Source organism: Vanessa atalanta, chromosome 15, assembly GCF_905147765.1.
Source record: "Vanessa atalanta chromosome 15, ilVanAtal1.2, whole genome shotgun sequence".
NCBI lineage: Eukaryota > Metazoa > Arthropoda > Insecta > Lepidoptera > Nymphalidae > Vanessa > Vanessa atalanta.
The window spans coordinates 12,346,144-12,418,232 of record NC_061885.1 but is presented as its reverse complement, the minus strand read 5'-3'; the positions used below and the strand labels follow the sequence as shown (position 1 = coordinate 12,418,232).

Below are 72,089 nucleotides of genomic sequence, written 5' to 3'. Positions count from 1 at the left end.
TGAATCTTCGAGGTTAATAATATATGTGGAATATTAGTATAGAAACAAATAACTTGATAATATAAAAAATAGAAACAAATACTTCTTTTTTACCTGCAAACTCTGTCATTAAAATGGTGGAAAAGAGTAACTACTGAGTTAGAATCTACTTTAAGAACTGGTAGTTGCTTTAAATTTAATTCAACAATGTAACATGACGATTCAAAAGTGCTTTTATATTCAACTAGAATAAATAATATTTTGATTTTAATTTTGCATCGGTACAAATACATCAAAATACATAAAAAATGAACCTAATTTTAGCTTTACGCGTTGACAACGTCAATGATTAATTGAAGCAATAATTAACAACTTCGAAAATAAAACCACAAATTATGATTATTAAACCGAAATTAGTTTTTTAATTGATATTCCTAATAGTTTGTTAAGTTAGTCTTACGCATTTGCAAAAGCCAGAAGCGTTTCCTTCCTTCCTCGAGATAAACATTATATTTTGTTGATAAATTAAGAGGTCCTGTACAATGGCCGCAAATTTTTGAACACGTTAATTATTTTAATGCATTACGTATACATAGCTTCTTGAGGAGGCTTTTTGGATCGCCTTGTAGATTACTTACGACTTACTAGATTGATGCAACGTAAGCTACCAACGGTTTGAATAAAATTATCTTTGTGTGTTTGGTATATTCTGCAACCCCGTCTGGTCTAAGTCCCACCCACATTTCACATATTCCACCGCCAATCGGCATACTTAGTATTATAGTGTTCTGATGTTCTGTCACAACATATTAATTCTATGCTGTGCGGCACGTAAGGAATGGTTAAAATGTCTTAATGCTATATTCTCTACTTACCATGAGCTGGCCTATTTGCCTGTTTCCTAATGAGTGACATAATTATGTTCTTTTTTTTAATTAAATAACCCCTTATCTCATCTCATCTCAACAGATGTGTTGTCCAGCCTTTGTTGTATCTTTCGTATTATTTTGATTAGCCTGCATGTTTTTATATATGCTAACTAATCTCTAAGTCACATTTTGTGACCATTGTAAAATAACTCTTAATAATATTTTAATAATTTTTCCCTACATCCTAATAAGTTCTCGAGAACTTGACGTCAGAGCTGATTAGGATTGAATAACTCAGCAAGTGTCCCCATAACACGCGTCATTAATTAATCGTCATGGTGATCTTGATAGAGGATAACTGAAGGTGCGTCCGGCATACGAATGCCGCGAGCCTTGACGCATGAGTGCCGAGCGCCGACGCATCGGGAATCTCGTCGTGTGTGTTACGACTTGCATTGTTTTTATCATTTACCGCCCTGGTTGTCAGATTGCAAACTTTTCTTGAGGAAAGAATCAGCTTCTCTTTGTAACTTGTATCAGTTATATTTCCGTAGGATTTCATACTTAAAATATATAAAGATATCGCAACTAATCCAATCTAATAACCGGCACACTAGATTAAATTAAATTTAAAGTAATCACCGGTTCAGTTCAGTATCAGGTTATAGACATGTCGGCAAGAAGCTCTATATTTACTTTTTTCTGTTTCTTAAATCCCATAGAGCTTCTTCGACTTGGAGTTTTGGTCCTGAATGAATTATCAGCTTAAAATACTTCGAAGTAATTCTAAGCAGTTAGATAATATTTTTGGAAGACGATTATATGGAAGTCAAGAAAGTATATCGATGTAAATAGACCTTAGAGAAATTATTTATCATTACATTTGCAGTATTTCTGTGATATTATATACCGTTATTAAGCAATAAAAGATAATAATGAAGATTATAAAATCCTTTGCTGGAATAAATGGTTTAATTGTTAAATATAAAAACGCGCTTAAAGATGCACCAACGATTTTTGAATAGTTGCTAAGTTTTTAAGCGACCAAATCCGGTTTCGCTAGAAATGTTTACTACTCCTAAAATAAAAAAGATCCTTATCACAGAAAGTTCGAGACGATTATAATGTGTATTCGACCATTGTTTATTTTGTTTAGAAGAAAAGTAAGAATGTGTTGCTAACAATCGCGGATATCAGCTCATTAACGTTTCTTGCGGTCACAAAGCCGATAAGCACTGCTACCCAGACGTGCACTGACTTGTAGCCGCCTGCTCATTGAGTAACTGCACAGGAATGCAACAGGGGAGACGACCTGGACTCCGCCGTACAACACAACACAGTTAAAACGATCAGCCACTTCACATAATTTCCTAAAAATTCAGAGCAACTCGACTATTGCATGCATTTTTTATTCAAAGGTCGTTTCAATAGTGAAGAGTCTGCTAATGGATTGTGATAATACGGTCGTTAATTCCTGAGCTTGTGGCAACAGGTCGGACTCACTAAGTATTTTCTCTCTCAACCTCAAGTGATTATTGTGTAGGTAAGAAAGGGACGAATCTTCAGAATGAATGTTTAACGGAAGAGGCAACATTCCCAGGGGTGTTTGGCAATTGTTTTCCACTTTATTTATAGATCTGTTTGTTGAGCCGCCTCTAAACATAAAGGTGTCATTAGGAGCTTAGCAAATAAAAAACACAAAGGGGTGTTTTGAAATATTTCACTAATCACTATAGACGAGACATCCTTCCGATAACTGTCGCTCGCAGTGGCAACTACAGATACGATTCCTGGAATATGTGTTTGTGTGTGCAACAGTCAACTTGACGTTGCTTCTATCTTCAACTACTTACCGAAACAAAAATGACGCAATAAGGAGATGGTGTGATGAAATTAGGACGGGACGCCCTTTGATTAATTTGCATTTAGACTACAAGAAATATTATATAATATTATAAATACGTATATTATACACGACTTTGCTCGCTTTTTAAGGATTGGTAGTCACACAATATCTATATAATTATAGATTTTATGTTAAGCAATAACATAAATTGTTTAAAAATGAATAAAAATGTTAGTGATGTATAAGGTAATATATTATGGTAAAAGTTTCATTAAAATCCATCAATAATATAATCTTATAAACTCTTCTTAATGAGCTTATAAAACAACCATTGCACTTTGTTAATGCAAACATGTTTTTACAGTTAATCGTACGTGATCTGAAATAATGCACGGTCTACGTGCAGGCAGCTGATTGACAGGCGATGCGCTCGCGCAGCCGCGGCCTCACGCAGGGATCATTGATCGTAATACAATTATCTGTACTTAGCCTTACTCCACAGACACAAAGATACATATTCCGCATTAAGAATTTCCGGAGCACGATCCGCGTGTGAGAAATGTATTTTTTATTATTCACAAATAACGAAATCGGAATATTAAAAAAAAGGAGGTCTTTGAAAATACAAACAAGTTTGCCTATGTGTCTTTCTATTAATCTGTTATATACTTAATATATATAAGTATATACTAGAGAACGCTCTCTTTTATATATAACTTTTTCATATTATCGTTCAAGGATACATTGATTTTTCATAACTATATCAGTTCATCGAGGCCGGTCATGATTAGTTCTGTCATATCGACTAAGATTTAAATACTTAATTTGTATAAAAAAAATTATACATTATTTCTTCGTGAATCAATTTATTGCATTATATTGGTGGAATGGAAATCGTCATAGTAGTTCCTGTGCTTAGCCTGAATTTCAGTACCCATGTGTGAGTAGGGAGTATCACTTTGGTTGGTTTACGTGTATAACCCTTATAAAAATAATAATGTAAAAAGCAATGTTACTAGTTCACGGTCAACTAAGAAATATATATTTTTTTTAATATTTAGCACTTATTCTAATTATACAAGTGTAATGTATATTACAAGTGTAATGTTGTAAATGATTTAATATACATACATATGTTATATATTTATTACATACTCTCACACACGCACACACACATCAACCGGCATTCGTCTACTGCTGGACATGGGCCTCTCCAAATGCACATAATTACATAATTACATACTCGATCACTTGTTTTTACAGTCCTAGATGATCCTTATCGAACTTAACTGTACTGCACTTAATGTACTCGTGGAAGGTTCAAGTGTCGGCCCGTCTCAACTCTAAAACCATTACGCTTCTTAACATTTCGATTCACCGAGTCATTGTCGTCAGAAAATCGAGGCGAGAGATAGTCCTCTGAAGGCGTATTTATTTCGCGGATGGAAATTTTTAGTTACTTGGATACATATGTATGTAAAGTAAAGTTTTTGTTGTATACTATACGATATTATATAGGTGGTGCTTTTTCAAAATTTTCGTAATATTTATTTGAATATATTATATTTTTAATTTAGTAATTTTACATTTGGTTTTTGCCGCTGGTTGTAACGTTAGCCTTACAATAATCTTAATGTATCCACCGCCTGGCAAACGCCCCCGCGCTCAGGGTGAATGATATTCTGACACATGTATTCACCAATCCACAGCGGCTATTCTACACTGAATTCGGATGATTCTTCGTATTATCAAAATAAACTTCACTCCCAGGAGCGCGAGCTAAAGCTGAGAGCTGAGATTTGAATAGATTAGCAATTTTCGCTTAAAAACTAAATATTTTGTCCGCATTAAATTTGGCTGAGTATTAAATTTGTATAAAATATTTCGTAGGGAACATATAAAAATAATTTAATCAACTCGTAAAAATACCTCTATAATGCGATGAACAAATGATCAATTAAAAGAGATGGAATAACGGATTTGTGGTAACTCTTTTCTGAATATAGCAAAGTGGTTCTATATTTAGACGTTGCGGTCGCAGATGTACTTCACCTGTGGTTTGTGTTAAAGCGTCTCGTGACGATATTTAACTAAAAAATAGTCATTATAGTCCGTTACGTTATTATTATCCCAATAATTAAAGGACCTGTCTAAGCGGTGACTGGGTAACGGTTAAACAATAAACAATCCGTCATTACGAAGATGTACTGACGCAGCGCTCTGCGGGTATTCAACCGGTTCGAAATTATATACATTAATCTTTCTATTAAATTTATATTTTTTTTGGTAATGACGTTAGAATTACTTGTAATTATGTATTTGTATATTACTGTTTTTGGTGCGCCGTTGGTCCTGGTTTCAAACTACGGGTCAAGCACGTCATTATAGATATTGAGTTTTAATTAAGACACTTTTATCAGTCGCCTGGAATCAGCAGGCAGTGTTGAACGCTACCTCCCGTGCCGCGAAAAGTGTTCAAAAATGCTTAAAATAATTTGAGAAATTGAGAATTACTTTGAAGTAACAATTGTCCATTTCTAAAAACTAGATGCTGCATTATCTTAAGTGTCTCGTGTCAGAGACGTGGAATAAAAACAATTTACAAAATCTGCTATAAATTTCAATACCTGTCCAACCAAGTGCCTGCCTGCCGGTGCAAGTGTTTTCTAGCGATCTAAACAGCCCTGTCAGAGATTTTTAAGAGACCTTCTAGGGCGCCTCACAGATGATCAACCATTTGACCGTTTTCAGCGAGGAGCCTACCAACGCGCGCCGCTCTGCATGCTGGATTAACACGGTACTAGCAATATCTATTGGCAATATGGACAACATTCCCATCTACATGTTTTTGGGAGAAAGTTCAATTATTTTAGCAGCTAAGTTTTAGTTTTCTGTATGACATAAATATTTTTTTGATGTTAACGATATATTTCGGCTCAGGTGTTGCGCCGCAGTCAGCACGTACGCCACGCGTTGTCATCAGTGGGTATATTCATTGCCGTAACAGATTCGCGCTACACATCCTAATGGGCTGATGACAAAAGAAGCAGAGCTACACGTCATCGGGCTCTTGCGGTTACTTAGAAAATGATTTATTCTATATTTTTTGTTTAAGACGATTTGATTATAAAAGCAGTTTTTTTAATTTAAGACAAGGCATTCCTGTGAGAAGACCAGCTCGATACTGAAACGAGGTTACTAAATACTGTGACAGGTCATAATCAATGCAAGCGAAACACCTAAAGTTTTAATAACATTGAACATGGACGAAGTTCGTCTGTTCGAATATTGTAGAAAGTACTGTAGTGTAGTTTCCTCGTAATAACAAAATTTCTCAGCCAAGGCCAGGAGATCCAAGGTCTCCAGGTGCGACGGTTAGTCCCCCCGCCCGCTGTGCACGCGACTGACGTCAAACACGTACCGAGTCATTCGGTTTATTCTGTTGGCATGATTACGTGACCCCGGTTTTAATCAGAATTGAACGTTTGAAAGTCTTTTGGAGCTGTTCTATACTCTAATTTTTATAAAACAATGTTCACGCAGGTTAATATTCTCTCACTTTGGATAACCCTTTACTCCCTCTTCACTTATTACAAGATCAGGCAATAGTAAAAAAAGGTAATAATCGCACAGAAGGCTTCTGTTTAGATAAATTGGCATCGATGACAGCTCGAAACGAAATGTCGTATTGGTCTGACCTTTTCAAAACAGCATTTAGAAGTAATTGAAATAAATACGCAAAGTTCTCTGTGATTTATTTTTTCGAACATACAACATTTTTTTCATACAATTCTACCTTCTTATTATTTCACCGAATATATTTTTGAATATATTTTAATGCTTACTCACATAAAGTTACCCCCAATCTAGAAATATCAACGACATATAACCATCTCCTAAGTTGATAATTTAGGCGTAAGTCGTAGGTAGACGTAGGTATTCTATGCACACGTTGAGTGGTACACTCTACGAAAATCATCGTCCAATTTTTTGACGTTTGACGTTATTAACCCTTGCAATTTTTATTTTAACTTCAACAGGAACGAATTTACAGTCGCTTTGGTATCGACAACTAACATTGCACCGCTGTGCATATACTAATAAAATTATGTAAATCGACCACAGCACGAACTGTGAATGAACCATCCTAATTTTGTTCCTTGGTATGTGGTGGCGGCCGGTATCGGCTCCGGAATATACATATTAATTATTCATCATACACGTACAAGAAAACAGTGTATAGTATATTGAATTATTGACGTTACCTAATAGTTCTTGTTATTTCATCGTTGACTCATACAAAACTAAAACTACTTAATGTAAATCGGTTGTTTCCGTTAACAATTCGTCAGGAAACAATACCTGCGGTCAGGATGATGCACCGCTCTTGAGGACGGACTATTAATAGTAGTAGTTCCGTTTCAATATGCGTTGAGATGTGTTTGTTATTTGTTATTTATAATAATAGAGTCAGACTTCGGTCAAAGGTGAGCATAGGGTTTATATGGAATCGAGGACTCCCAGAACCTTGGAAATTTGTTACGTCAATTACAAGTAATTAATGATTAAGTCGGAAACATTTCCATTCTTGTGTGGTTTGATTTCTAAAACCTTAGTGCTTTACGTAAACTGACCCTTTAAACATAAATGTCACTAGAAGCACCTGATAAATGATTTTCACCGATTGTAAAGCTTTGAAAAAGTTTTTTTTTTTTTAATTGCAGATGAAACTATTAGGACCGTAGGTTATAAACTTTCACACATATATCTTCTCAAATTACCATGATTCATAACGAGCTATATTTTATCAGAATTGATGGTTTTACACTACGTACAAATAAATATGAGAAATTATTTCTAGCCACACGGGGCATGCTGACTCTTGGACGTATTATTCCGAATCCTGATGGAATGCACATTTTGTATAGCACGAAATACAAAGTAACAATATAGCACATCTTGATGTGATGTCCTCGTGACCGACTCAGTCACGGCAACACTTGTTAACGAAGAATAGCCAACTGTGGAGAAGATTATGTATTATTATAGTGGCATGTGCGAAAACACAGGTGCAGTTCTTTTCGGTCACTCTTATAAGGATGGCAATTCAATGTGACCGGAGGTTACAGGCACTGGACCAATGCCTGTACAATGTACATGCATTCAAAGGTATCGTATTATGAACATTGTCAACTGAAAACTCTTTAGTATATTTTTATCGGTCAGGGGATTTGAACCTAGGACCTTGCGTTATAAGCTCGACACAACGAGCCGGTCTCTCAAAATACGCGTTTATCCAAACTATCGCGAGCTATACAAAGATCTTATCGTGACATAACAATCAGGTGATGTAATGTAATGATTTTCATCAGTGGTAATCCCGGACACAACTCGACGAAATTGTAGGCGATGAGTTTGTGATGAGCAGCGAGTTACTCGTATCATCCATTACGTGGGGACAGTACCGGTGGTATTGTTCTAAATCAATTGTAATTATTTTGTATAATTGTCTTTGTTGTTATTTTCTTTTTTTGAAATACTTCTATAACTTGCGTCGGGTACAATTTGCAACGCGTTATAAGCAAGTTTTAAGATTGCTAAATATAGAACATTTAACGATCTGAATGGGGATATATTTATAAGTCTTACTTTAAGGTTTAGCTGATGAGTTTGTCCATAATATTCATTTACTCAAAAGGCTAAGGTGTATCGGCTTACGATAAAGATATTAAACGTAGTAATAATCTAGTTTTAGTCAAACTCAAACTCAAACTCAAATTCCTTTATTCAATATAGAAGTATTACACTTTCTTATTGATTGTCAAGTTAAACACTACCACCGGTTCGGAAAAAGAAAACACCCTGACCTGAGAAGAACCGGCGAAAGAAACTCAGCGGGACTTTTTTTTTTTTTTACGTCAAATTAATTATATACATAATTGTATATGAGTAGAAACAGCCAGGAGGCGATCGTTTCATTCCCAAGGTGTGCTATCAAACATAAACTCACTAATTGTATAGTAACCTTTCGCACACAAGCGTTCCTTAACAATTTTTTTAAATTTCGCAACAGAAGCATTTCTGTTGCGAAATTTAAAAAAATTGTTAAGGAATGAAATGATGAACGCTTTCTGGGATCCTGTTGTAGAAGCGTATACATTGCCCCACAAAAGAGTTACTGACTCTATGCAGTCGAGTAACAGGAGTAACAAGATTGTGTTTGTTCCTTGTACCAACGTTATGAGAATCACATTTTCTCATAAAAACATTAATATTTTTCCGTACATACAAAACATTACAGAATATATATTGAGAAGCAACAGTCAATATCTTAATTTCTTTAAATTTATACCTCAAAGATTCCTTGGCTCCTAGGTTATAGATTGCGCGAATAGCCCTCTTCTGCAGCACAAATATAGTATGGATAGCGGCTGCGTTACCCCAAAGCATAATACCGTAGGACATTATACTGTGAAAGTAACTGAAATAAACTAGGCGAGCCGTATCAACATCGGTAAATAATCTAATTTTTTTGACCGCAAATGCCGCAGAACTCAGTCTACCCGCCAATCCGTTTATATTGGGGAGCCACTGTAATTTGGCATCAAGTGTAAGGCCAAGAAATTCAATTGTTTCAACTGGATCCATCGATTCCCCATTGATAAGTACATCGGGTTTTACATTTTGCACGTTTGGTGTGCTAAATTTTACAATTTTAGTTTTTTTATTATTCAGCCTAAGATTATTTACGCTAAACCAGTGTACTATATCAGACATAGCATTGTTTACATCGTCATACTGTACCTGTTTCCTTTTAATTTTAAAAACCAAAGAGGTATCATCAGCAAACAATACTATATTATGTTTGTTCCCAACAAGAAAGGGCAAGTCATTTATATATATGAGGAATAGAAAAGGTCCAAGAATTGATCCTTGTGGGACCCCCATACCAACTAAGACCCCAGGAGACCTTGTCCCTTTAACGTCAACCCTCTGAATTCTATTGTTAAGATAAGAAGTCAGAAGGTCGAGTGCACATTCTCTAATTCCATAGTGATATAGTTTCCTGACCAGAGTTTCATGTTGAACACAATCAAAGGCTTTGGATAAGTCGCAGAAAATCCCTAAGGCATCCTGCGACCTCTCCCAGGCTTCATAGATATTTCTTATTAGTTCGATACCTGCGTCGGTAGTCGAGCGACCCCTCGTAAATCCAAATTGTTTTCTATGAAGCAGATTGTATCTATTGAAATATGCTAATAATTGATTTAAAATATTTTTTTCAAATATTTTGCTGAGGGTTGGTAGTATCGAGATTGGCCTATAGTTGTTAGGATCTGAAGAGCTACCAGATTTAAATATTGGAATGACTTTACTATGTTTCATCAGGTCAGGAAATACACCACGTTGAACACAATCATTGAATATTATTGCAAGATAAGGTGCAATTAGATCAATAATTGAATTAATCACCTTTACAGAAATACCCCATAGATCGGCAGTTTTCTTAATGTCTAATGACTTAAATGTACAAATTATGTCATTGGTGTTTACAGGGGTAAAATTAAATTTTGATTTGCATTCACGTACATTTTCTTTCATTAATGATTCGGCAACTGCTGGAGAAGAAATAAGTAACTTAGTTGTAGAAACTGGTATGTCACCAAAAAATTGTTCAAAAACTGAAGCAACTTCCCGTTCACTATTTATGACTTTATTATTATAATTTAAGTTCAATTCGGAGCTGCGACTGCCACCTCTACCAGTTTCACAATTAATAATTTTCCAAGTCATTTTTATTTTGTCATGCGCATTCTTAATTCTATTTTTTATAGTTAAAGACTTTGCCAAAAAGCACACTTTTCTAAATAATTTTGAATAGTTACTTACATAGTTGGCAAAAGTGGCACTGTGATTGTACGTCCTTTCATTGTAAAGCTCGTACATTCGTTGCCTACTTTTATGAATTCCAATAGTAGCCCAATCATTGAATTTTAAAAAGTTTTTTGTATTAACTGTTTTAGAAGTGAATATTGCATTAAACTTGTTTCTAATTAATTTGAATAGATTATTATACAAAGCATTGGGGTTATCACTAAAAGATAAGTGTGGTAGATTGGCCAAAATATTACTTCTAAACTTCTCAATACGACTTGTGGTCAAAGGAACAAACATTATTTTTTCGGAACTGCTTATTTTTTTAACATGGAAGTTAAATAAAGCTTGTTGTCCACAATGATCTGAATTTAGTTTATTGATTATAATTTTATTTTGTGGAATATGGGTTGCAAATATGTTATCTATGCAAGTTGCTGTGGAATCTGTTATTCTAGTTGGTTCTAAGAACAGATTTACCAGATTATATGAACTTAACAATGATCTGAATCTAATACTTGTGGTTGTATTATGCAATAAATTTATATTAAAATCTCCACATACAATAATTTCTTTATTAGATTCAGATAATTTCGATAAAACATTTTCCAGTACATTTCCAAACAATTCATATAATCCACTAGGGGGCCTGTATACGCATACAACAATGACACGCTCAAGCTCTGCACAGGCTATTTCTATAGTTTGCTCAATAGAAAGGCTCACAATATCTTTACGTTCCTTAAATTTAAAATTTTTACTCATAAGTATTAAAGAGCCACCGCGTATAGCTTTATTCCTACTGAACAAACTAGCCATCTGGTGCCCACTAAAGTTAAACATGACCTGATAATTCAGAAGCCAATGTTCGGTTAAACACATAATATCAATATCATTACAGGTCAAAAATAATTCAATTTCTAGGTCCTTCCCTAACATTCCTTGAATATTTTGGTGCACCAGGTTTACAATTTTATTATTAGCTATTTTCTTTTTTTTTTATTAGCTTCTATGGAAACTATACTATTGGTGCCAGAGACTACCTCTATTGTCTTAGAATTTAATTTAAATTATTTGGAACATGTTCCAAAACGTATGGTCTTGTGTTATACTGCTCAATAGAAGCAGTTGTCTGGTCAACCAAACTAGTAAATTACTTTGTTTATATACAACAGCGTTACATATATGTAGTATAGATCACTGACATTAGTGACGTAAATATATATTAACCATTCCTTACAAGAACAATAGGGCGCCAACCTTGAAAACATCTTAATGTTATGTTCGTTGTGCAAGTTACACTGGCTCACCTTTCAAATAGTACCACAACAATATTGAGTTCGGCTTCAGACTATGTGATGATGAATATGTGGATTGGTTGTACCTCCCCGGAGGGACTTGCGCTTGCATTAATTATAAATTCTGGTATCTGGATATAACTAACCTATATGTGCAAAAGTTTTATATTATATGCTGCTTATTACATACATTAAGCTAGGGCTATAACACTTGTAGTTTCAGAGGTGAAAGTGTTCCATTTTTAATTAAGATGATAACGAGCCCATGGCCAGATATGGTTAAACATAAATTCCTACCATCACAAGTATTAAATCTTTCGTTGTATGCGCACGCGCAGTAGCGCAAGATCAGTATTATGTATGCAATATTATGCGTGTTTTCCTGTTTTCTTACATAGTTGATGCCACAGGCGACTCTCGACCTTACGGCGGGCGACAAGCCGCGCGCGCCGGCGCCGCGCTGTCTGTCCGAGCAGCTTGCGACAATGACACGATATCTTTATTATTATTACTAAGTATTATAAATAGCACGTGTAGACAATGCTTAGATATTTACATTTATACAGTTTAAACAGTTCCCCCCAAAATAATTTATATGTGATGGTGGTTGTTTACTTAGTGGTTGGGACATTGTGCAAGCATTTCCGGCTGGGTTACCACCTACTCTTCACATATTCTACCGTTAAAAAATGGCAGTATTCTTGTCATCCGGTGGGAATAGTGAGTGAGCCAGTTTAACTACACTCACAAGGGACATCTCAGTTTCCAAGGTCGTTGGCACATCAGGAGGCACATCAGGTGGCCCATTTGCCAGTTTGCCTATCAAAAATAAAAAACAAAAATGGTTTGTACTCAAGATATATTTCACCAATAAACTAGTTCATACTACTCGTGTCCCAAGAGCTATTAGGGAATTGGCTCACTGACTGAGCTACTACTACTTTGATTATAGCCAAAAGGCCGAGAAGCGATTGGCTCACAGACTAAGCCTAGTAGTTGAAATAGCGCCATCATTCTGAGTACAATGCCATTAGACAAACTCGTTCACCAGGTATCTTCTTTAATTTGCGTGTGTTCAGCAAATTGTTTCAAATTCGTTTCGCGCGTGAGAAAATCTGCACGTATAGGATGCAAATCTACGTGGTGTAATATGGTCCAAAGCGTCTCCTAAAGCCACGTCCAGTAATGGGACATTAACAGGTTTGATATGTGGAAATAATGAATTAATGAGCAAGTCTGCATGTCAAATATATATTATAAACTTGACAATTATTTTTATTGTTAAGATAAAAAACGAGCATATAAGAGGAAGTCTCAAAGTAGCGCCAATAACAGAAGAAGTGAAAGGAAACAGTTTGAGTTGGTATGGACATGTGGGGCGCAGAGAGGAGACACACGTAAGTAAAAGAGTGAGGAGCATGAGCGTAGAGGGAGGAAGGGACCTAAGAGGGAGGGATCTAAGAGGACGACCTAAAAAAACTTGGATGGAGAGTGTGAGATAGATGGCTGTGAACGATCTGATGACGAACACTCACACTCGACTGCATAAAGTCTGTAACTATTTGAGGAATCTATGCGATTACACGACAAGACAAGATTTTAGACCCAAAATGAATCTAAAAGATATGTTATTTGTGATAGTAACAGGTGATGAATAAACGAAGCTCTTTTGGAATTTCCCCTCGTTACGTCTTATGGGCATAAATTTGTCTTTTAATTAACAGTTTGAATCAACGCATAATTGATATGTGGAAATTATAATTGGCACGCCTGTACTCGTACATAATATTCATTATTATTGTTTTCAGGTTTTCCATTTAGTCATACAAACACGAACTAGTAATAACTACTTATTTTAGTGGAACTAATTGGAATTACTATTTTCTAACATTGTTTCGTTAAAGTCTGCGAGGCCACGTTACATCTTACAGCACTCGAGAGTTTACTTGGTGGTAGGGCTTTGCGCAAGCCCGTCTGGGTAGGTGCCACCCACTCATCAGATATTCTACCGCCAAACAACAGTACTTAGTATTGTTGTGTTCCGGTTTGAAAGGTGAGTGAGCCAGTGTAACCACATGCACAAGGGACATAACATCTTAGTTCCCTGGCGCATTGGCGATGCTAGGAATGGTTAATATTTCTTACAGCGCCATTGTCTATGGGTGGTGGTGACCACTTACCATCATGTGCTCGTCCACCATAAAAAAATGTATATTATAATTTATAATAGGTAGGTTGACTGGCACAAGGACCACCCGATTTTAAGTGATTACCACTTTATAAAGAAAATGGCACTGTAAGAACCAATAACAAACCCTTACATTGCTAATACGCCACCAATAAAGAGAATGGAGGTATTATGTTTCTTACGTGTAGTTACACTGGCTCACTCACGATTTGAATCGGAATAGAATATTTGATGAGTGGGTGATATCTACTCTGTCTGTCTGTCTGTCTTGTATAAACGCCTACCATAAAGGTAACATATTGATATGCCGTTTAGTTTACATATTCTGAGATAGCTTTAGTATAATCTGTGGAGTAGTATACATTCATGAGCTATTCAGCTGTTCTTCAATTCAACATCTTCTTATATAATTAAATCGAAAGGAGTAGTCAGTACTTTATAGTTAATTAGTTTCTTGCTGGTTCTCGAATCTCATTGGAAGTATAGAAATATTCCGAAGCGGTGGAAACTTTAAATAAAATGTAATCTTATAAAATGACTTGATTGATGATACAAAATGCCGGTAAAAACTATTTGAATAAACTAGTAAAGTAGCATTCATTATGAGTTAAAACTAAATATTAAAGGTCGTTAGTTATTCGAATAGGGAAAGGGTTTTAAACATGTTTTAAATAGTAAGTTATTTCGTAATGGTTGCACAATAGGTGGCGCCTAACCAACGATACAATATGAAGGCGTTTTCGTGATGTAAAACGGTCGACAATTTCGTCATTAATCGTACAACTTCGAAACGTCGACATCGCCATATCGATGTAGAAAGGATCGCGCGACGGTGGCGTGATTTTATTACATTTTCTGGTCTGTTACGCATAGCCTTCTAACGCAAAACGTAACGCACTTGCACTATACGTCTATTGAGGCGTGACGTACGCATACGACGCTTTAATAAAAAATGTATTTTTATTTTTATTTTGGGAAAAGTTCGACAGATAGCAAGCCGCTGGGTAAACATGTTATTTATTTAATAAAACAAATGCGATGACCTTTCCTCGATGCGGACTGGAGAGGCTGCGACGCATTCGCGGCCCGGATCATGCTAGGCTCGAGGCTCGGGAAAGCTCAAAGCACAAAATGATCTTGTAAAATGTAAAAGCAACACATTTTGAATGTAAATGGTACTTATACAATATGTAAAAACCGATATGATCCAGTGGTTAAAACACGTTTGTGCATTCAAATCCGTGCAAACAACACTACGTCTCATGTGCTTCTGTTGTGCTTTTAATTTGTTTGGTGCTCGGAGGTGAAGAAAAACAATGTTAGGAATTCTAACAAACAATAATTCCTTAAATTAAAAGCTTCCCATTTTCAAACTATAATAATAATTCCTTATAGAAATATTACTTTTGATAGCGTTTTACCGAAGGCACGCGCCACTAGTACACATAACCAGCCCTGTCTAGAGCGGCGCCTCGCTGGTGTTGGCCAAGTCTAGGACTATAGAACAATTGCATCAAGACGGCATATAATTATGTTTCTTGATATGGCTCCCTCCTCGGTTTTCGATGTTTCAACGTCATTGTCCTTATACACTGAAATAATTCTTTCACACAAATTTTCGACGCACCGTCCTAGACAATACCTATTAAAAGTATTTGTTAATTTATTGCTTAGTAAATAAAAACTATAATAATAATATATATATTATATAATAATTGAGAAAAAGATAATACATTAATAAGTTTTTTTAACGTGAGTAAAGATATCACCTTATTTGCTGAGATGATATATTTTTTTAAATTTTAGCAAATAGAAAACCAAACCAATGTGGGGCTAAAACAATGCACTTGCGACAGCCATCTTCTTTATTTTTATATTAAAATAACACGATTTCTTCTGATACAAAACCAAATTATACGTTTTATTCTAATATGTTTACAAAAACTTTTGTATATTTATTAATCATTATAAAATTATATTAAACGTTCTCTTTGTCACCAATTAAATCTTCTCCTCAAAAGGGAGAGGAGATCTTTGCTTAGGTTCATTAACAGGCTGTAACCACTAGTCCACTACTACCAATTAAATAACATAGGTATCTTAAAAAAGATGAACGTGTTTTTAAAAACTCATATCTAACAAAGAATAAGTTTAATTGGGTACATTTTACAGCCACAGTAACTCGAAAAGGACACTTATTAAGACAATCAGTTACATCGACAGTCTAGACCAGGCCGGTAAAAAATCTGAAACGATCTCGCACTGATATGAATTACTAAATAGACTGCAGGCCGCAGAAACAAATGCCTAAAAAATATGAATACCGGGATATAATAGTTATAATAATTAAGAGATCAAAAACGCATCTCGAATCGCACCAATAGAAGCCGTTCCAGCCTTGGTCTAGACGTAAAAAAAGCAAGATTCTGACGCCTGACGACATCGTCAGCTCGGCGCGCCGGAGACAAGACTAAAGTCGTCGGCAATTATACTTGAAACCAGTACAAAAAATGTTACAGCAATGTTGTTTACCCGACGTACAACAAGTTATTTCTGACGTGTTTAATTAAAGTTTATTTTAATTAAATCACACACTCAATAAAACTGCAAGTGTAAATATTCTTAAAACAATTCTAAGGCTACTAAAATCCCTTCTTATTGCCTCAGAAAAATATGTTGAACTAACAATAGCGAACCACCTGAAGTGTAGCTATGATCTTAAGTTACCGGCACTTCTATTGATACAACCTAACATATGTACTGAAAGGCTGTTTAATCTACCAGGCCAGGTGTTCTTCCATTTAAAACTTCGAAAGATGCCTATACGTCTTTTTTTTTCACAATGGCTTAGTGATATTTAAAACTGGAACACAGCAAAACAAATTTTTAACGTCTAGTGACATGATAACAGACAATGTGTGATATAAAGCTGAGAATGATTAGGCAATTAGAACCAGGTTACTGGAGAGCGACTTTTAGAATATATTTTATTTTGCATTACAAATTTAACAAAATAGTTCCTAACGTAACTTCTAAGTAATTTGGCCTTGAATTTTTATGAAGTCCATCCGATCTATTAAGTTTAATTTCGGATTTCACGCTTATTTTTGAAATATTTAAATACAACTGTTGCATAATATTTTATAGTAAATCGCGTAACTTAAAAATCCTGATTCAGATCTTTAACGTAAACATAAAATGAGTCTTCGAAAAAAAATGTTGCAAAAGTTAAGGTTGCAATAGCAAGTGCGTGGAAGCCTTCGCTCTAGGTATGAATGTTCTGCGTCAGGCATTTTCGTCGCTAATTATTTAGGGCATGTTCACCGCTCGTGAGTCCGTGCTCATTGATTTCCAATTACTCAGCGCGAGGCACGCGCGCGTCGCGTGTGCGGCCGGATGAGTAATATTATGGTGTAATTGTTAGCGCTAGGCCGTATAGGTAATAAAAATTATATCATTTATTAGACGTTATCTATATCTCGTCAAATTACGAATGTTATATAATTTTTAATGTTAGTGTCAGATATTATTCCCTTATCGTTTATGTGTGCAACTTGAGTATTATTTTACTAGTTGTTGTGTCGCCTTTCTGATTAGTTCAACTGTAAGTCCTAATTTTATGCAAAATTGCAATGTTTTGGTCAATTTTTTTTTACATAAATAAGTAATACGCGTATTCTAAAATTTGAAAACTAAATAGGAAGTGAATATAATCCGTTGCTCCTATTTTTGTTACGGAGGAGAATTATTAGCCTGGCTAGTGTTTAGCTCCATTGGGTGCATATAATTTTTCCCCGGCACAGTGGATATCGGATGGATCTACCAAGAGATCAGTGGATTCATAAGAATGAAGCGCTCCTATATCTCATATAGTCTTTGAATTTGAAATTTTATAATATTCTTAGGATGGTCGCAAGTTTAAACAACGATATTCCAGATTCATTTATTAACACTATTTTCACATTTATTTTATATTATCCAATAATCTAATACATCCCGTAATATCCAAATCTCCCTATAATTCTGATTATTTAAAAATAATTAGCATTATAACAAAACACTGCCGCCGCGTTCGATTTCTTGACATTCTTTTTCTTATCGGCCAGTATCAGACATTCGGACAGAATTAATCGTGAAAAATTAAAATATTACATTACAACATATTCTAAAAATTGTCAATCGACATATTATTAATTATATTATTCTAATAAATTATAGTTAAACAATGTGTAAAATAATAACTCTAAAAATATACTTTGAGTTTTCAATTGACATTTTTCATTTGAAAGAAAAAAAAAAACAAAAATTTTCCATTTTCAAATTTAACGAAGGAAGAAGCGTCCACAGCGGTTTGTATCACAGACAAACCTCCATTGCAGCGGTAACCGGAACACAACGTCACGCGAACATGTTTGTACGTACGAACGTACGTAACAGTAAGCTATGCATATGTTGAAAAGTCACTTTCAAAGCAAATGGCGTGGAAATGAAATTTTTAGAGCATACTTAACCGACGGGGAATTCCGGCTGACTCACCACCACTATCTGTAAACCGTTCGTAACTTAAACTCTTCTGCGCTCACATAGAGCACAGCCGGCTAGCTGCTTTCTCAGACCGCCGTGCGTCAATGCGATTCGCAATATTTATGAAACAAATAAAGTTGGAATTACCGAAGGCGGAGTCAAATATTTCTCTGCATACTAAGAAAATTATAAGAAAATTACCTGAAACGATACCAGAATATATCCGCGATCCATATCTTGAACGGATTTTAGACGACACCTAATTTCGCCGTTGAAAAATCTACATAACATCTTAATGTCTCAATAAAAACTTCCCTTTAACCGTTTATGAAATGGCTTGTTTCTCACAAGACATTAAATATGATTTAACAGACTTACTACTAAATTGACATTTTATTAATTATCAAATACCTTAAAACTGGACACGTCCATTGCATGCGTGCACACTAATGCATGCGCGTGAGTAGATCTACTTATTGGACATAGTTAAAAAAAAGTTTATATTTGCACGCAATAATTAAATAATTAATTAAAATAAAATAAGAAACTACTTATTACTTATAATAAAATAGTAATAATTATTATGACAATTTCATCTGTTTTAACCACTACTAAAACACTAATTCACAAATTAACATATTTAAAAAAAAGATAAGTCGTGAAGTTGTCTATTTCGAGTGACTTGACACTTTCTTGGCGGCTTCATGCCACCCTATGTGCGTGCATAAAGAAAAATCATTTTCATCACTTTTGCGTAACGCATCAAAAGAAGTATAACTCCAAAAATATTCACGACTATAGCTGCTGGTGTGTGAAGCAGGACAATCAACATAGCAAAACCTTTTTTAAATCTGATCCTCATTTAATGTATCATGGTTAATCTTCATAGATTGTGCGTTTTGTAAATACTAATTTAGAAGAAAGTAGAGAAGAAGAAGAGAGAAGAATAGTATAAATTGTGTGTGATATTGTAAAGAATTAAGGCAATGCAATTTAAAAAAAAATACTAAACTTAAATAATATAATAAAAATCGTATAATGATATTCTATTTGGTATTATATTCCAACACTATACACTACGACATTGCTCTTTTATTAACTCGATAAATGTATGTCATGAATGAATGACATAATGTCGAGTTAAAATGTAAGTAGTGCCCATTGTGTGGCGTGACGTCATACGACTATCATAGCTAAGTAGGCACTCGACCTTTAGTAGGTTGTGTGGCGTATCTAGTTCTAGTAACTATAGCATGCGACCTACTGCGTAGAGTACAAGCTTTGGTTAATTATTTATTTATGTATTAACTTGTTTAATATTTTAATTTATAAATATCCAGCCATTTCTGGCCATTGAACGATAAGTAACTCAGTCAAGCTAAAATATAATCCAAACTAATAAGTGAGGAAAGCTTTTTTATTGTTTACTGAATAAACTACTAAACTGATATACATTATACATAAAACTACCAAAAGATGCAGCGTGCTCCTGAGAAGGTTCAAGTATAAAATATTACTTAGGTATGTAGGTAGCTGTGTTGTTCTTGTATTCAATTATTTAAAGTAAGTAATGATTAATAATATAAATATAATTATGTACAGATGAAATCAGTATTGCAGTACTCGACCCTCATCGACGTTCCAACTAGGGCGAGTATAAAAACTCTACAGTTGGGTCGGAAAGCTCTACCCTGCCAGCAAACGTGGTCTAAATGTTGTTTGTTTAAGATTTGGTATCGACACTTCGCTTTTTTCTTTGTCATCATGGCGTACATGAGTCGCCCGTGTATGCTTGGTAGGCTTCCACTACATATTTATGTCCTAGCCTGTGCGACGAGTGAGTTCAAGTGGACTAGGGACTCTTGAAAGGCGATTTTTATTAGTATTGTATAATTTATTTATTTTTGAAGTTTTCTCACGATGTTTTCCTTCACCGCCGAGCACGAGATGAATATCATTTCGAGATTAATATAAACACAAATTAAGCACATGAAAATTCAGTGGTGCTTGCCTAGTTTTGAACCCGAAATCATCGGTTAAGATGCACGTGTTCTAACCACTGGGCCATCTCGGCTCAGTGTAACGCTTAAATTATTTACTATAATTTTGTGAAAAAATTCCAGCTATTTTTGGAAATTAATTCCCTGAGGGGATGAATAAGGGTAAAACAGTTTCTAGCTAGAAAAATGAAAATAAGCTTTTTGAATTAAGTTACCCTAACTAAAAAGGATTGTTGTCCTATTCGAGAAGTAATTTTAGGCATTAAATACCAAACAATCTACGAACGGATAGGCCAGTGCTTAGAAGACCAGAATCTTAACATTTAGATACTTATAGGATATTATTTTATATTATATATACCTCGAAATCTATATTTATTTGTTAATTTTTTTTATAAAGAAAAGTATTATTAAATATAACGTTTATCGCAAATAGTGGATACGTCTCATATTTCTTATAAAATTGCACATAATAAAATAAAATAATTTTTGTGGATAAACGTCGTTATTCCAATAAGAATTTCATAGCGCGGGAAATGGGATAAGAAACGAAGGCGACACGTCATGTATATAAGTTGTTAATATTCGTACAGGCGGGCAGACCACCCAGCCCCGGTCTCAGAACTCTGACAGCGACACGCCAATCGATCCTATCCCATGACTCAATCCGGATCCGAGTCCTCAGGACGACGCTCTTCATTGCCCATTCTCTCGGCGTAACTAGTGCGAGCCGTCAGCGGTGTCATGCGCGTACGCTTCGTGTGAATCTTTTCACACATATCGCAGCAAAGGTGCCGACATTGCTTCATCACAACGAATGACCCTCCTGCGGTACGAGACAAAGTTAGGACCTAATAGAAAAGAGAGAATGTTTTTGGGCAATGGTATACGCAAATATCATAAGATACTGGAAAATATGATCAATTTACCATTTAACTAATTTAAAAAGTTTAGTAAGACTGACATACGTACATTCTTGTCATTTTTGATCAAAGATCACAAATAAACGAGATAAAACTACTTAGCACATTTTTGTAATTATTGAATTATCAATGCAAATATTTATCTTAATTCAATCAATTGTCAGTGTAACCTAAACCCGACACGTCGATAAATATTTGTCCAATGAAAAAAAAGTTACGCACAGTCGTGATTGGACAATTAATGCAAACACGCGAACGGGCTCCGCAACTCCGAGTGAAGCATCGCCACGATTGACACTTACAATAATACTGTAAGGGTAGTACTCGCCAATACCATGCCCTCTCTTAATAGATTATCTTGAAGAAAAGATTCACCTGTTCTTTAATTAGTAACTCAGTAATTACCGATGAAAGAATAAATAAGTGCAGGTATTTTAAAAGTACACGAAACATGTTAACCACCAAACCACCAAACAGCAGTTCTCGGTATTGTTATGTGTCGGTTTAAAAGATAAGTAAGCCAGTCTAAATACAGACAGAAGGGACCTAATATATTAATTGTCAAGGTTGGTTGGCACATTGGAGATATAAGGAATGTTTGATATTGTATTGTGTGGGGGCGATGTTGACCACTTAACATCAGGGAGATTTGTTTTCATTGTTGCTATAATGTAAATATACTAGCTACATAACCCGGCTTCGCATGAGTAGAATAAGGGTGTACTTAGAAATGTATATAATATATTTTTTGTAACTGTGCCTACTGATTCACGCGGCGCAAGCCAGTAGAGTTCCCAGTCAGCATGATTTTTCTAACATCTTCGACAAACATGATTTTTTTTTTAGCCAATATACAAAACACTTTAATGATTTAATAATCTTCTTCCTCGTGCACCACTCACTGTTTTGGTGAAAATCGCATAGACATTCGTTGACATCTCGACAGGCAGAAGCGGTCGGGAATTTTTTATTAATATATAGTATATAAACATGTCCGCTCGCCATGTTTACGGAAACAATTCGTCGTGACTGAGCATACAAGTTATATATTCAGACAGTTAGTGTACAAATAAGAATTTCAAACTAAATTTCCATAAAACGAAAAACAAACAAGAGTAATGAGTACATTATCGCTTTTTGCCGAGTAAAATTAAAGTGTGAAAAACGTATTTCCCTGCTATTTCACGGTCGGCCGCGGCGATTGTTCCCGTCTGCTCCGACCGCCGACCACAGCACACAATGCGATCGCCACTAATCGACCCGTGAAACTCTGCGGGTTATTCCTTCGCCTGTAATCGAACTAAACTAATAGTAAGCCGATATAAACTCTGGGAAAACCTACGTGATTTGGTGTTTAATTTGACAGATTGCGCGAGGAAAATCAGTTTGTTGTAGTCGCTTATCTTTTCTTATATTATTACGTATATTTGCCAAAATTAAATAAGTTGTCGTCGTTGACGCGCTTTCCATATTACCTTAATTTGGTTTTTCCGTTATTCAATTTGTATTAAATGTATTATATAAATACATATAAACGTTATGAAGTGTATTTTGTACTTGTTTTCTCGTAAACGTTAGCTACTGAAATGTAAGCAAACTCTTAAATTCTGTGCAATTCCGTCTGAGTAGAAACCGTCGCCGCACATTCGATTGTTTTTTTTTTTTTTTAATTTAAATTATCAATTCAGTATTTTACAATTTTATATCGATTGAGTAAGAATACTTCCACTGCTTGGGAAACAAAATGCTTAGAACTAAAAAGAATATTTTTTATTCTATTAAACATTCTCAACTTGGACGCGAGTTCTTCATTTGCAAGGTATGCTATCATTTATAATCCTACTAATCAACGCCGTGGGTATTGCGCCACAGATGCGCGCCAGAAGTGACTACAAGCCAATATTCCATTTCTGGACAAACCCCTTTTCTATTCTTCATGAGCAAGTTTGCAGGTTATCGCTATATACATGTTTATGCCAGAATTCTCTTGTCACTTCACACGCTAAACTGAGTTCCTCGTGATGATTTCCTTCACTGCTTACCCGCTTGACTTCTCGAGTTGAATTCAAAACACAAATTAAGGACCTTAAAAAGCTAGCACGAATCTGAATCTACACTAAGGTATCTCTATTAAAAAAATCAAACATATATTAATTGATTTTATTATTTATTTAACTTTAATTAATTATATTTTAATTATATAAACCATTTTTGATATATTTTTACTGATTTTTTTATTTTGAATTAGAAATGATATTATAAAGTACTTTATTCTGTGTATTAAATTTGCAACTATTGTGAATGAATATAACGAACTATCGCTTAACGCATTATTTGCAAATAAATAATAATTATTATATTGAATGTATGCAATTGATAGATTCCCGCGCAACGACGATAAGTGTGGAATGCGTACATCGCTGCTCGTAATGCAGGCAAGTATTGTTTCATGAGAACTCGGATGATTCACTTGCATCTCAAATTCAAATAACTAGAAAATGTTAGAATAATCCAGATAATAACCAAAGAGTTCACATTTAGAGGTTTTGTTGGGCTTCATAGCATCATCAATAATAATTAGAGGCCGTGCTTTGGGACTAGTCTGATTTATATCAAGGCGAAAGCCCCGATACCCGGGGCTTAAAGCAGTAAGGCCGGGGTGGATGCGTAAGGGGGAGACTTGATTGTCCTATTTCAGGACTCGCGACGTCATATACACTAGGAAGGAGTGCTGCGAGGCGAGAATACTTTGACCCCATGAATAGTATTCCACCAAGCTACGACATCATGCGATATCGTAGCTTGGTGCTGAAGACGGCCATTGCAGTGGTTTTTGTGGAAATCTCTCACATAACCCGTTACCTCCCCAGAGGGCCGGGGGGCCTTCTGAATGTTTCAGCTGCGTGAAAATAAAGACACTCTCATACCGAAAATCGGGTAAAGTCGTTGATCTTGATCTCACTCTGGTCATGCCTTTCGTGCGTCATGTCTGCTGCGCAGTTGTAAAATTGGTGCATGTGGTCAATATTCGATCAGCAGGATATTATTTCACATTTATGCGATGAAGAATTCGTAGCAGATACTACGGCTACGACAATTTTCTTCGCCCAAGGAGAGCGGAATAGAACCTTCGTCAACTACTCCAATATCCTTGTGCATACCAACATGTCCTATCATGTCCTAACATGAGACTCACGAGACACACGCGGTTGAAGCTGCACGCGAAACTGATTGATTATGTAATTCAATGTCGGAACAAACTTTTTATAACACATCAGTCCTCCAATTATACCATACACACGAGGCCTAAAGTCAGTTCTGACATTGTCACTAGTGTAATGAGCCTCAAGGACACACATAAAACGAGCACTTGCGATCGGCTGGTCGATGTACTCATTTGCTTTCTCGGTATCAATAAAAACGTAAAGATGACATCAAGAGTTCTCTGTATAATGGTCATTAATTATGCGATCGTAGTTACGTATTTAATCACAAATTAAAATAAAACTAGTTAAGCTCTGTTTACACAGATGGATTGCAGTATAAAAATGTATTATAATTTTAGTTTTAATACTCATTATGTCCACCATATTATTATTATATTTTTCATATTTTAAGTGAGTTATATAAAAAAAACTACGATGATTGTTTTAATCTGTAAATATAAAAAAAATAAAGATATTTACATATGCGTTCCTAAAATGTGAATCATTTGAGCTCCAAGATTATAAATAGATCGGAAAGCAATTTACTAACATGGCTTATATCAATGCTTAGATAACGTTTAAATTGATTATTAGGTAAGGCTGAATGTATACTTAAGATATGATAGATATTTAAGAGGAAATGTATTACAAACCGTATTACATGGAGTAACTTATACGAAATTTTTGGAAAGCATCTGAAATGAGCCACCTGATCTTACACACAGATTGTAATGATGATACCAACTCAGCAGAAGACTCGACACTGCACAAGCTTAACACAAGTTCCCACAGACACACCACTGACGTTAGACAATCTCTCGAAAATGTTGGTACAGATATTGCCAAAAATTGGTATTTCGAATTAACAGTTGGTACTCATACTAAAGTATAAATTTAAAGGACCATTTTTTTCGCCGACAAAACCATTTTTTGTTCCCAAGTAATAAAGTAGTTTACAATATTAGTAAAATTCTACTATTTCGTTTTAAAACAATAATATATTAGATAATAATAATGGATAACTTTATTATTGATTAAACAAATATATATGATCTAACACCGGTGGTGTAAACCACTTTCAGCGTTAATGCGCCGTAAACCGCGTTTAAATATTTTTGTCAACAAAATATTTCTTAGTCACGGAGTGCAAATTAACGCGCTTATTAAGCAATGTGACTAAGGTTAGTTCACTTGTTAGTTGAATATGTTAACAATACTTAAATAATATTCGTAACGATCAGTCTTGATTACTCAGCGTTTAAACGAATCGTATCTCATCTCTTAATTGATTGGTACTTGTTAGTTGACGTGGTAAGACTTCGTCCAATTTTTTGGTGGTAGAACTTTGTGCAAGCCCGTCTGGGTGGATGACACCCATTCATCAGATATTCTAACGCTAAACAGCAGCGGTTTTGTTGCGTTCCGGTGAGAAAGTCAGAGTGACTGCAAGCACAAGGGAGATAAGATCTTAGCTCCCAAGGTTGGTGGCGCGTGGGTGGTGTGATGAAAGGAATGACTATTATTGTTAACAGCTGGCCCAATTGATCGTCCGCCTAGCTATCACATAAAAATATATATACTCGTATGTAGACATAAAGTTTTAATAAATGTAAGTAACGATAAATGTCCTACCATGAATCGATTATGTAACTATTAGCAGAGTTTATTTTCATAACAAGCCAATAGATCGAGAGGATTGCCAATACAAAGTATTTCTATATCTAGACTAACTAAGGTAGGTTGTAATAAATATGAAATTACACTGTGTGAATTTCATATTTATTACATTTAATATACATATTTATTTATTAAATAATAATAAATAATAATAACACTGAGTTTTCTGAAACGATATTTTTGACAATCGCGGTGACCGTGAATTTTTCTGAAAAATTACATTGCCATTCTTGAAAAATTACAAACAAAAGTGCTTGTAAAAGCTTGAAAATACCAAATGTGTTATAAATATTAAATTAATATAACTTTTACCTATCGGATCTAGAAATATTTTTTTATGTTTCCCTGAAGTAATTTTATTTATTCACATTCACAGACCTGAACTAATTGTAAATTAACCAACGTAACACTAGTCTTAATACTCCTTTAACGAATTCAGGAATTATTTCATACAGAAGTGATAAGTTGGAGAAATGATTCTCACATAATATAATGACTGGAAGCTCATCCATGGAGTGACAGCCTGTTTTTCTACATTGATAATATCTCTCATCAAAATATATATTTAATAGGTAATGAGCGCTATTGTACAGTATACGGTTTCTTGGCTCCCTTATTCAAACATATTTAAGTAACATTTTTCATATAATAACGATCTGTCGGGCATTTTGTGTATCTATAAATTATGACATTATAAGGTTTGTAACTGATGTAATGAATTTAAAAAAGGCGAGTACACCGGCAGTGCCCGCGGCGAGTCGTATAATTGTTGACCACTTCTATGGAAATAAGATCACTTACAGCGCGTCCTATGTCACAAGATAGATATGATTCACGATGTAACGGACCACATCGGATAAAAACCGCGTCCCGACTCCAGGCTCCGGGACATCGTGAGTCACGCGAAATCCCGGAATTGAATCACACGGGGACAAGTGGCTGACGCCAAGTCATAGCCGATTAATTACTGCGGCTGCTGTTTCGAATTACATCTCCGTGCCGTCACTCGCCAGTACTCAAGATGTGGGTTTTTAAATGCTTTTAGAACATAAGACATATTGAGAAAAACGTTGCTTGTGACGTATCAATTTTTAGGATACATGTGTCTGAAATTACATTTATTTTTTTCATGGGATCGTTGGGATTAATTGTTTTCGCGGATTGACGTAATTCATAATTACGTATATTTCTCTATTCAAACTGTAAGAGGAGAAAAGCTAAATGAATAACATTTGACAGCAAATTGACGCGATATCATTGGTCGAGAGCTTGTTTAATCTATGATATTCACTATGGATTTGCAAAAAAAAGGCGTTTTAACGTTGACGAAACTGTTATAGGAATTTTTGAAGTAAAATTAAAGTCATTCGAAATAAGTAGTGTGTTCTATTTTAAATAAATATATATTAATCATTAGCTTTCAGTAGTGTTGGTTTATTTTTATTTCTACTTCCATTGGAATAGGCTATAGGTATATGTTTTGTTTTGTTTGTTTATCAATGCCCAATCATTAACATTTCAATTAAGCTCAAAGCATCGGGTTCATGACCAATGGGTCAGGAACGATTCTGCGACTTAGATTGATAGATATAAAGCTTACAACTCACAGCAACACTTACAGCATATATCTATGGTGATCTGTCTCCAGTGTGGTGAGGAGCTAGATATCCTGATTTTATGATTTACCATGTTATTGTAATATCATTGGAGTCATACTATAAATTTGAATCAATCAGACCTAAAGAAGTTGCTCACATTTCTTCAACGATTAGAAAAGGTTTACCTGGCTAAAACTTTCTTGATCTCGCCTCCCAAATAGAAAAGACACATCTATCAACTCGGTTTATCCGTTTACAAGCTACGATGCCACACACAAAGATACACTCGTTAAACTTATAACACCAGCACGAGAATCATTATTAATGACAATTAAGCACATGAAAGTTCAGCGGTGCTCGCCTGCGCTGAAACCCACAATCTTCTATTTAACCACATGACGACTTGGTATGTTAATAAAATACTGTGTATTGTCGTTAGGTGGTAGAATGATTTAAAATAAAAACTAAATATGGGTGAAAATCATTTAAAATGAATTATGTAACAAAAATGAAACCGTTAAAAGATAAAAAAATGAAATATTGGGGTCTTTTCTAAAAGTAGATAAAATGGCGGACTATTATTTTTATCTTTTTTTATTCTTTCAAAAGAAATATTAATATATTTTTCGGTAGGTAAATTTCTTCACTTCTTCTGACGGTAAGTGGTAGTGGAGACCAATTGCGATCAGTCAGGAAGCACGAGCCACCCGCGCCATGCCGGTCCGCAAGATACCTATTCAAGTCTCCTTTGAAGGAGACCCCGGCTATATGAGGAGGTGAAGGCTACGCTCATATAGAAAGGAGTAAGGACAACTCCTTACTCCTTTCTAAATGTAGCAGACTGTATGCCGAAAGCTTGGAGAGAAGACTGTGCCAGATTCTGACGAAGTCTTGGTGCCTATCACATACATATTTATTTTTATAATTTATTTGATTATACTTTGAGTTATATATTAAGTAGGTATAACAGAAAAATAGTCACTAAACTATTTATAGGAACAAAAAAAAAACACAATTTCTCAGTAAAACATAGATATTATTTTACTAAAAAAAAGACATCCTTAAAAAATATTTTTACTTACGTAAAATTACCTTAACTATAAACAAAGAAACGGACAAGTAACCAGAGAAACGAAATAAAACAAAAGCGGTCAGAGAACACGGAGCCCAGATCGACTCTAGTTTAGACTGTTTGTCGCCAACAGAAAACACATGCGTGACTCACTCAAATCACGCATAAGACAACATGGCTGAGGCATATCGCTTCTGGCGTGCGATAGGCCCGTCGGGGACTGACTGATGGCATTTGATAATTAACAATTATTACTAAATTTGATATAAAATAATGGACATGTGTTTGAGTATGACAGTTATCAATGTCAAATCGTATTATTTCAACAATAAATATTCAAATACTGTAACGATAATTTAAATACTGTTATTTTATGAGGACAAATTATTTATTATTATTGTTTATGGAGAAAATGCGGAATTCATGAGAAAATAAAATTATATTTACTAAAATGTTAGCAATTCATACATACAAAGGGCTCACAACGCTCCTAAAAATTAGTACCTACAGAATGAATCAATAAATATTTTTTTAATATCATGAGTGGACAAATTTCAATGTCAAAATAGCAATTTTTAATTGTTTTTTTGCATACTTTATTCAAGTAGACTCAACAAACGTTTGAATTGTCATTTTACATTAAATTAAAATATATGGTTTCAATTCATAGCCTCCTGCACAGAACCAATCATACTCTATATAAGTAGGTACTTATCGAGTTGATCTGTATACATAAGTAATATAATATCTTTATTAGATTCATAAAAAAAATCTTTAACTGAGATTTCTATTGGTTTTGTTAATTTAATTAAAACTTGAAAACAGTGACTTCCAAATTTGTATACACTTACAACAATGTTATATTGTCATGCAATAAATAATAGTAGGCACTTGTATCTCAGTTATAACGTTACCTTATAAAGATATAATATACTTATATCAATAGCCGATTTCTGTCCCAGTGATTATGGGACGATGGCTGCATATAATAAATCGGTTAAAGTCTCATTTTGAAGAGCTCCAGCTGTAAATGTGCAGAAAATTAAACGATTCTTGGTTGTAATTTAAAAAGTTACTGGCCGCTTAGAGAGCAGTGCTAACGCTGTGCAAGAAACAAAATGAAAAACGTAACCAAAATCAGAGTAAATTGTTTTCTACAAACTCCAACTCTAACTGAACGAATGTATACTATTTGATACTAAAAATTTCATTTATAAGAGGTTTCATCATTTTGGCGCCAAATATAGATGATTGAGTTGTAACTTTACAATGAAATAAAATCAAAACAAAAGCTGTCATAGGTTTCGAATTTCTAACTAGTTTTAAATGAAAGGTAAAGACGAATGTATGAGGGCTATTACATACAGGTACCTGCGTGATATGAATTCATACGTAAAGTTACCACGAATTATTCGTAAACAATAGTTTTGACAAACTAGTAGTAGTAAGTAACAGTTTAACTTTTAAAGCAACTTTCTAAATGAAATCTTCACAATATTTTCTTGACATTTTCTTTTTCACACATTGACATTTTAAATTGAAACGGACAATGTCATTGAACTGTAACTAATTATGTGTGTGTGTGTACGTACATACATACGTAGCTCGTATATACATATATAGTTAGTATATTATTGTAGAACGAAAACTGAGTGGCGTGGCCAAGGAAGAGTCGTCACCCTTCAGACGTAGTAAAAGAAAGGGGCGTCCATCTTGGGTTGTCGCGGCGGTAACAAGTTTAAACTATTAATATCTCCCTTTACCGCTGAGCACGAGATGATCGCTTAAATTTAACCGCAATCATCGGTTAAGATGTACGCGTTCTAACCGCTGTACCAACTCGATTACCTATCTATGACGACGACTTTTTCATGACTACTAGTATTTATAACGGGATATTTACCATGTTTTTTATTTTTATTTGGTGGAGATTTTGACATTATCTACGAATGTCTTGCTCACGAATGTTCAGTCTCGTTCCGAATAAATATAAAAAAACCATGGTAAATATCCCGTTTTAAATACTTGTAGTAATTAAAATAACCATGTTAATTTAAAAGACTTTATCATTGATGCAGAATGAGTCCTAATTGTCTTCCTTGGTGTTATTTGCCTTCGTGGGATTCTGGATTAATTAGCCGTACTCCTCTGGTATTAGTCTAGGTTGACTAGTCCAGAGTCCCTTTAGTAGTCGCCATTTGTGCCAGTTCTCTTCGCCATTTCTTCACTAGTGTCCATAAACAAAATATTGCCATTAAAGTGTGTGCCTCTCTTTTAGATTTATCGTTTCACGTAAAGCAATGTCCAAATCTTTATTCAATTAATCTTAATTATTATTTGTAGTAACAGTTAAACTTAATTATTATTTGTCAAAAATATCAACGGTTCGGAAATAATCACCTCGGACCTGAGAAGAACCGACGAAAGTAACTCAGCGGGTTTTTGTCTTTAAGTGCAACTTGAGCAGTGAGTCAATACATTTCAAATGAATATCAATAAAAACGTAATCCTGGAAATAAATGTTATAAATTGAGGTATTTCGGAGTTAGCACGTTGCAGTCAGCGGCCTCGTCCAGAGATTTACAATCTCGACACGTAGCGCTGAGAAACCTGTCTCGGTTACGAATTCAAATCAAATTTGAAATCATAATTCAAACAGATTGTGTATTGAAGTAACAACATATTATTATTCGTAATTTGTTGAGTAATAGTCAATATATTTGAACTCATGCCCATCGCGTTGCCTGCGCGGAATTTAGTTCTTGACTGTTATACAGTTAATTTATACACATATATATAGCTTAGCGCTTTTTCTTTTGGCTTGCTTCACAAACACTGTTATTTGTTTTACACCTAAGACAGAATGAGTGTTAATGTCATAGTTACAATTTTTTTATTATACTTTTGTTACCGGCTCTCTCTTTCCGACGTTGACATTCGAAAGAAGAAAATATATTGTGCATTGTACAGAGTTTGAGAGAGAGGTGACCGACCTGATGTAATAAGACTATTATTCTATTCATGGCCTAAATAAAAAAAAACCTATATGATCAAACTTCACAATAAGCCTGAAATTAATTTAAATTTTATAGTGTAATTCATGTCATGTATGTATATATGGTTTAATTTAAAAAAAAACTTTATATTGAATATAATCTGTAGTTGAAATACTTTGATTTAGATTTATTTTAAATAATACGTCTATTTGGTACCTTAGGCTTTTGTACGTTTTTACTTCTTGTAAATAGTTATTATTATCAAAACATGACGTTAGTAATAAGTCCTAATAATTCATAGTTCGAAGTATATAACAACATAACATAACAAGTCCATGTGATCTCGGCTAATCAATAAAAAATCTGATGTTATCAGCTATCACAAGAAGATGGGTGCAATGAGGTGCGACACGTGCGACGCGTCACGTAGAGGACTTTCTAGACGAGACGTGGGGCACGTAACCACGCGTCTCGAATGGAGGTGTGTCCGATGGACCCCTTTGTCACGGCGATGTAACGGTCGAGCTGGATTTACAAGTTATGTTTGAGAAATAAGTCGGGCCCTTTTAATGTTGTTTGGATGTCGATTTTCCGCGTAGCGGTGAACTAGTTCAGCGGCTATACGATGTTATGTTATCCATTCGAATATCTCTTGCTTTCGGATGTGAAGGATCCGCCTCACAAAATCTCAATATATGGATGTCATTGGTAGAGTTTGGGGAAAAACCTAAAAAGGAAATGGTATCAATCAAATTAAACAACGATAACATACTCATTCAGAATTATACGTTGCAAATTTATTTGATTTTAGTTTTATTGTAATATAATATATCCGACAAATAATTTAATAACATACGCAATGAAATAACATTTCACTTAAAATCATGATCGTTGGACGCAGCTAGATTAGTAAATGATAATGTTTCTTAATGCGTTAGTGATTGTTCATTTGAAACAGTCTCTGCTATAGACATACGTAAAAGTATTTAAATCCGAAAATGACAAGTATTTCGGTTCTATTTATTAATAAAATCATACCTACATGATATTGCTGCGTATATTGCAGTAATTTTTAAAAAGATTAGGACACAGGTTAATTTCTTAATTTGTTAAAATGTAGTAATAATTACCACTTCTTAAGATTGAAGAAACAGAAGCGATCCCAGTAATTACAGGCCATTTTTATATTTCCACTTTTAAGTAAAATATATGAAAAAATATTTTAAATCAATTTCTCGTCCATTTCGGTTTTACGAGAGGTCGCTCGACAATTGTTACGAGTAGCACTTCTCAAAAATATTTACGATGCGTGGGAAAAATCACTGAATCCCATTGGAGTATTTGACAATTTATGAAACGGCAAAGTTAATAATATGCTATAGAATCGCGTATATGCACTTACGTAATAATACATCATATGATTCTGATGTCGTTCTGACCGTTTTCAGCTACGGCGACAAATCTTAAAGTGACTAAAGTCTATCTAAGTCACTACGTATTACATGTGACAGTGTACAACTGTGTGGGCCAACACTTACGTAATCCGATGGGACGGCACATCCGACACGAACGGAAATTCGGCTCGGGCGCAGTATCAACTCCTTGAGTTGCTCTCCGAGGTACAGGACTCGGTAGTGTATAACTCCCAGACCTTTCCAGACCGAAAAATAATAAAAAGAAAACAGAGAATTATTAAAATAAAAACATGGTTATGTTGATAAAATGATATGAATTGTTGTTTATCTTCTAACCTTTTTTTTTAAATTATATAACAAATAAAAATAGTTATTGTGCAAATAATAACCGCTATGAATGGTGGCAAGGAGGATGAATTCTAATTGCAATCCTCAGAGCAAAAAATGTACCAGCCCTCTATCACCAGCGCAATAAGACGAGATGTTATACTTTTAATATTTTTTTACATAAGTTTTTTAGAATCGTTTTGATGCAACTTTAGGTAATACATCTTGCCATAATATTAAGTACCTAGAATTAAGGCGTGGATATATGGGCTCAAAGTATCGCTCAGGCCCGAGACATTCTCGTTGGCTTTTTATTCGTAAGGGCGCCGCCGTGCGCAGGCATCCGTCTGCCTTCCGGTGCGTCACGACAACCTTCACTTACAACCTTTCAAACAATATACATTGCCCTTTTACAACCACCGCATCTATTTATACGTAAGGAAATCAGCAATGTATGCCAGTTCACCTATGTTTGGCACGTCCGGAGTGCCAACTTGCATGTTATATTTGGGAACGACGTAGCTTTTATGAGTTCACAGAGTGCAATGCAATTTAAGCATCGGTCCGTTATAAAAGATGTTGTGTAAAGATAAACTGACATGACGCGTACATTACGCGTAAATATTAGCAGACCTATAGTTTCTAGGTAAAGAGGAGGGAACGTGAAGGATACGCGTTAAAGGTTTGACCTAGTTGGGTCGTTCTGTAATTGGCTGTGTACTCGGTTCTTAATAATTGTGCTCTTTTTATTTCTTCGAATTGCTGCAAAATAATCATACTTAAGTTAAGGAGGGAAAACTTTATCGTTAAATTTAAAAATGGAAAAGTTTTAGATTAAATGAAAAACTTTTGTGTTGATGAGTATTTCATTATTGTTGATGGAAGATTATTTTTTTACGTTGCTAGTAGCAGATACCTAGTTAATTCTTTTCTCGAAGGACAAATAGCGTTACTCGTAGCGAATTCGCTCGCTAATCGCCAGTGTTATACAAGCCTTAGAATGAGGAGGCTGCTGCTAACGTTGCAGAAAGCCCTCGTCTTAAGTAGTTTGTTAGCCTTAGTTAAGATGATTTTAGAAAAAAGTTAATGCAAGTATTATTATTTGACCTGACCTGACCTGATTAGTGTTCAGCTTCCATTTTAGAAATCTTCCGCTATAAACTTTCGAGGTAGGTACTTAACAAATAAAATTTTTGTAAGTTTGTTGTTTGTTAAATACTAATTCCTCGGCTTCATGTGGTTTCACACTTATCAATGATAAGTGTGAAACCACATTGCGGTTATTATTTGATTGTCTTTTAAAAGATATTAAAATTCGGAGAAAATGTTAAATTACCGGACTACAGGCCAATCCGTCTTGTATTGTTTGAAGTTTAAATTCTCAGTTCACACGGAAAAATATCGATCATTCCTTTATTCAGCGATGAAGATGACAAAAAAAATGAGCTATGTTTCATTTGAGATTTTTGCTGTTTCCTTTTGGCAAAATTTACAAAACTTAAGGCGCAATGATGAATATTTCTTGCAGTAGTAATGGGCAGTGGTGACCATTTACCAGCAGGTGACCCATTTGCCAATCCATATCACATGAAAAAATTTATAAACTGTAAATCGATGACACAGTGTGTAGGAGTCGGAGTGTGCAACGAACGTTAACGTATCCATCGGCCGTGAATGCGGGTTTTGTTTGCATTTATTGAATATAATTATGCATTTAGATCATGATGCATTGATTACGAGGGAAATGCCCGGAAAATGTTTAGGGTATTCCAAATAACCCGCTTATCCGCGGAAAACCTTTGCTTTAGGTTTTGCCGTAAATGTATCTATACGGTTACTAACTTGCAATGTTTTGTACATTTACTTATCTCCAAATACCTATTTGAAATTATAATTGTTTGCGGATATGTACAAGAAACCAATATAACGTAAATAATTTATAAGTATTCGCATTTAAATAGAAGTTAAGTAAAGTGTTCACGAAACGACTTGAATCTCAGCTCAGCATAACTATAGACTTATTTAAATAGAATTACAAAACCAAATAAACAACATTTGACGCGATATCATTGGTCGAGAGCTGGAATAATCCTTAATATTTATTATGTATTTGCGAAAAAATGACGTTTTTGAACGTCGGAGAAACTGTTATCGGAACTTTGGAAGTAAAATTGAAGTGGATATAAGTAATTAAGTGGAATGGTGTTGAATAGTAAATAACGATTTGTTAATCAAAAACAGTTGGTAATATAGCTGGGCCATTGGAAAATCGCGTGTAAAACGTATAGCTAAGGTTTTCGATTAGAATAGGCTATAGAAGATAAATAAATAGACACAAATCTATAAGAATATCACTACAAATACAATTAATATCACCAATGCGTGGCATGGTAGCAAGAACGCTAGCAGCATTACACCGTTGATTCGTAGTAACGACTCTCTGAGAAAAAATGTGCTAGCCCTCCTGTCACCAGAGCAGGCGATCTGACGAGGTGTGATATGATGTGTTACTTTTAGTAATGTTTTTGCACTATTAGGTACTCCAGTGTTTTATCTGCAAACGACTCAAATATATTATTTTATTACTTACTTTTTCGCTTCAACCTTTTTTCGCTCCGGCGGTCCTTGATATTGTTTCTCTGATATTAAACGGAGTCAACGTGGCTCGCTACATTTAGCTCCCTTGTTTTCAAGAACCAGTGTCATCCATACGATTATCAGGTTGTTTGCCATCATCATTATAGAATAAGTTTTATTACACAAGAAAGGTAAATCACAGAGACAGTAACGTAATATTTTATCGATATCTTATGACGATTAATATCAAACGTTCTTTATAAAGCGGCGCTTATGGAACTAAGTACATAATGGTATCTACCGAGTAAATTAATTTGATAGGATTCTAGACTGATTAAAAAAAAGATTGCTGTAAACACTCCATTGGATGAATTGTTGAATTTTTCTTAAATCTAAAACTTGATAATTTATAAAATAAATTATTCGATAAAACTACATACCTATTATAAGTAAAATTAATGATCAGTGGCAAAATAAACGTTAAATGAAAACCTACAAACTCACATTCAAAGAATAAACACGAAATGAAATTTTAAAAAGGTTTTACCTACCTACTTAAATTGTCTTTAATCGAGACTAGATGGCTAGAAATCAAAATCGAGATGAAATCTATAAGCATCCCATGAGACTTATTCACGGTAAATAAATTTATATTTGTAAATTAGTTTTCTCTTTTCGTTTTTTTAAAGGGATATATGATCATGAAGTAGGTAAACTATACCCTATAGTTTCTTACATTGAATATACAATATATTACACTGTGTATAACATGTAAATATATATTGTGACTTAAGTTGTAAAATATTCGACCGAATAATCAATTCGGTTTAACATTAAACGAATATTTGTATTCGTAAAAACCCATGATAGATCTATCACAAGTATTTATTCTATCATTTACTTTTTTTTTAATTTTTAATTTAATGGGTACAGGTAAGTAGACGATACAAAATTATAAAAGCTTAAGCAAATTAGTTAAGTTTTTATAGTACTGCTTACGCCATCTATTGGCAGATTTAGTAAACATAGCAGCATGGCATATCACAACGCCACTACGATTTGACTCTATCAATACCCACATTATCGATAGATGGCGGCTCTGTTAAAATAAATAAAAGAATTTTTTTTTTTTTTTACTTTAAAATTTATTTATAACAAAATTATATCTTATATAATTATTATGAAAAGTTCAATCGAAAAATAAAGGATTTTATTAGTTTAATTCCAATTTTATGGTTTATCTTATTGGTTTTATTAATTATTATAATATATAATAATTAAAAAAATGTATTACACTTCTTATTTTTAATGATTGCTTATGTTAACTTATATCTTCAATACATACATTGTGTAATAAAATTTTACCTGGTGAGACTACCTCTAAGTAGTAGAACTTTTGCCTAGATAATTTTGAAATGTAATTTATTTTTTATTTTGGATGTGATATTATATCTTCTGTTGGTTTTCCTAATGAAAACAAAATAAAATAGAATCATAATAAGCTTTTTTTATAAAAAAAAAATATGTTTTTGTTTCTATATTTTTTTAGAATAGTACTTACTATCAAAGTACAAAAGATGACATGATATATATTAGTTAAATCTAATTATATAAATTACAAACTGTATACAACTAAAACATCTATATTATTAATATTATAAAGGCAAAAGTAACTCTGTATGTCTCTTGCTCTTTCACGGCCAAATCACTGACCCAAATTTGATGAAATTTGTTACGAAGCAAGCTTGAACTTAAAGAAATGTTATACTTTTTTGAATACCTAATCATTATCGAAACCGCGGACAACTAGTAATAAATAAAGATAAACTGCGCTCGAAGAAAACGATAACAATAAGCAAATAATCGGATCAAAATGCAATTTATCACTTATCACGAACTGATAATTAAATTGCTTGAGTAAAAAAAGTAGTAAAATTTATCATCGTGGGAATGTGCTATGCAGTACTATACAATCGGAGCTGAATCTTGAAACAACTATGATAATGAATTAATTTGTACTATTTAGTATAATATATCCGCCCTATAATATGTCCGAAGATGCGGTATTTTTTTGCTATAAATAGAAAAATTGTAATTCTGCAACATGTGAATCAAATCATTGAATTTGCTGCGAACACAATGAATAATATATCTTGATGGTAGACGTAGTATGATAATTTAATCTAAACTACAGGAGTAAATAGAAACAAAAATAAAGTTATTATTTTTTATTTATTTTTAAAATTTAAAAAATATTTGTGATTGAGTATTTAACAGACCGTTTTACTTAAAAATTATATTCTTGAATAGTTTTAAAATAGCTTTATTTCTTCTTTTCATCATGCTTTGTTTTATCTTCTAAATTATGGGCGACCAGAATCCGAAATCTCAATGCATTCAGTTCTGTTGTTCTTCTTTATTACATAATAATTATTATAATAATAATACTCATATATAATAGCTGTATCAAATAATAATCATTTTTTTATATATATCTTTAACTGTTTGCAATTTATATAAAGTTTAGTAGGACAATAGGAAAACGGCGACTCCTGTCGAGAAACAACGATCAGTTGTGGCCGTACGTGAAGAGCTCGTAGTCGCGCACGGTGAAGTTGTAGTCGGGCGCGAGCGTGGCGGGCGCCAGGGCGTCTCCGTACGAGTGCAGGTTGCTGTAGCTGTCGCTGTTGGCGTGGCAGTTGCTGGAGATGAACAGGTCTGCGCCTGCGCCGAATATCGGGCCGCAGCTGAGAAAGTTACCACGTGGGTATCACTGCACTGATGATATTTTTGTTATACTAAATGCTTCTCGATAGCTGCTGATATCGATAACTCTCACTTTTTATAATTAGAATAGAATTAACGGATATCGATTATATCGTTCTCTTAAATGACCTGGCAGATGGCGAATTGTGGTTCGCACGTTACTCATAAATGTACTTCGGTCCTTCTACCATCAAGCCACAGAATTTATCCAAGAATTCGGTAACATAGGGGTCACTCACTCGGGGTGGTAGCAGAGCGCGAAGGCCTTCTTGGCGAGCGGGTAGAGCGCGGGCGGGTCGGAGAGCGCGAAGAGGCACGCGCGCTCGGCGCTCACGTAGCCCGCGCCGCCGCCGCCCCCCGCGCCGCCGCCCGCCGCCCAGCCCGCGCTGCACACGCCGCCCAGCGGCGGCCCGCGGCTCGGCTGCGGGGTTATTATTGGATCATTACATAAATGTTAAATCCCAATTCGTGGTTTTGACACGGTATATATTAGTTCTTTTGTTCGTCCTAAGGTTTTCATGTGTGTGACTCCGTCATGTATATTTTGTATAAATACTACAATCCCTTTTTATATGACTGGCTATATTAGGAAAGTGAGTGTATAACGCCCCAGTCATCCAATCATAATTTGGCTCAGCATTACTGATCGTCTGTACCTGCACGAGCACCAGCACCGGCGCGATACCGTCGCAGTGCGAGTGGAAAGCCTGCGCAGAGAATCCGTGCGTGGAGGCGCGAAACACCAGACGCCACGACTGCTTCGGGTTGCCGCACCTGTGTGATGTCACCATTGTTACAATACCACAAAAACAGTCTGGAACATTTCCAACTTAAATTGCATTATGAATGAATAGCATATTACCAGCTGTTGATGAGAGACTGAAAGGCGCTCTTATCTTGTTGCAGGATCACTGAGCCGGCGAACATATTTACTGCCAAGCTATAAAAGATTTTGCCTTTTGAATTAAATAATAATGATGGAATACTAGTTTGTAAATATTGTTTCACTTAGTAGTAGATGTGAAATGATCTACAGGATTATGTTTAGGGATTGCAATCCGGAAAAACGGATCCGGTAATCCGGTACCAATATACCGGATCCGGGTACCGGATCTGTTGCTAGCAATTTTGGCAAAATGATGGAACTTTTTAATGAGTAGACACTTTAAATGCGCTTAATTGTTAAAAACTCTTTAATCTAAGCTTGATTAAATGACATCGTTAATGTACTGCAGAACAATACTATCAGCACCGCTTAAAAAACTTCGGTTTTGATACTGAACTGATATTATTGGCATGAGCAAGAATCATGGTCAAAGTAGGTAAGCTTATGAATATCTTATAAATAATGTTATCAACAGCTGTGCTTCGCACATTAGCTATGATTAGCAATGGTCCATATTTTATATAAAAATAATGAAGAAAAGGCAGATGACCGCCTGGCAACAACGCCAACAACATCAAATGAATCAGATACAGATGACGAAGACACATCGAATGATGATGAACAAGGAGTTACAGTTGCAATAACTGATCCTCGTCATCCTTATCTTTCTAACGCAGAAGTAATTCTTAGATACAATGAGTTTCTTCAATAAGTGCGAAAAGTGGTAAAGCTTTTCAAAAGATTGTCTACAAAAACGATATGTAACTGCAAACGTATGTGACAGGCGAAACAGGTAAAGAATTACGCCTTACTTTGGATTACCTCTATAATCCAAAAATTTTTGCCTTTTTATTGTTAGTTGTTGTATTAAAATTTTGTAATTATAATACAAATTCATTATAGTGGTAATTGTGCCACTCATTAGACAGATTTATAAAATCGTATTTATTTAAACCGATCCGATCGATTCCGGCCGGACTGTAAATTACGCCGGATTGCAATCCCTAATTATATTAAAGAAATTTAACATTGAAAATAATGTATATTTCCCAGATAATGTAACCAGTCAGTACCGCGGCTGCGTGCGCTTGTCGGGCTCGTGTCGCGGCTCCAGTCTCGGCGCGGCGTGCAGCGCGGCGCGCCGGTAGCGCTCCAGGGACAGCTCCATCGGCACCGCACCCGTCGGCTCCACCTCCTCCGCAAACACCGTGCTGTCTGTGGCACACTGGTAGGATACAGTATACGTCATGGTGTCGGTTGCGTTTACATGTTTGGGCCCTCACCGATGAGCAGTAGTCGCATGTGCTGCATGAGCGGGGCCAGGTGGTGGCAGACGCGTGCGCGCTCCTCCTCCGTCCAGTGCGCGGTGGGCTGCGCCACTCCGGCGCGCTGTTTGGCCCATGCCAGCGCGCACCGCCAAACCTCCTCCTCCTCCAAGTACAACTGGAATACGTGATTGCTACATTTATTGATTAATGATTTTTAAATTCAAACTTAACATACTCAGCATCTATTGCAAGTGTATGTGCAGTTATTAAATTGCACTAGGACGTATACATTTGCTATATGTGGAGTTACTAATTTATCATTACAGCTCTGTTTTAGCATAATGTTAACCATTCCTAACAATCAATTACAATAATATTATAAATATATATGTCCTTGAGTGACTTGACAGCTGCAGTGATTTTGTGAGAAATTACATACATCATTTTGATGTGCATCCTATTAATTTTTTAATTATTATAGTCAAAGTCGCATTACGCATTCTGACATTTCAAGCTTGTGTTCTGTGGTGAGTTTCCAGTTTCTTGTTAGAGAATAGTCTCTAGAAAACTACTTTTTATTTAAAGAAAATATAAATACCAAACATTAATATTAAAAGTTAATAAATACTAACAAAGTCTGACGATATAAGCTTGATGAGAGCATCTTTTGGCAGATTTAAGAAGGAATTTGTCTTGACACAGTCGGATGCATTGTCCCCAATGAATGCAATACAGCGTTCCATGAAAGATGATGCACTTTTTCCTCCTGGAAATTAATATTAGTAATACTCATAATTACATCAAAGTAAATCAATCAGAAGATATATTATTAATCTATTTCTGACCTACCTTTTCTTGTCATTTGTGGGATTTATTTAAGTTGATTATTTATAAATGACTTAAACATAATTTACATTAACTATTTCATGTTTGTAGCTCTTAAACATACAAATGAGTTGCTATTTATTAATTTATTTTAGATTAAATATCATTTAAATAAACAAAACTTATTTTCAATCATGTCAACAAGACATATATTATTTCAGATCTTAAGATGTTTGTCTTTAGAAACAATTTGAACATTAACGAAAATATATGAACATTCATGAAATAAAAAAAGTAAGTGAATTGTCTTCAGAGGTTAGAAAATAAAAGCCAATTTAGATCTTAAATTTAATGAAAAAATGACGTGAGGTTAGCAGTAAAACACTTTAACAATTCACAATTAGTGACCATCACACTTATCAGCTAGGAATGTTCGTTTGGTTCTTATAACCTATTTCACACCGTAGCGTTTGGATTGACATTTTGGATTAATGTTATATTATCGCCTTTCATCATTATGCGACCGATTTGCTTTCGATTTTTGGTTTTCATATGCACTTCTTCGGCTTCATCTAACACAATGTTCATATATTCGTCAAAGCCCACGATGTGGCCCTCGATCCTCAAATTCACGTTCTCGTAAAGCCAAATTTGTACACGGCTTCTATTTTGTAAATACCTAAATATAAGGTTGATGGGTTGTACCATCACCTTTTGAACTTTCGGTGGGCCTTTGTAAGCCATTGTTATGTTATATTCTTAGAAGTAAAATGATAATTTGTTAAAAACAAAAACCGCCAAAGCCGGCGTCGTTTTTATACGTCAGATATAGAACTAGCAACGTCAAAGACAATGATAGAGCAAGGAAAATGGCCGCCAATACAGATTATAATATAATATTTTAAAAAGATAATACACACCACTTTTTATTTTATATTTAATCCCCGTATTAAAAATAAATAAAAACGTATTATTATTTTTAAATTTCTACCATTAATTTAAACTTTTTTACTATATTACATACTTTTTTGTATGTCAAGTACTGATTATGAAAAATCATATAAAAATAAATCATATGTAAATCTCCCGTGATTAAAGTCATAAATATTAAATTATAATAATAAATAAGAAGTCAATTTAAAATATATAAAAATAAAAACACAAAAAGTGTGCGATGGCCGGGAATCGAACCCGGATCAACTGCTTGGAAGGCAACTATGCTGACCATTACACCACCATCGCCGCTGGTTCACAGGCTAAAATTAATGTATAGATTGCACACATTGCAATACCAATTTATATTTTAATAAGAAACACAATACTTGCCTGGCCTATCCTGGATTTCCATAGCAGCAGCTAGCAGAGTACAAGCACTCTCTACACTCAAAGTCGAAGTGACATGATCCTCACAAGCAGCTCGGAGGTCTTCTACGCCTAAGTCCGCAGCTAAGGTCATCATTTCAAAAACCCCAGAATCTTGAAGCAGTAACTAAATAAAATAACATATTATTTTATTTTTTTTAACTTAGGTATTATTTTACTTTTAAAATTACTATTTTAATATTTAAATTACAAACATAATACTATTTGAAATTTTGTAGGGACTATAGCCGTTTTTGTTGTTTTTTATAAATAAATAAAATTAAAATGTTACCTTTCCTGTGTATACATATTGGATAAAAAGTCGAAAAGTTTCAGGTTGGACATGTGGCATCCGTATCGGTGTTGGTTGTGGGCCGGCAGATGGCGACACGGTGCAGCCAGGTATTCGGCACACCTCCCCACGCTTCGTATTTTGAAAACTTTTGCACCTTTCAAAATATTAAATATTTTAGTCTTTGCTTGTTTTTACTGGGATTGAATTTTAAATCAATAATAAAATGTAGTTTTTAAATATCCCAATTTGACATGCTATTCGTCAACAGATGGCGCTAGCCGTTGTTTGAAGATGTTTTTAGGTAGAAACTGTCTTTTGATATAGAATTTTTTTTTTTTAAGAATATGGATAGAAGGTTTATTTCTAATTTTTTACAAACTATTATCGATTATTCTCCGCCAATACTGATATGAAGTTTTAATGAAAAGAAAATACACAATAGAACCATTTTATAATTTTTAAATAACAATGGATTGTCCATAAGATCTAAACAAAATAATAAAATTCATTGGCGCTACGAAACTTTTTAAGTAGTTGAAGCGCACTGTCTGTGAGTATCATCGCGTAATTAAAAACCGATAATCTTTCAGCAAAGACGTGGCTGTGAAGTTGAAGTGCGCGCCAGACTTCGGAAACTCGTTTTTAACTGTGGACTAAAGTACCTTAAGCCTAAACTTTGCACCAGTTTGTATTTACACCAACCCTTATAACTGCAATTTTTATATTTTTCAATATATTTTTTGTTTTTATGTAGTATAATAAACGACCAAAAATCTCTGTATGATTTCAGTAAGAAGTATAGTCCTATCTACCTATTCGAGTAGAATATTTTCAGCAGTTTAAGGTCTTTTGAATAGCAATACATATTATTTTAGATACTATTGAGAAGAACAACCATTTTTGTAAGAAAACGTAACACGAAAAGTGTTACTGAACAAATTATATACTGTAGATATTAATCACAAACAGCTCAAGTCTTAAGCATAATTAAATTTATTTATCCAGGAATACTATCTCCACGCTATTTTATCGTCTATTTTATAATATAAAATAATACATTTAATTACAAAGAGTTATGAAATAGGTTTTACCAAACCGAAATTAAAAATAGCCACTGTTCAAATCATGAGTGCGTGATTTATTTTAGAAAAGTTAAAAAGCATACATTTTTTTAATATTCTATAACGACACCATTAGAAAATTTTAAATTAATACTTCATCGTTAACTGGAAACTTCAAAATACTAACTTTTTAAAGTAAAAGAATTTTATACGAACTTTGATAAACACTGTGTGTTTATGAACTCGTTAATTGCGTAATTACTAATTAGCATAATTAATCAGAATTTAATATATTTATTAATTGCATCTTGCTAACCTGGCACCTGTCTCGTGAGTAAATTCGTCAAAAAAGCCTACGATATTTCGGTCGTTAATGACATTAAAATTAGGCGAATGGGGGAATCATTATTATGATTGGCAGCGTTGCACATAAACCTATTTATTCAATTTAACAGCATTACACTTACTTTTCGGTAGTTAAAGTACAAACTAACAATAAATAATATCGGGTTCGGAAAAGTAAATATCTGAACCTGAAAACGGCGAAAGAAACTCAGAGGATATTTTTGTCTAATTTTTATGTTGATTGTAGTAGCTTTTGTAATGAGCTTGTGTTTGTTTTTGCTACCAATTTTATGAGTGTCACATTAATTCCCAAATTCATTAATATTTTCAAATATTCGAACATTTAAGTATTGTAAATATTAAAATGTATGCCAAGATAATAATAAGTCAAGATGGTGGAGCAAGTCGAACTACTTATATCTAAAGGCACGACTGAATTTTCACGAGCTCGACTTTTATTTATAATTATTCATGTAAACATTTGGACCTTGAAATTTTAGGAACCTGACAAAGGTGACTAAACCTACTTACATTATAGGTTCTTCCAGCCTTGGACGTTTAAGGGCTGTGGCTGTTCTGTGATATACTCATTGTAAGTATATACCAATAATTATACTTTTTTCATGGAATTAAAGCAGTCAATATGAAGTAAAGTTATAAAGTACCTATTTACATCGTTATTAATGGAACCAAATTCTCTGGGGCCTTCTTAACCAACCACTAGACCACCAACACAATCCTGAACATCATTTTCATTTTCATTTTCAATTCATTCGTAGTAACGAATGAATCTAATATGAAATGTTGGTGAAAGAATCCAAATTGAATGCGGTTGCGATATAAGCTAGACTATTAAAATTGTTTTTAGGAACACGTCTAAGTCTGAGCCACCTCTGGACAGAAGAGTAATGAAACGGGACGAAGGTTTTAGATAATTAATCGAGCTGGCGCTGTAATCACGGCGAGCCCGATGTTTGACAACAGCATTAATCATTTGAGATTTTATCTCCGGCGGTGATTAATTTTGTCACACTAGCATCGAGGCATTCCTTGCTGTATTGTTTACATTACAAGTATTTTTAATTTCATGTTTTTTTTTTTAATTATCTAAAGATAATGTGTTTAAATAGAAGACAACATTATGCCGTTTGTCGTCACGGCGTACGAGACGGTCTATCACCCGGGGCGCGTCAATTCTAATCAAAAAATGCGGAGCGCGCTCTTAGAATAAGAAGCAAAGTATCCAGCATCCGCCGATCGATTATAGTAATTTAGTATGTCGGCTAATATTCATATATTTGATTTCATATTTCTTATAAAAAAAATAACTCGATAGGCTTAATTTGTGGAAGCCCTGTTGTTGTCTGGGTAGGTGCAACCCACTCTATAATCAACCGCCAGTGAGTGAGTGTACAGTACGGTGCAGTACCAGTAGGCAGTTGTATTATCAGGCCTATGTGCTTACGATAGTAAAAAAAAGGCTAAAAGTTTAATATTATGCCGTGGGATGTATGGACAGACATCTCGTGCATAATAATTTCATAATACTTCCAAATATATATAACTACCTACTGAATCCGAAATAATAATATTAATGTGATAATTAAAGTAACCCGAGAGACTATTTGACGATATCAAAATTGTTTATGATATATAAGATTCGCATTTGACGTTACGTAAGTGCTCGATTTTAATTTATGCCAATAAATTGATTTTGTCGTGAATATTTCAATCAAATATCGGAGAGTCATGTTATTAAGAACCAATCATGTAAGCATGGCATGTTACAAGGAGTTATAAAGTTGGTGTTCAAAACAGATTTATAATGATGCGGCTTCCCGCCATTGCAGCTGACGGCGACACGACAAGTTTTAATAGTGTTGCCATTCCTGCTTCTCGAATATCCAATTATCATTAACTTGACGATAGATTAAAATTATTTTGTAATCGGAAGGGATGTAATGCACAATACAATCACACTACAATTGTTTTTAGAATTTTATGTAAGTGTTACTGCCATACTCAGAGACTTAATGGTTACATAATTACTTATCAATCGAGGCTGTAAGAAAAGAGAGCAGATTATTGTTTAGAAATGTATATACTTATTACTATGTATATATATATATATATATATACATATATGTATGTGCACATAAAGGAAAAAGAACTGTGATGAAGTTAAATATTTCTTCAATTTCGATTACACGATAGTTAGTCAACAGGTAATTACTCAAGGATGCTAAACGTAATTTGTATCGGCGGTCGCAGCGGGCGGCCATGATTGATGACGCAGGCGACACCCGCGCGGCGCTGTCGCGGTAGCGCCGCACCACGCAATCTGCATTATCGCGATTAATGGCGCCTGCCGCGTCTGCGGTACAGCCTGTGACAACGATTAATCGTCTTCTCAATTTTTTACGATATTTAGAATACTAGTCGATCGTTTATGTAAAATATCGTCGTTTTATTTGATTGAAGCTATTATGTCAATCAATTATTGGTGGACGACATATATTAATAATTATAATTATGCCGAAATACAAGTGGCAATTAATAGTAATATTTTGTAATATTCTTAATTTATTTTTAAAAATGTGTATGTACACGATTACAATTTTATAATATTATGAGGGTACGTTACGTAAGTATAAAATAAATAAATAAGTTAGGCGTAATTTCTATTCAGCTTTATCATGAAATAATTCTGAATAGAATCTGTAAACCTACCATCATGGAGCTCTATTAATTTAATCGTGTTCGGTATTCAGTATGGCCAACTTCAATAACGGTTAATCTATAGACTGGCAACATTCTAGTTTGCCGCCATTCAAGGCACATCGGATGGCGCCTTGAATTAGAGCCCTGTGTTGATAATGAATAACCCTCTATATTTTCAGCTTCCTTTAATTCTCCACGTTTGTATTGCCGTTATAGTGACTGCTGTAATTTGAAGCTTTAAATTAACGCGTTGTTTTCAATATAAGTAATCATACTCGTTTGTCTTATCATTTTTATTTAAGCATATTTAATAATTATTTATTTGTGATTTGATATTGGTAGACCAATAGTCGTATTGATAGACATGAGCTCAGCTTTCCCTTTGATAAATATAATTTATCTGAATATAATAAAGAAAATGAATATAATATCAGCAATTTGTATATATGCTTAAGTCTTCAAACCTTAACGACATTGTTTATAAAAAAAAAAAAAAACAAAAAAAAATAATAAGCGCAATTTTCCTGTATCTTAAGTATAATACAAGTAAGCTATTAACTTCAATGTATCCACTCATATCGATTTTATTAAAATATCATACGTGGGATAATGCCTGGTCTGGTTTATTCACTAGTATTATATAAATATAACATGACGTTAGCTAATGAGACGTCAAGAGCAGGCGAGAAACACAATTTGCGGTAACCAACAATAGAGATTTTTCCATTGCAAGACGGCACGATAGTGACGCCGGTCTTGAGAATTATTCTTGTCGAAATTATGTAAAATTATATGTGCTATAAAATTTGGTCAAGTTGTTGTATAAAAATACTAGTGTCGTACGGCGTTGACTTTGCTCAAACCTTACCAACCTACATTTGCTTACTCTGTATTGGGGAAAGACAGATTGATAAATCAAAAGAATGTACTACAGTCATATTTACACTTTTTAAAAAAAGTCTTCATATAAGTCCGCGATAATATATGTCTATCTCTTAGGGATATCCCACAATAACAATTTTTTATCCTTTACTATTTACGAAAATAATGGCTTATTTTCGAAGCGATTTTAAGCAATACAGCATTAATCCTTATTCAATTAAGTACCCTAAATACATTGTACCGGCATATAATTTAAATGAATATTTTCGAAGATATCACAGATTTAAAACGCAGGGACATAGTAGCGGTTTGTATTGTCTAACGACTGAAAAACTAAATGTTGTAAATAGATTCTATAGTATATTTAGTGGCAGCATTGCACCCGTGTGAAGCCGGGGCAGGTCGCTAGTATTAATATATATTTAAAATTTTCAGTAACGCTTACCGAGAAAAAATCAATGTAACTCAAATGGAGCCATTTTATGCAAATACACGCCTTAAACGTTGTTCTGATTCATAATTTCTTTATTATCAAAATATCATAGAAGATTTTTTAGTGTAAGCGCTATTATTTGCAAACAAAAGCGCAGTTTCTATTCTCTCTTTCTAATAGCATAGAACCAGATAGAAAGTAAAAATAATGTGTCGTTATATAAGTATCAAGTCCTTTAGAAACTTTAAAAGTCGATAAATACAATACAAGTTCTCTTTAATTTACGCCTTCAATGTGATCGTTGATGTTTTTTTTTTTATGGCATAGGTGGCAAACGAGCAAGAGGCTCACCTGATGGAAAGTGACTACCACCGCCCATGGACATCTGCAACACCGGGGGGCTTGCAGGTGCGTTGCCGGCCTTTCAGGAAAGAGTACGCTCTTTTCTTAAAGGTTCCCAAGTAGTATCGGTTCGGAAAAACCGCCGGCGAAAGCTGGTTCCACAGAGTGGTTGTGCGAGGCAGAAAATGTCTTAAAAATCGCGCTGTTGTGGATTTTCGGACATCTAGGTGGTGCGGGTGATATTTGGAATTTTGACGAGATGTCCGAAGGTGAAATTCAGCAGCCGGGATTAATCCAAACAATCTTTAAACGAATTTGATCAACCTTTAGCAAGTTTTAGTTGTAACCCAAATACTTAGTGACATTTGTCGATATTTCGAAGACCGACCGGTCAGCATAATGATGGTGAATTTAAACATAATGTATATATAGCCTATTCCAATCGAAGAAATAATAATGATAATAAACAAACCTTAGTTTTCCGTGAACCATGCAATTTGCTAATGACTCAGCTATATTGTACACTACTAATATATCTTTATATATAATGTAATACTATTACACTTAACAACTCATATCCACCTAAAATTAATTTTACTTCTTAATTTCCGATAACTGCTTCGTCGACGTTCAAAACGCAAATTTTTCGCAAATCTATAAATTAACATCATATAATATTCAAGCTTTCGACAAATATGAGCGTTTATTCGATATCAAATGTTGTTTATTTGGCTTTCGTCTTCTTGTGGTTATATGCATATAATGACACACATATTTACAGTGTTTGTGTTTGTTTGACCGATTAACATGAATGGTTAGTACATTTTATTTTTTAAGAAAGTTTTATGTGGTACTCTACGTTACGGTACGTTCAACCGATCACGATGACGATTGGCATATTATCATGTTTTTTTTTTTATTATATTATTTATCGCGGAGGTTATTCTTACAAACAATATTTATCTCTTCTTAATATTAGCAACCCATTAAGTATTTTTATACGCATCTTTGCTTAACGTCGTGATCGAATTTTTATTTTTAATCTATGTTGTCTTGTTAAAGCAACAACCTGTCATTATTCCAAAGCTGTACTTAAGGCCACCTTTTCATGAAACCATTTTGATGAATGGGCACACATGTGGTAGATTTTCATCCGACACACGGTTACCATGATATTTATCTTCACGAGCACGAGATAAATCATTCCAAATGATAATTCAGTGTTGTTCTTCTCGGCTCTCCGGACGAGTTAGCTATATTGTCTAATCTCTCTAGATTGTCAATAATTGTAATTCATATCTGATGAAACCGGCTCAAGCCTGCACGAGCATGAATAGACGTCTAAGCGTTCTGTGGACAACGCTTTACTGACTTACTTACAAGCGATAAAATAATTGTTCTAATTTTTTTTATCCTTTTTGTTTTTTCAATATCAAAACTATAGTCATTATGAATATTATGTTCAGTTTAATGTACTACAAAAATTCATTTGCCTCTTTTTAATGAATTTAACACAATTATTTATGACTTGTCACATATAATAGGGTGACAACGATTAACGTATATTAGAGATTAATACATGAATTTAAATGTCAAAATGATTAGTTTAATATTTAATATATTTCAGAGTATAATAACATATAAGTACAATGATTTTATAACAGTTCTTATGCGGTTTTCTTAAAGTAAACCCAACGTGTGCTTTTAATAAGACGTCGGGCGCAGTGCAGATCCAATTTACGGTTCTTAACAAAGGAATCTCGAACGAACGTTTTCTTAAATTTTCCTTCTCTTAAAATCCTTACACATTTCGCGTCACAACGAAATTTCAATTTCGTAGTTTAATTCTTTTATATTATTTTGTTTGATAAACTGTTGCTTCCAATACAGCTTATATAAAGAAAAAAAAAACATCTTAGATCCTATTAGACAGGCTTGGTGAGCATTGTTGCTGTTATGGTTTTGTTTATATCATTGTCATTATAGTTGCATTTTTACAAATAAATCAAAATGAATTCTACCTAAGAATAATACACAAGATATACATCAGAAAGCACGAGTAAAAGCAGTTACGTTTTGAATTAAAATACCAAAGTAAATCGTAGACAATTTTACCTTTGAGGAAAATATCTAATACCAATGCGATCTTAAAATATAGGATATCACAGAAAAGCACCAATATCGCACGAGATTGCTTTATTTGGAGCTGAAACCAGGTTTACGAGACCTTTTATTAAAGCTAGACTTATGAAGAACTCACCTATGGGTTTACTGACTATAAGAATACTAATTAATAAATAGTTTGACTGTTATAAGTTTTATCTAGTTTGTACCTATTCCACTGGAAAATATTTATTCTCCAAAAATGATTTCTGTCATGAGAATGATAAATATTTTTTATTTTTTTTTTCATCATCATATCAGCCGGAATCGACGTCTCTTGTTGGACAAAGGATTCCCCCAAGGATTTCCATGATGGCCGGTCTTGCACTATCAGCATCCATCGTTTCACCTTGTATTTGTGACCGCTACTCGAATACATTTTGGTCCCAGGAGCAGTGAGTTCTACTAGCGATATGCCTCGCCACCATCACTTCAATTGAGCAATTTTTAGAACTGTCGGTTAATTAGGTTCGACCTCGAATTTCATCATTTCTAATTCGATCTCGCAGGGAAACTCTGGTTTACTCTGGATAATCCTCTCTATTGCTCTTTGAGATTAATATTGAAAATTTATTTTAATGCAGTTACTTAAATAAATTTAAATATTTATAAAATCATTTAGCTAATGTCTGTTCAGATTCATAAAATTTGTTTAAGGATTTTAACTATTAAACGAAAAAAAATATGTTCCTGAAAATGAAAATGCAATTTAAAATTCTTGCAAACGTGAGATAATCCATTTTCGGTGAGCAGCTGTTGCAAGCCGCTGGTTTCGGCATGCAAATCGCTGGCTCCAGTAGACTTATCAAGAAATATTTATGCAAATTGCCTGAAATGTGCTTCAAATAGCTCGCTTTTTGTTGTTCGTCAAATGTTCAAGAACTTTTGTAATTGTTTGTGGATCGTGATTGCATGTTTGCTTTTTGCTATAAATATTCTTGCATAAATGTACGGAGTGTTTACAAAAATAATGTTTCTGTACAGGTCGTTGCACTTTAATAATCATTTATTTACTTAAATACGCATTAGCAATTTTCATTTATAAAATTAATCGTGGTACAAGTTTTTGTTCATTAGGTTAAGCCGTCAGAATCGTAATAGAAATTCCTTGTAAAATGCAATTACAGTAGCGTGGTCACCCTGGAAGAGGTGTTCGCATGTACGTAAAGTTGTAATTACACGTGAGTTTGTTTTTACAATCGCGGGCGCGGCGCAGCACGTCACGCATTGTTTTTGTACGCTCCAACTTTTCTCATTTAACCCAACAATTGTACAACTTGCTTCGGTAATCCGACGTGTTATTTGTATTGTAAATTGTTGTCAATGATGTCGGCTGCGGGATTTAAAAATAAAACTCGCTAGACTGTTACTTTTATCGTCACAATAACGTGGGGCGCGTTACTATGTATGAACGTTTTCATTTTAACTTGGTAATGCGCACTGTTTCGTTATTTTGTTTATAAAATTTGCTAGAAATGACCATGAAGTTTGAATTAAAAAATAAAAAAGAATATGCTTATGAAAAACATGAAACAACATTTTTTAAAAAAAAAATATTTAAGATAATGAAAATATATTTGATAAATGATAGTATATATATATATATATATATATTATTAGCACGTCATTCACAAGTGTCTTCCAAGTATTTCCGGTAGCCTAACTCTGGAGCTTTTGAATACAAGTTAATTTATGTTTACAGAACAGTCTCGACTCAGCCTCTTCAATGGGCTCAGTCTATTTGCAATTTGCAGCCGATTCAAAGAGACCCGCTGATGACTTTCATGATTATGAACTAATTAGCAACTTCATAATGTTCCCTGTAATCCCGCACCGTACATACTCTGCTATAGCAGATAATACGAGACTTAATTACAGAAGTGGAGGGAGGCGGTAGGGCACGGAGGTGGGGTGTTGATTGATGGTATCGCGATCAACGCACGGCCGCTTAGCGAATTTATAACCTCCACTTTAAGTTTAGACACGAAATTATGTAGTTTCAGGATCGTGGAAAATTACATGCCATTAGCAAATTTTCAGACGAGTAATAAATGTTACAACATCGTGAGCTTTCTTGAATTTTAATACTGATATAGGAAATCAGGACTATCTAAACTGTAAAATACGTACATTAAAAAAAGGCTACTCATCAGATTAAGACATATTAATATGAATCTAATTTCATTTAAATTCGTCTTGTCAAATATATTATATATTTCGTTTATTTATTTGTAACCTAAAAAAATATTTTGCGTTTTCGAATTTACGTTACAATTTTTAACAATTCCGCATGAAAATGTAAAACAATTAAAATATGCAAAAGTTTAAGTGAAGGCAACAAAGTATTATATTAACAAAAACCGCATCACACAAAGATTGATAGCTGGTAGGCACGAAACTTTATAAATTTATCATCTCGCAAGAGCACGGCCGCAGCTGCCGTTTCCCGCACGTTGTGTTGCGGTTAACAATGTAACATACATTATGTACAGCAAATAAGTGCACCTGTTTTTCAGTAAATAATGAAAAAAATGATTTACATCGCTTGTTAAAACTTTATAATACAGTTATTAAAGCATTTAAACTTTGTTTTAGTATTAAAGTGACAAATTGTACATGTACAAATATAAAATTTTATTGTTAGTTGCGGTTTTAAACTATTGTCTTTGAGTTTTTAGCCGACTTCAAAAATATATCCGCTATCCATAAACAGATTTGGAACATTCTTAAAAAAATACCTGAATAAAGAATGTGGATTTTATCCGAAAATCGCAGGTTTGAATAACTACTTAGTTACTTTATTTTTTTGTTTAAATATAATGTTCGAAGTGTTCGGTGGTAAGGCAATACGTCGTCTGGAAAACAACATGACACATGCAGGATTAAATTCTGTCACATGTGTTTCCTCCAGCCCTTACTGGAGCAGTGTGGTGCAGTAAGCCTTCTCTTAACAGAAAAGTTGGCTTTTACACAACTAGAACACATAAACGATGTGTTGTTTATTTTTTTATTGAATTTTAAATGTCGTACCATCAATATCGTTACGGTCTCTTTAAAAAGTCACATATTGATATAAATATACTGAATAGCCAAGGTAATATAAGAATTATAAGAATCCATAAAATACAATTACTTAATATAAAGATGAACGTGAATTTTAGTAGTGATTGAGCCTTTATAGGATGAAAATTCGTATCGCCATTACGTATCCATGTTGTAAAACAACGTCATACCTCTTTAATTTACTTCTTCGCCTAAAACCCATCCTACAATTTTCTTTATTTTTGAGGGTTCATTCATAACAATCTACAGCAAAGTATTAAATTTAAACGTAGGTTCTAATTATATAATTCAATAAAAAATATAATCCCAATAATTTTTATTTAGTAATATCAATAAAAAAAACTCAAAATTACAAGACATTAATTACTATATAAGCATATCCAGTATTTTTCTAATTATAAATAGAAATAATCAATTATTTAAGAAAACAAAAAATCTTATTTTATTTTTTCAACCGAACGATTCTAGTTTATTTAACAAATATGGAGCATGACGTTATTTCATATGATTAGATTACCTCCAAGAAAAGTAGTTACTCTTTTACAATAATCTAAATTCTAACGTGTTAATTAAATAGCCAATTGTATATAAAATATTGTATAACTTTTAATAAATAATTTATCATGTATGCGTCAGTGATTGTTTTCAAGATTTAAATTTGTCAATGCCAAAATTATTAATATTTTGTATAGATTGAAATATATGAACAATTGAACATGATATTTTATTGCTAGCTACGTAGGTACTCGTTTAAGCGCTTAGATACTAAATAATAAATTATGGAGTTTTCTCGAAAATAACATTTAGAAAAGATTTATTAGCCGAAGTACAAGTAAATAATCTATGCCTTGCGTAACAAAAAAACCTCACAAATCACAGCCAAACATCACGTAATAAAACTAACATCATATATCACGCATAGTAGAATAGAAACGGTAAGGAATACCGAGTTATTTTTCCAATATAGTGTACAAATAGGCAGTCTCCTCTAAGTTCCCGCATAACTTTATTCAGTTTGTCGAATTATATCGTACCATTTTTCTGCTCTTCGCTGACCTTATCTTAAAGAAAACGGTAACCACTACTATGAATTAAAAAAAATATATTAAAATAATTTAAACAACAAAATGTTTAGACTGCCTAGTTGCTAAAGTTGCTAGTAGTTAAAAGTTTGATTTTTAAGTATTAAAATATATATACTGTACAGTATATAAAGGTAATAAGCAGATATTAAATTATTTTTTTTTTAATTTAAATCTGGGAAAATTTACAAAGACATGTATTTCAAAGTGTTGCCACAGGAAAAAATGATTGGGATTTTGTTGGAAAATACTCAGTAGCAGCCGGATTCTGGAAGTTGCTAGTGTAGAAGTTTCGGAAAGCACACAGTCTTTGGCCCCGAGCCTCTTTACGGTCGGGTCTGATTTGCTGTCCCATCGGGTTGTGAGAGTGAAGGAATAGGGAGTGAACCTGAGTTTGCGTATATATGTGATCACTACAATGTGTTGCACAGTTGATTAGCCTCACTTGACAATGGACAGCGTGACCAATGTCGGTAACCTCATTAAAAAAGAAAGAACATGCTACGTATATGTATATAGTTTATTACTATTTTTATTTCGTAATGAAATAAAATATGATGAAAATATTTTGACCAATATTGAGGATTAATTCCTTTAATATATTGCATATAAAATATCCTCTTTGGGAAAACAAAGTATATAAAGCAGGACAATATTAAAATCTTGTACGATTTCTTTTGTTTAGAAATGTTCCAACAAAGAAAATATGTTTGGAAAATACAAAACATGGTTACCCTAACAACACCACATGTTTTGAAACTGAGCGGCCATTTTGATGCAAATCGCTTAGGAGGTTTTTGCGACCATCTTGGACAATAATATTTTCGTTACGGGCTGAATAATTTCGAAGCACGGACCAGACTTTGTATTAGCATATTGTATTCTATGAGATAAATTATTTCTTTTGTTATTGTGTTTATGTGTGTCTTTTACTATGAAGATAAATTGTAGTATTATGAAAAATATAGTTCTAGAAGTAGTAGGTATCTTATTCATTGATATTTTTTGCAAATAGTATTGTAGATGCTTATAAAATAGTTATACAAGTTATTTTTTATTTATTTATTTAATTTTGATTTTATTTAATTGCTTAAAAAGAAACTCCAAAAGAAGTACCTAGTTATAAACGACAATATTTAAATGTACCCCCAATTACTGGAGATCATAACATATACCGACTACAATAGTGTTCGTACTCATTATATCATTGAAAGTTTAATTGAAACATAAAATCTAAACTGAACTAAATTAAGCCAAAAAAATATGTAATAATAATTAAAAACATTTAAGTAATCTGTGATTTTAATTTATTCTGTATTTATACATAGATAACCAGATTAATAAGTGGGAACGGTTAAAGTTTTGATTAATATATTATATACCTATGTTTATATGTAGTTCTGGTATTATAAATCAAGTTCTATTGAATCGTTAAAATAGGAAATATGTTTATTTTGTTTAATAATATTGAAACTGTTAAAAGTGTATTTCAATAATGTAACATTTTTAAATCTATTAAAATTAATATGATAATAATTGTTATAATATGCGCTTGCGTTTACGGTTATGGCTATGTTTTCTATTAAGTTCATAATATTATTGAAAATAACGCCATCTATGTAAAAAAATTTTCTTTCAAGAATTCAGCAATAGATGGCGCTTATCAATAAATATGTGTTTCAATTTAACTCGTGCGCTGCAAAATTTAAAATGTTTAAAATTATGATTAAAATCGAATAGAATATATGAAATTCTAATTGAATAATTTTAAAAAAATACTACTACCTACTGTTCTCCAAAAGGAATAAGTAAAGCACATAACGAAAGTTCGGTTTGATTGTATGATGCGAATGGATGCAAGTCTAACTTTACCAGGTTTACGTTATAATATAATGACTGTCAAAGGCGTGATCCTCCCCGTTAACTTAATCTATTTTTTATAAGATTAACTTAGACTATATAATGTAATTTGTATTTTCTGTTATCTTTACTTTGAGTCGTCTTCTTCTTCTAGTCGGCTTCTAGTAAGCACTATCGTCACTGCAGTCAGCCTAAACAACAATTTAACGTGGAGTGGCGCGCTTTTGTGATTAAATAGATCTATATTTTTGTATCATAAGTATACATGTGTCAAATAAACAAAACAAATTAATTGCATACAACAATATAATATTGTCATGTTTCGATGTAACTGAAAATCATTGAAACTTACTTATCAGTGTTAAAATCTAGTAATTTACATATGCTTTAACCAAAATATAAAATATAACAATGTTAGTATATTAATATAATAGAAAGTATGTTATTTTTATATTTAATCTATATAGAAAAGTAAATTATAGTAAAAAATACACGTTATTTAAAACGGTGTTTCACCTAGCTATCAAGATTATCTTGTGCGCATAGACCTTCTCCTCTGCCGTTCCCAATATGAACACGATGTCAGCTGAGTCCTGGTCCTCGGAGAGTCGTTGCAGGTCTCGTAGAAGGCCCGGCAGCCCGGCCCGCTCTACAGATGCGGTGCAGCATGTCCCGGTCACTCTGTTAGCCATTGTCACAGTTCACAATGTCCAGGGACTTAGACTTTTTCACATATAATTCAGAAAGTACGTATATTTTTGAATGAGTTTCAGTTGTTATTTTATTTTATGAATTATGAAGGTACGTTAGGCAGATCACTGTTATTATTTATTTTGAACCATTATCACTAAATACGATCTTATCACAGTAACGTTACATCACACATAATAACACGCAAAGTTAAACACAAAGCTATCAAGCGGTTATAATGTCAAACTACTTAGGAATCACAAATTAACATAATTTACACTTTAAGAAAGTCTAATCAATCTGTCATATTACTTTAAAGGTGTTTTATTTATTTTTTCCTTAAAAGCTTACAACAAGCTAACTTGTCAACATAACCTTAAAGTTACCGTAGCTTCTCATACTAAGCTTCAATTTGACTCACGCTATTCCAACTATGCATTGTGCCGTAGATGTTTTTAGCAATATTCGTCTCTGTGCGCATTCGTTTTCTCTGTGTCTCGCTATTGAGAACGGTTGTAAAGACAGAACAGGTTTATGTTTTGTCCAGGTAGATTACAAAGATATATCTATCTCTGTCTTTTATTAAGCAATAGATAATGACTATTATTTTTCGCTGCTTTCACAAGAGCCTCCGTGGCGCAATCGGCTAGCGCGTTCGGCTGTTAACCGAAAGGTTGGTGGTTCGAGCCCACCCGGGGGCGATTATTTTTTTAATTAAATTTCATAGACTTTTTATTTTTTATGAACGGCGTTTAATTGGTTAAAATAAATTGGTTTAATAAAAAAAAATTTTTTTTTTTTGTATTATAAGAAAAAACTCATTATTCAGATTTAAAACGTCATAAATGTCACGTCACGTCAGAAAATATGAAAATATATTGAAATCTGGTGACCTAATGCTGATATTAACTATTGGGTTGTGATTATTTTCCGAAAGATTCTTCTAATAGCTCTTATCAACATGAAACCAGCTATTATCAACGATAAATATTTTTATATGGTTCATTGATATTATCACCCTCACGATAATACACGATAATACTGGAACAAAGCATTCAATACAATTAAAACTTGAAAATGTACAATATCAAATATTCTATAATCTTGTAGACATGATTGAATTCAACTATTTTAAACTTTTTTGTACTCCGTTAAACGAATTTGGTTTAAAACATTGAAAAAACATTAACAGTGAAACTTTGTGGTAAATTCTTTGGGCCTGGCACCGGCTTTATTTATACTGTTTGTAGTCAAGGCCCGATTTTTCATAAGGCAGTGTAGGCTAGGGTTACTAGGAGCTCCTGCCTAGGAGCCCACGGCAAAAATTGGGACATAAATTTTATAAAAAAACTGATCAAAGAAGTCGTTGAAACCAAATATTTATCTTTATGAAAACCGTGATCTCATGTGTTCGTAATATAATAAGGAAACATGACAATCTCTATCATCATCATCATTGCATAGTATAAAACAAAGTCGCTTACCGCTGTCTGTCCCTATGTTTGCTTAGATCTTTAAAATTACACAACGGATTTTGATGCGGTTCTTCTTCAAAAAAGTCCGCGATTGTATATGTCTATCTCTTAGGGATAACCCACCATAACCATTTAATTTCGACTTATCGATTTTAAGCAATAAAGCATTATTCCTTATCCAATTAAGTACCAATGTGCATTTAATGAAGATCAATAAGGTGCTTTACAGCATGTAATTTAAATAAATATTTTCGAAGATATTACAGATTTAAAGCGTAAATAGCGGTTAATATTGTTTAATGACAAAAAAACTGTGAACGTTCTTAGACATTCTGTAGTATATTTAGTGGCAGCATTGCTCCCATGCGAAGCCGGGGCGTGGCGCTAGTTATTAATAATATTGGATTTTGGTAAAAAATCATGTTTTAGGACGGTAGAAAAAGGTAAAGCGGTCCCGAAATATGACATGGTTTTCCAGGTCTGTTTATACTACATTTATTAAAAAACCTTTTAATACAAAAATATATTGTAACTTTTGGAGTAATATATTTTTTTATCTTTCCTTGGAGTCTTCATTAAAGACAGATGATAAGTTTCTTTTACAAAACTTGTAAAATAAAAATTCAGTATAGGACCTGAGCCGTACCTATTGTAAATTTTTTTTTTTTATTTATTTATTTCAGGTACGTAGCTGTCGCAAAACATCTCTTTAATACAGATTGAAGATTTAAATACCACAATATTATACAATCCGAAGCTATACTTCAAGTTAGATTAGTGATAGGAAGCGACCAGTGAGTGACAGTTCGGAAATTGCAGACGCCGTCAGTATAGTGCGATGCCGGTGCGAGTTTCCGAACATCGGCCATATTGCTTTAAGTTTGTGCAATTTGCAATATGACGCATATTTAGTTTCGTTATCGTTACATAGTTCAAATTAATTTAGTTCTTAAATTTAAAAAAGAAAGGTGAATGTATTTAACAGTTTTGTCACAGATTATTACAGATTATTTATTTGACAAACGAATGAGTTGTTTAAATTTACGACGACGGTTTAAATATAAAACCAAAGTATGTAGGTAAGGACTAAAAATATTATTCTTTAATCTGACATATTAGAGATTTACATCTATTATTGTACAAAATAATAATGGAATCAGCGAATTCTTTATAAAAAGTTACTACTTTGAAATACATTAATCAAACAAATTGCCAAAGAAACGTAAGTTATATCGCGTTTATGTATCATAAATAAGTGTTAGAATTAAACGAATGCGAACAAGGCCTACCGGAATATATACCTTAACACATCAAAATAGAGTATATTATTGTACAAACATATTTACTTAGGCAATCATACTTTAGTGTGTTTGTTTGTTCAGATGCTCATTGCTTAGGAACTGGCTCACTGACAGCATTATGGTCGCCGATCGGTCCGTACGGTCTGGTTTTCGTGAACGTCACAATACATTATTGGCTTTCACTAAATAACGGGAAACAGTTTGGACAATAATTCCTTCCATTTGTTATTACTGCGCCGGCGCAGCTTGCAGCCTCGATGACGTGCTAATGGTATACTATCTCATTTGTTTTTATGGACCAAGGTTAATATCTATCGTTATTTTAACGTATAAGTTATTATGTTAATATTTATACTGTCATACCTCACTCATACACGCATAACCCGTGCTGGGATATACTATTAATTTTATGGTATGGCTCACTCCCTTGTAGTACAGTGGTTACATGCATACTATTATGATTGTATATCGCATTTGTTAAATATATTCATTTATGTTTTCCTTTACATTTTTTCAACATTATTTTGTAGTTTTTCGTAGTTATGCCATACCTGATGGTGGTCATAATTGCTCACAAATTGTGCATAATAGTTCCAAGTATTGGTGTTTGGCGTTAGGATATATGATGAGTGGGTGGTACCTACGCAGAGGAACTTGCACAAAATCCTACCACCAAGTAAAATTAAAATTCTTTAACTTTGTACCTTTACAATGATTATAATCTATAATGTACAGATGAACCGGTAAAGAAGCGATTTACAAAATACAGTGTCATATCATAGTAAAAGCAATTATAATCTTAGTCTTGAAATATATTATTATATATTGTGCTAATAACGTTTTTCTAAGTAATCAGTTGCACTTATTCCCATTCATCGTATACACGATCGGCCTTGATCTTCATTAGCTTACAAAACTTAAAAAATTGCGAATATGTTCTATTACTTAAATATCGCTTATGTATCAAATGCTTCGATGATAACAATGTGTATGAAAATGTACAAAAGAAACGCTTAAAATTCAATGGTTTCTGGTGCTATTGTAGTACTACCATCTCTAAATAATTTCAATTTCACTTATTATTACCGCCACATACAGCTTTCTTCTTCAGTGCATTTGTTTTAGTTTTATGTCGGCATATTTTTATTATATGTTTGATAGTTGGGATCGCAGGACAATTATTGCAATCTTCAATTCATTAAGACTATCTCATCATCATTGTTATCAGTCATTTGAAATATTGTATGGGGACCGAAGCTTCATATTTTGTACAGACTACGTCTTTCGCTACGAATACGTATCTAATTCAGCTTTTTTTATGAAAACGGCTGCGAATACATAACCGATATTAATTCAATCCCAACCGATCGTATGTACGAGGCAAATATTCGTCCAATCAATCAATGTCCGAAGTGATGATAAAACTAGTATTTACATTTGATAATCCGGACGTTTAATAGAGGGATTATTTCCTTTTTAGGCCGTCTGTTTGCTAACACGTGTACCCAATGTACCGATAAGAAGGTACTACCGATACTCACTATCAGAGTCTCACTCTGAGCCGAGTTTTGTTCGGAGTTTGGAGGAATGTTTAAGAATTTTAATCGTTTATTAGATAACGTTCACATGGTATCGATGAGAAGTTTTTTTCCTATAAACGGGGCTGACCAATCTGTATAGATAATAAGCTGTTTTTGCGTTCATTTAAGTAACAGTCTAAATGTACTATGTTTTACTTGTCGGGATTTTTAGAGGCGTCATTATTATAAATGATCTGAGGCGATATTCCACGCGTTGAATTCTATTGGCATACCCGTTATGCGGAAATTAATTATTATGGATGGATAAATTCGCTAAATTATTTCACAAATCGATTATAATGCCTTAGATAAGAAATGCGATTCTCTTGTGTCCAGGGTTAGTCTCAATGCATTCTGGGTATAATTTCGGTAGTTTTAAATATCCATAACCATTGATTTTAGATTCCTAAATAAAGAAAGAAACGATCAATCTATTTTCTACAATGATCAAAGCTGTTTTCTATTGTGTATAATATATATACTTCAATCAGTTGTACTTTATAGGCTTAAAACGAAATCAAAGACGTTGATTCATGTTTTTTGGCGTTAGAATAAATAATAAATTGAGATAAGCGGCAGCTAATCGAAAAGCCGTTTAAATGTTCCAATAAATCGATTTTATACTGATATCTATATTAAGATTTACTTTAGTTATATATTTGATTTAGATAAAACTCAGGTAAGTTTATCAGAGAAGCGTCAATCTACTGCTTGTAATCGTTAATTTTGGTAGATCTTTATTCCACTACTAAGAATATCGTAATCCTTGTAATTCTAAACGAAAACTGCTATTTGAATCGCTAGCGAATACGAAAGACCAGCCAATCATGGAAACAATAACATTACAAACATGGCTTAACCCTTGAATACTTAGTGCGGGTCTACATGACCGATGCGATCTGCCCGCGGTTACCCCACAAAGGAATCAATTACCCGCCGCGCCTGCCTCCGCGTCGCGCAAAGCAGAAAGAAAACAATATCGCTCCCGCGTTTCGCCTCTTCACGATTCTCTGTGCACCTTGCGACGTAGCCCTATACAGGACTAGAGATCGCAATAATACTTAATCTAAATGTGTCACAAAATATATCGTTTGCTGTATTTTCATTCGATCTACTTAGTTAATAAAGTACTTAATAAAGCTCTTGTACACTTTTAATTTACAAGCACTAGGTTCAGCGATGTATTTTTTTTACCATTAAATTGTATATAATACTCGTTCTAAAAATCTAGTTGCAGCCGTATTAAATTGTATGAGGAGATATTGAAACGTATACCTTTACTCCTTACAACAGAACGTGTAAATAGGTAAAGACTATTACATAAATTACGTTTTTTTGTTGTTGTATGTGTGACACACAGTATGGCATTTCAGTCCACTATAAATCATTCCTCAAAATAAAACTAGCGATTTGTTTCGATCATTGAATATTAAAACGGGCCATCTCTAGCCGTTGTTGAGGTCGTCGGCGCCCTTTGAGCCGCAGATCAAAGCACACGAGCTTCTATTAGCCCTGATTACAGCGTCGCTGGAGGGTCTCTCTCACCCCGAACGCGTCGCGCGCATTGTCTCCCGCGTATCCAACGGGTTAAGATGCGCTCTAGAGCCATTGCAAGTTTAATTAGCTCTGTGAGTTTTTTGAGGTTTTTAGCTTGGTATTACAGGTAGCTTTGAACTAAGAGCCGTTAGGCTCAAGGGCCCTGTCTCATGTTATGAGCTGGTAAAGATGCCGTTCCGTTAGATAGACAATGTTATGATTTATGTACCTGTTTGTAATATGAGTCTTGTACATAGAAATCTTCGAAAATTTAGCTACGAATTCAGTTTAAAAAGATTAATATCGATATGCCAGTTGTGACTAAAGTAATATTTTTAACCAATTGAATTGATAGATAATGCCGTGATAATTATTTATTTTAAATATAACAAGATACGACCTATGTAATTAAAATTTAAAAACTGAGAATAAATTTTACCGAACTCGTCAGCGGCGTTGGTGGTGTAATGGTCAGCATAGTTGCCTTCCAAGCAGTTGATCCGGGTTCGATTCCCGGCCAACGCACACTTTTTGTATTTTTTTTTTCCTGATCAAAAATTTATCCTGATGAAATATCGATGATAATGAGTATTTTAATTAAATGATTTCTTTTGACGTCAGCTACTGTATTATAATAATATATATATATATATATATATATATAATCGTAATGTTAAACTATTTCTATTTCAATGGTTTTTTTATACAATACAATTTTTTTAGTAAGTACTTCATTTACGGTGAATAACTAACTAATAAAACATAATATTAATTTATTACTTAAAACTGACATTTTTATGCATTATCGATGTCAAATTGGAATTACATCCCTTTTTCGTAACTCACCCATAGATGGCGCTACTAGTATGTTAACGTAAAATCCGATAACATAATTTCTCAATTTCGCCGTAAATTAAAAAGAAACACTTGAAAACCAATCTCTGAACAGTTCCCTAATACAGTGTTTGAACATCCTTGAAAGGGAATCACTGAGATAATTCAACGTTACGCATCGGTACCCCTCCGGCATATACTGTTTATTGTGAGTTGTGACTATACATTTTGTAGACAAAGGATCCGATACGGGTTTATATTCATTATAAACGGAAGAACATGTAGATTAAAATAAAAGGCATATATTAAGATGCTAAAATTAAAGCAGGCGATCAAATGGGCCACCTGATGTTAAGTGACTACCATTCATACTCATTAGCACTGCAAGTTATCCACATATAAGTTATGTCCTTGTACTTATAATAACATTATTTATTATTTATCTGTATTCTGACAGCTTCTGATAAAAAAAATTACATAACTTAAGCATTCATTACTTATAATTTTGAAATAAAAATTAATAGTGATGACTATTGGTAAATAAATAAACAACAGCTCAGCTGGCCCAGTGGTTAAAACTCGTGAATGTTAAACGAAGATTGCGGCTTTGATTTCGATGTACTTTTTTAGTGTTTATAATTGATGTCTTATTCAGCGATAAAGAAAATATCGTGTGGAAATCTGCTTGTGGCAAAATAAATTTTGCCTCATTTGTATCCATAACTCACATTGGAGTGTTCATTTTATCAAATCTTTAAGGTTCCACGTTCACTCTGCAAACGATAGAACATTTTTTTTGGAAATAGTAACTTTTATGAATATAGTAGAGTTCTAGATTTCTTCGCGATTTCTTAGTTTGGTACACCCAAACTAAGAAATCGATATTTTTTAAAAGATTTCAAGTAACTTATTCATATGAGGATCATAATTTCATGCGACTGAATTTTGCACCCGCCCTTAGTGTTGGCGATAAATCGATCATACACACATACATATGCAACAAATATAAAATAATTAGAAAAAAAATAAAAAAATTGGTGTAATATAATATTAGATTTTTTTTTACTGCATTTACTGTAAGTACTTACAGTTAGTTTTAATTCATAAATATAAATTAGACCTGTAATTGAAAATGAATGTTTGTAAATTATATAATAGCACCATCAATTTCTCCACCACGAGACGGGGGCTCCAAAACGATAGCAATTAGACGCAAATTGTGCAGAAGAACTGTTTGCTTACCCACGCTCCACCGGAAATTGTATTTTCTGTCAATATCGCGAACTAACACACGCTTCATTTACTCAACGCAAACACCCTTATCACCGAGATATAAGACGTATAATAGCGTGAAATTAGATGGTGATAAAATTAATAGTTTCCTATGTAATTGTACTGTATTTTGCTTAAGGCTTCGTGTCCAGTGTTGACACGACATAGCTCTGTACGGTACCGTTTTACGAGTTGTCATTTACAGACATTTACAGAGTTAAACGTACGCGTATTTTTTATCATATTTCGAGGATCTTAGAATAATGATTAATTAAATATTCCATGTGTTTACCATATTAACGTATGTATATACTGAAGTATCTTCAACATTTTTTTAGATTAACGCAAATGATGACCGAAATCACAAACTGAAAATCGCAAATGTGGATTTAAATATTGGCGGTCGTATGAATGGTAAGTGTGACATCATTGTGTGTACATATTGGGCCAGGTGCTCTGGCGACATAACACTATTTGCATCCGGGCACTTGTTAAAGACGGCTGTATCGCGAATTGGGGGGCCAAATTTTAAATAGATCTAAGTCACCAAGTTATATACTAAAAGTTACTTTATATTTCTATTTCAATTGACTTAATAGTAGTAGTAGTAGTAGTAGGAGTAATTATCTTCTTTATTTTTTTTAATGGGTAAATCTATACTAAATATATTTAAACAAACCTCTTTGACAATCTAGCTATTAATTCAGTATAGAGTCAGCCTTATCAGAGGCTGAATGCCTAACTCAATATTGATGTAGGTAATACGAAAGGGAATAGAAGTCAATATATCAAATGTGGACACGAGAGTGCCCTCCTTTATGATGCGCCCCTTCTTTAGAAAAGATGAACAAAATACTCTCTCGCTGCGTTATTACGACTATTGTTTACTGTCGTATTTTATGAGAAAAACGTATCAAGAGTCATTCTAATATATGCTAAAGCTGTTCAGTATATGAATATTATTATAATAATATGACTAATTAAATCGAACTGAGCCGACATGGCCCAGTGGATAGAAAGCGTGCATCTTAACCGATGATTTCGGGTTCAAACCACTGAATATTCATGTGCTTGGTTTGTGTTTATAATTCATCTCGTGCTCGGCGGTGAAGGAAAACATCGTGAGGGAACCTGCATGTGTCTAATTTCAACGAAATTCTGTGACATGTGTATTCCACCAACCCGCATTGGAGCAACGTGGTGTAATATGCAATCCTTCAATAAAATCCAAATCCAAACCTTCTCCTCAAAAGGGAGAGGAGGCCTTAGCCAAGCAGTGGGAAATTTACAGGCTGCTAATGTAATGTAAATGTAAATCGAACTACATAGACATTTATTGAGTAGCCGTTCCTGCAGACACTTGCTTCTTCATTACAATGCAATAGGGTGACTAGGTGGCCCATTTGCCAGTCCGTTTAACTAAAATACATAAAAAAATTATAACATAAGTTTGGTTATGTTGTACAATTGCCGCAATTGAGTGAGATGAGTGCTGTTTTGTACCGCAGGTTGTATCGGATGTTAGTTTACAAGCAACAGGCATTGCAATGCACGCCGGGCCTGCGCTGGTAATATGTGTATACATATTGAACATGTGATCGCAATGACCATTGCATAGAATACGTTGAACGGTGTACAAGTTGGTGGAGTGTTGTAGCGACAGCTAGAGGCGAGTTGCTACGAAGTGTATAGTATACAAACATGTACTTAAATGTTATGTATATAAGATTCGTAATGTAAACAGTTATGAAGTGCGTCGATTCGCTTTACAGTTTACACAAGTAACACGGGACGGTTTTCTTAAGACCGAATGAGTCGCGGGATTGCGACGACAAACAGCGATAGCACAAATGAGCTGAAAGGATCTAGGTCGCCGACGTCGACGCCGACGCGGGTACGTATTCTGATCAAGTCGGTAATATTACGACGGGGAAATTATACGAGATTCCTTGCTTTACATATACATTCAAGCCGTACGACTAATGCGTACATTAGATGTATAAATCTAATACTGATATGTACTAATATTATAAATACGAAAGTAATTCTGCCTGTCTGTTGCTCTTTCACAGCCAAAACATTGAACCGAGTTTGATGAAATTTTGGTATGGAGCTAGGTTGAACTCCAAGAAACCATTGAAACACGCGAGAAACCGGGGGCTATAACGAGTCTTTAATAGTTCAATCACAATCACTCTTCGCAGCTATCCATATGTTCGTTACTTCTAAACTACGGTATAGATGTTAATGTAGTGTTAAACACTAATAAGATAGTTTATTTGGAAAGGTTTAGTATATTACCAAAACTTTCCAAATTCCCGTGTCACGATTGTTTGTCTGAATGCGATAAACGTAAAATCTACCGAACGGATTTTCATAAGTTTTCACCAATGGATGAAGTGGCATGAGAAAAATTTAGGTATAAAATTAATTAAGGTCTCGTATAAAATATCAGAATTGACGCTTAGAAGCACATTTCAATCGGCATGTTATTTTTACAGATAAATTACAGTGACTTTATTTATCGCATGTGTGTTAATCGTCTCGCTCGGTGTTCATTAGTTTTATTCGTAGCAATCTATTCGCTCGCGAAGGCGCGCCCCTCCACGCTAAAATATCAGACTGCGTTAGTGTGACGTTCGTACTTACATGATGTCTTAGTGTGCGTGATATGACTTACGTAAGAATAAAGACAGAAAAAACTGCGAATTAGATTATATTTATTAATGAATGCCGATAACTAGTCGCGGCGTCTGTTTTAGTATATTTTATTTTTAATGTTCTGTTTTCGGGGCTACGATGGTTTGTAGTCAGTTTACATAAAATGATAAAAAAAGTGTAAACAAAAAAAAAACAATAGAGTAATTTTATAAAATATCGTTTTATTGATGACTAATCTGCAGTCCGAAGTTTGAAAATTGGCAACGTTACGCTCTCTTGAGACAAAAAGACAGGGCTGTGATTGATCTGTTTCTTGCGGTAATGGATTGCCGTTCCATCGGCTTCTGTACTTGTGTATTAGGACATCGCCTAGGCAGTTGGCTAATTTTTGTTAAGGGTACCCTTACCGTGATCAAATTCTTTTGCCGTGACTTCCAGAAGTACAACATTATTATGTTACATATTTTAATAGGTTATTTTTATTCAGAAACAATAGATGTTTGGTGAATTATTAATAAAAGTCAAACATAAAAGTTATCCTTCAAAACGATTTAATGGCCGTGTTTAAAAACTTAATAAAAATAACGGCTCTTCGACTCATTAAACAAATCAGTATTTTAATATTTGGCTTTTTTCAAAGCATCAACGAGAGGCGAGGGCGGTCCTCGTTCCAAGCAATTTAAACAGCAAAAATCGTCAGGTGGTTTATGATTTTTCGGCATAATAATAAATATGAAAGTCATCCAATTAATAATTCCGGTCGAGGCCATCGGCTCTCGACGATAAAATAGTTTTAATTGGATTGTCAATAAATCCTTCATGAACGGGATTTCGTTGAGACACGGCGAAATTGTTTCTACACGTTCTGCTGGCTTCCGTGATGGGCTCGGATGTAATGAGGTATTAAAACATGTGTATTTTATCGATTGGGCTCTGTAGACTCACTTAAAATCGCGGTTACAAATCCAGAAAAATATCATTGATTTTTCATACGCTTTTCGAGTACAAATTTATTTTTGGTATTTATTTTTTTCCGTGATGGCCCCGGATTAGAATTGAACCTCCCCAACTATACCCGTGGGTGTCGTAAGAGGCGACTAAGGGTATTTAAGGCCCACTGCATATCACCTGCACTTTTGGCTGCCCGCACGGTGGCGGGTAAACCACAGCGGCAGCATTCCCAAGGAGGGTTGGTGTCAGGCAGGCGGCCGACTGTAAAATTTAAGCCAAAACCCTTAGCAGCATGGAGAAAGCTATCTGTATTGTTATGGACATGTTATGCGGAGGATTGAGGACCATGTTGTGAGAAAGGTTTTGAGAATGGGTGTGGATGGATATAGAGGTAGGGGACGACCCAAGAAACGATGGATGGATTGTGTGAAAGATGATATGGTTAGAAAGAATGATATTTGTGAGATGACGTCTGATAGAGAAGTAAGGAAGAAAAAGACATACTGCGTCGACCCCAAGTAAAATTGGGATAAGAACAGGAGGATGATGATTAGGAAGAAACATAAATGTGACTAGCGACTGGAGTCATCCTGATATTAAAGTTCTTGTACAGTAGTGGGACGGTTACGAGCTGTTATTTTTAGTTACCGTGCATTATATAATCATATTATGCAAATACACGGGCTGACATCTTTATGGATTGTACAGAAAGAAGAGGACAAAGTTGCCCATATAGTCTTACAAGCATGCTCTTTTATATGTTGAAATAAACCTCAGTTATTAATTGAAATTTGGTATTAAATTCTTCCAATGAGCTTTAAATATATACTGTTAGTATATAGTATACATAAAAACACAGATTGGAATATAATTTATTTTCCGCACCAACAATTGTAGGTGTAACGAGTTAAAAATGCAAACGCGTTTCCCACTTACACCACAATCAAAACGCTCGACGTTTTAAGATGAAGTTTCGAGCACTTTTTCCGAAATTACACAACCTTCCACCGTTTAAGGAAAGAAAACTAAAGGCTCGAGAAAAAATTGCGATCGTCTTGAGGGCGGTTTCCAGAATAAGTACTGTTCTCGGACTCAGCCCTTTGAGAGTATAATTTGTGCGCGCAAATAACCGGCAGGGCGCTCTGGAATCCGTTTCCACCAACTTTATACAGCCTCCTTTGATATTTTAAACTACCTGTGTCAGAAGCGCTCACATTAATCGTTTACAATTCTTGAACTTAAAACACATTTTTATGGTAGATAGTAGCTGAAGATCGCAGCTGCAAATATAGACAAGTACCATTGATTTTCATTTGCTTATTACGTCATGCTTGGTGGTGAACTGATATATCGCTATAAAACCTGCAAATTCAAAGAAATTATGTCAAATGTATATATTTCGATGCGCATTAGAGCAGTCTGATGGAATAGACTCTCTCCAAACGTTTTCCTTGAGTCAACAAGAAGCCTCTTCGTCTAATGGAACTTAACTTTTTTTTATGTATTTAAAACAAACAATATTTATGTAAAGGAAAACAGTCCTCCATACTGATACACACACGCAGCCGATTCCATCCATTATAGAAACATTTGCAAGTTGAAAAGGAAATTAACGTCGAACTGTGAGTATACTCCTGGTAGTTGAAGTCCTGCGACGTCGCCGATGTCAAACGGTCTGTCCCTTTCTCATCGGCGGCACTACACACGAGTGACTTTCATTAGACAACAAGCCCCGAAACAAAAACGAGTGTACGCAACAATTCGCCCTAACTACTTCAAGTTGAACCTCCTACCCCTCGCCCCGCTTAAAAGCCATTACTCGGTCCTTTGATGTGCGCCGCTCTGCCTGCGTTTCGACTGGCCACTTAAAACTATTGCCGAGCTCTTTGGGTATAGACATTTTTTTACTTTTTTTTTTGTAAAGAGATTTTACAACTTAAATGAACACATTTTTATTGATTTAATTTTATTTATAAGATAGTTATTTTAGTATAGAAAGTATTTCATTACCAGTGGATTATTTTAACCCTAAATTCATTTTTATTGAATATTCATATTGACTTTT

At 34.1% G+C, this 72,089-nt stretch overlaps 2 protein-coding genes and 3 non-coding genes across 5 annotated transcripts; 2 read left to right on the top strand and 3 right to left on the bottom strand.

Annotated features, from left to right (window-relative positions):
• Window positions 1–38,645: 38,645 nt before the first annotated feature.
• LOC125069200 (BTB/POZ domain-containing protein 19) lies at window positions 38,646–58,802 on the bottom strand. Its single transcript, XM_047678604.1, has 10 exons — window positions 58,241–58,802; window positions 43,770–43,926; window positions 43,442–43,604; window positions 41,923–42,056; window positions 41,306–41,465; window positions 41,096–41,237; window positions 39,999–40,076; window positions 39,793–39,910; window positions 39,376–39,557; window positions 38,646–39,117 (listed from the first exon to the last, which is right to left on the bottom strand). Exons 1-10 carry the CDS (start codon window positions 58,414–58,416, stop codon window positions 38,940–38,942), a joined length of 1,488 nt encoding a protein of 495 aa, XP_047534560.1. The 5' UTR covers window positions 58,417–58,802; the 3' UTR covers window positions 38,646–38,939.
• Window positions 42,450–42,951, bottom strand: LOC125069500 (probable small nuclear ribonucleoprotein E). Its single transcript, XM_047679016.1, has one exon. The coding sequence runs from the start codon at window positions 42,857–42,859 to the stop codon at window positions 42,572–42,574; it is 288 nt and encodes a 95-aa protein (XP_047534972.1). The 5' UTR covers window positions 42,860–42,951; the 3' UTR covers window positions 42,450–42,571.
• Window positions 43,286–43,357, bottom strand: Trnag-ucc. The gene has a single exon. It is a non-coding gene; the product is annotated as a tRNA-Gly (tRNA).
• Window positions 58,803–59,041: 239 nt separating the features above from the next.
• On the top strand, window positions 59,042–59,115 carry Trnan-guu. Its single transcript has one exon. It is a non-coding gene; the product is annotated as a tRNA-Asn (tRNA).
• Window positions 59,116–64,759: 5,644 nt separating this feature from the next.
• Window positions 64,760–64,831, top strand: Trnag-ucc. Its single transcript has one exon. It is a non-coding gene; the product is annotated as a tRNA-Gly (tRNA).
• The last annotated feature ends 7,258 nt before the right edge of the window (window positions 64,832–72,089 follow it).

Coding starts and splice junctions, on each gene's coding strand:
- LOC125069500 (XM_047679016.1), bottom strand. CDS start 42,859: ATGGCTTACAAAGGCCCACCGAAAGTTCAAAAGGTGATGGTACAACCC.
- LOC125069200 (XM_047678604.1), bottom strand. CDS start 58,416: ATGGCTAACAGAGTGACCGGGACATGCTGCACCGCATCTGTAGAGCGG. Junction 40,077..41,095: donor GACAAGCGCACGCAGCCGCG/GTACTGACTGGT, acceptor AATCTTTTATAG/CTTGGCAGTAAATATGTTCG. Junction 39,911..39,998: donor CAGTCTCTCATCAACAGCTG/GTAATATGCTAT, acceptor GACATCACACAG/GTGCGGCAACCCGAAGCAGT.